Source organism: Rhincodon typus, chromosome 12 (assembly GCF_021869965.1).
Source record: "Rhincodon typus isolate 14 chromosome 12, sRhiTyp1.1, whole genome shotgun sequence".
NCBI lineage: Eukaryota > Metazoa > Chordata > Chondrichthyes > Orectolobiformes > Rhincodontidae > Rhincodon > Rhincodon typus.
Window position 1 is genome coordinate 44,052,721 of NC_063343.1, and position 58,968 is coordinate 44,111,688.

The following is a 58,968-nucleotide window of genomic DNA, read 5'->3' on the forward strand; positions in this document are numbered from 1 at the left end:
ACATTATTGAGGAAATCAAAGTATTAAAAATAATAAAATGATGCAGTATGTTTTGAAATTTCCATCATTAGGTACAAGAAACTTCTGGTTTTTAGTATTGCTTCTTGTGCACATTCCAAGATGGGTTCTCAAATGCAGCAGGATTTATCATTTTTCTTTTGAGGAAGTGAAGTTAAATGTTGCCCTTCAGCTTGGGAAGCTGAAAAGATCAAAAGAGTAGTAAAATGTCTCTTGATAGCAGAAATTCTTGCTCTTGTTGAGTTCTTAGTGAAAATATTGTAAGAAATTCTAAATATGATGAATGTGTGGATGTGAGGTCAGATGCTAGTACTATCTCTTGCTTAGAACAGCAAGAAGTGTGATAAGGAATAATACATTTCCTCTACCTTATGAAGTTAAGGTCTCAGTACTTTCCTCATCAAATCACACTTATTGCACTATTGTGACAGGAGATCAGGTTAACTTACAAAGAAACTTTGGTAGTATATTTAGATACCAAAACTTCTGGGAAGGAAAGACTGATGTATGAAGAGAGATTGGATTGGTTAGGATTATATTTACTGGAGTTTAATAAAATGAGGGATGAATCTCACAGAAACATATAAAATTCTAATAGGACGAGACAGGATAACAGCAAGAAGGAAGTTCCCAATGACCATGGAGTCCGGAAGTAGGGTGACAATTCAAGGATACAGGGTTAGTCATTTAGGACTGAGATGGAGAAATTTCTTCACATGGAGAATGGGGAGCCTAAGGAATTCTCTGTCAGAGAAAGTAGTCAAGGCTAAAGCATTGAATATTTTCAAGATGAATTCGAATATTGTTTTTAGAGATAAAGGGATCATAGCGTATTTGGAGAAATCAGAAACGGGGTACTGAATTGTATGATCATATTGAATAGTGGAGCAGATTCAAGGGGCTGAATAGCCTACTCCTATTTTCTATGTTTCTACGTTTGAATTCCTTAAAGACGGGAGTTCACCCAGATAAGAACAAGATCCCAGCAGGGTACTAGGAAGCAAACTTCAACCCAGCACTCTGACTGCCTCCCATTTTTAAAAACTGATTATATCATATATGTTTTTACAATCTAAACATTATCACAGATATATGATTGAAGCAATAGCAGTGGTAATATGCCTTTATATCAATGAAAATCAAGAAACTGAAGTTCACATAGGCCATTTAAAACACAGCATACAATTAATTCACTACAGATTAACATGTTTCTACCCTTCTTTCTCCCACCGTACATTTTGAGTAGCATCAATTTAAGAATGCCTATTAGAACTCTATAAACCAATTCCAAGTATGAATCAGCAACACAAAGTGCAAGAAAACCTAATTAGGAGGGAAATAAATTTCCATTCATAAACCGTCAGGATAGGTTGATGTTATTGCTGAGTAGGAGCAGTACATTTTGTTGAATTGAAGGTGACAAGATAGTAGTTTAAAACAAATGGCATCTACACAGCTATCATTAACCAGGGTTAAACATCATTTCTGACTCTGGCTTGCTGCACTACTCCAGTGAGGCTCAACGCAAGATGGAAGAACAGAATAGAAATTTATTGTAACATGTAATTTAACATGAAAAATGCAGTGAAAAGTTTTATAAGCCTACATCAATGACAGAAGTCATACATATCAATAAAAAAAGTAGGACAAAGTTTATCACAGTTCAGTCAACAGCTCCTGGGCTTCGGGAAAGCCGATTAAGGAATGATAGAATATCTTGAAGATGCAGCCAGGATGAGACCACTACACTAGGCCACTACAATACTAGGCCAGAAGCCTCCCCGAGACACCATTCCTGGACAAGACCGCCCCCCCAGGCCGCTGGAATACCTAGAAGCCAAAGAAGGAGGAAAACACATTATCTTCCAACTAGGCACCTTACAGCCTTCCAGAGTTTAACAATTTCAGAACATGATGAAACAAAAAAAAACTGTGGATGCTGGAAATCAGAAACAAGAACAGGGATTGCTGGAAAAACTCAGTGGGTCTGGCAGTATCTGTGAAGAGAAATTAGAGTTAATATTTTGGGTTCAGTGACCCAAACCTGGTTCTGAAGAAGGGTTGCTGGACCCAAAATGTTAACTTTGGTTTGTCTCCACAGATGCTGCCTGACCTGAGTTTTTCCAGCAATTTCCATTTTTGTTTCCCAACGTGATTATTTACCTTCCCCCTTCCCAACACCCAGCATTGTATGGGTTGCTCCAGCCAACTTATTTTTACCTATTCACACTTCTAGTTAGCACCCCACCTTGCATTCAACTGTCAGCATATTATCGGCTATCTCCTTGTTTGCCTATCCCCTTTTCTCTCCTCCATTGCTACGCCATTATCAGCATAAGTGCATCCTTTCCCAGCTATTGTCAGTTCAGATGATCGTTCACTGGACTGAAAACATTTACTGTTTTTCCTCTCTTAATAGATGCAGCCGGACCCGCCTCGTTTCCCAAGCACACTGTTTTTGTGTCTGATTTCCACATCTGCATTTCTGTATGTTTAGTTTTGATAAACATCATGACCCTGAAAGGCAAGATTTGGATAGTGGCATGGGGACATCTGGTGGTATTGAGCTGCAAATCAAGAATTGCTCACTCAAGCTAGGCCATGCTAAAATCAACAAAATGTAGTGTTTAAGTGAGAAAATAATTATTCATCATTAATCTACACACTCACCACTAAAACATAAAAAGCATATATTAACCAGATAAAGGTGCTCAAATCTTTTGAGGTAAAAACATCTTAGTTAAAGTGTTTCATAGTTAAAATGTTGTAAATAATAGTGGTCTGAATGTGAGAAATTAAGATTACAAACCATGGCTGAATTTTTGTGTAATGGTAGTGACTGGCATGGAAGCCTGCCTATCACTGGTTTACAGGCTGGTTCCCTGGCTCCAACTCTCCCCTTGCAACCCTTGCACGAGGCAGCCAGGGGTGGCTAATTAGCCTTGTTAAAAATCCAGTAAAGACTGTTGACAGAAGCCACTTTTCCAGTTGTTTTTCAGGTCCTCACAGTCCTTGGAGAATAGCCTGATGGAAGCCTCCTGGCAGCAGACTGAAGGGCCAGTATAGGCCAATAGGTCCTCTTCATTTGTGTGGTGTAAGATGTGGCCAACCACTGCCCTTAATTAAGTCCAATCTGTGGCTATTAATTAGCCAAATCATGGCAAATCACAGCCAGGTGACTCCGCCATACAATGCTGGTTTCTGAACGTGGAGAAATAAATAACAATATCCTGAGAAGTGTCCATATTACAGAGGAGGTGGTGCTGGACATCTTAAAACACATAAAGGTGGATAAAGCCCCCGGACCTGACCAGCTATATTGCAGAACTTGCAGGAAGCTAGGGAAGTGATTGCTGGGCCCCTTTCTGAGATATTTGTATCATCGATAGACAAGGAGGAAGTGTCGGATGACTGGAGGTTGGCTAACGTGGTGCCATTTTTTAACAAAGGTGGTAAGGAAAAGCCAGGGAATGATAGTCCGGTGAGCCTGCAGTGAGTGGTCAGTAAGTTGTTAGAGGGCATTGAGGGACAGGATTTACATGTATTTGGAAAGGCAAGGACTGATGAAGAATAGTCAACATGGCTTTTTGCGTGGGAAATTGTGTCCTACTAACTTGATTAAAGTTTTTTGAGGTGACAAAGAAGATTGACGAAGGCAGAGTGGTGGACATTGTCTTTTCGGACTTCAGCAAGGTTTTGACAAGGTTCTGCATGGTACACTGGTTAGCAAGGTTAGATCCCATTGAATGCAGCAAGAACTAGCCATTTGGATACAAAACTGGCTCGAATATAAGGGACAGAGGGCAGTGGTCGAGGGCTGTTTTTCAGACTGGAGGCCTGTGACCAGCGGTGTGCCACAAGGATCAGTGCTGGGTCCACTGCCTTTTGTCATTTATGTAAATGGTTTGATTGTGAATATAGGAGGAATGGTAAGTATGTTTGCAGATGACACCAAAATTGGTGGTGTACTGGACAGTGAAGAAGGATACCTCATAGTACAGAGTACAACAGGACCTTGATGGGCTGAGGAGCGGTAGACAGAGTTTAATTTAGATTAATGTGAGGTCATACGTTTTGATAGGGGAAGAGACTTGTACACTTAATGGTAGTGTCCTGGGGAATGTTGCTGAACAAAGAGACCTTGGAGTTCATAGTTCCTTGAAAATGGAGTCACAGGTAAACAGGGTAGTGAAGAAGGCATTTGGTAAACTTGCCTTTATTTGTCAGTGCATTGATTTTAGATGTTGAGATGTTGCGGCTATACAGGACATTGGTTAGGCCACTTTGGAATACTGCATTAATTCTGGTTGTCCTGCTATAGGAAAGATGTTGTTAAACTTGAAAGGGTTCAGAAAAGATTACGAGGATGTTGCCAGGGTTGGAGCTATAGGGAGAGGCTGAATAGACTGGGGCTATTTTCAGAGTGTCAGAGGCCGAGGGGTGACCTTGTTGAGGTTTATAAAAATCATAGGGGGGCGTGAGTAGCCAAGGTCTTTTTCCCAGGGTAGGGGAGTCCAAAACTAGAGGGCATATGTTTAAGGTGAGAGGGGAAAGATTTCAAAGGGACCTAAGGTATAACATCTTCATGCAGAGGGTGGCGTGTGTATGGAATGAGCTGCCAGTGGAAGTGGTGGAGGCTGGTTCAATTACAACATTTAAAAGGCATCTGGATGGGTCCATGAATAGGAAGGGTTTATAGGGATTTGGGCCAAATTCTGGAAAATGGGACTAAATTAATTTAGGATATCTGGGTTGGCATGGACCAGTTGGACAGAGGGTCTATTTCCATGCTGTGAAACTCTACGACTGTCTATGATTCTGTGACTTTTGCTTACCCGTGACCAAAGGGTTCTGAAGTCCACAGGGAAAAACCTATGTTACAGATATAGCACCTACACACCACATTTACCCACATCCACACACAGCACACTCACACTCAGTCATAGAGTCATACAGCACATTAACAGTCCCGTCAGTGCAACTAGACCATGCCGACCATAATCCCAAACTAAACTAGTCCCATGTGCCTGCACTTGGCCCATATCCCTCCAAACATCTCTTATTCATGTACTTATCTAAAATGTCTTTAAAACATTCTAACTGTACCCACATCCACCACTTCCTTTGGAAGTTCATTCACACACAAGCCACTGGTGTAAAATAATTGTCCCCATGCTTTTTTAAAAAATCTCTCCTCTCACGTTAAAAAAAATAAACCCCCTAATCTTGAAATCACCATCCTAGGGAAAAGACACCTGCCATTCACCTCATACCTACCCCTCATGATGTTATAAACATCGACAAAGGTTACCCCTCAATCTCCTACACTCCAGTGAAAATAGTCCCAGCCTATATTTATAACTCAAATCCTCCATTCTCAGCAACATCCTTGTAAACCTCTTCTGACCCTCTTCAGCTTAATTTCTTTCCTAAAAACAGGGCGACCAGAACTGGACACAATATCCAGTAGAGGCCTCACCCATCGTCCTGTACAACCTCAGCACAATGCCCCAACTCCTATACTCAAAAGGTCTGAGCCATGAAGGCAAGCATGCTAAAGGCCTTCTTAACCGCCCTGTCTATATGTGATGCAAACTTCAAAAAGAATTATGTACCTGAACCTCTGTCTCTCTGATCTACAACACTACCTAAGGCCTTACTTTTAATTGTATAAGTCCTGCCCTTGTTTGTTTTACGAAAATGCAATACCCTGCATTTATCCAAATTAAACTCCATCTGCCACTCATCAGCCCATTGACCCAATTGATCATGACCTCTTTGTAATCTTAGATGACCTTCTTCACTGTCTACTATGCCACTCACTCTCACCCGCCATATACACTTCATTCACACTCTGTCTGACCCAACCACACACACGCACCACTTACTTATTCCTGCCCACTCTAATGCTCCAGCTGTCTCAGGTGGTACTGTTCCTGCAACCACCGCTCCTCATGATCTACACATCTCCTTCCACTCTCCCCGGTCACTCGAAATGGTGGCCTCTCATTCTCACTCCCCTCCCAATCCCCAAAACATGTAGCCTGATTCTCATTCCTCCTTCCCCTTCAGCAGGTGGTCCAACACTCATGTCCCCGCTCTCCAAGACAGTGCATCCCTAAAAGCCTCTCCCAGTCCCCATCCCACAAACTCATCTCCATGGCTCTGAGCCTCAGGCTGAGTGAAGTCAGTCATGTGGCACTGTGAGCTGCTCCACCACTTGCACATTGTTTTCCTCCTGCACTTTTTTTGATGATTGGCTTACTAGTGAACCTAAATGGAAGGGAAAAGAGAAATGGCCTCCAATTGGAGGAGCAGCTTCTTGCAAAGCCTTCCAGTTACACATTTACCTGTATTTTGAACAAAGACTTGCTGGGCCCACAGGTCAATTAAAGGACAAGCCTATGTTAAAAGCAACCAAGGCTACCATTCATTCAATCTACTTTAAATATCAGTCATCTTAATACATCAAGAAAAAGGCAAGGGGAATGGAGCAACTAGTACACAAACTGCCACTCCATGTGATGGGAGTGTAGATTCTTAACTGCTGTAAAACACCAGAGAAAAACTTACATTCAAGTATTGAAGCCCAGTCATTATTATGGTGTGACAAGGAAACTTAAAAAGGTAGTATACTTTTATAGAGGCTTGGCATTGTAATAGCTTCCTGTGTCCTCAGGGAGGCACACAGAGATCTATAGGCAATGAGGACTAAATTTGCTATCACACCTTTTGTGTCACTTCATCCTCAAATTACATTAAAGCAGATGATAAAATGTAAAGAAAAGTCTTAAATCTGCTCAAAGAGGGACCTACAGCAAACAAGCTCTGCCACAAGGAGGACAGGGACAGCAGGTCCTGAATCCACCCCAGTCAGAATAGGGATTGAACTCACTGGTGTTGACAACAATCTGATCCACATGGTCATCCACCCAACTGAGATAACTGGCCCACCCCACTACAGGAGTGAGGATTGCATTGATTCATGCATGCTGTAGTCTGGAGCTACAGAGAATAACACTAGAGGCTTCAATTTCCTTCTATTACATGGCTGACCAGGAATCTTTTCTTTGAGTCATACAGCACAGAAACAGACCCTTCAGTCCAACTCATCCATGCCAACCAGACATCCCAATCTGACCTAGTCCCATTTGCCAGCATTTGGCCCATATCCCTCTAAACTGTTCTTATTCATGTACCCATCCAGATGCCTTTGAAATGTTGTAAGACTTAAATGTTTAATCAGATAAAGATGAAACTGAATTTCAAACAAACATTACATAAATACACTGTGCAGTTATTTCACCAGAGGTTGGTATCCCATCACCAAGTCACCTTTTACTTACTTGTGCACAGTACACTGGCTGTGACCAGTCAGTTGCCTGGACTGATGATAGTCTAAATCCCTGTTTATTTTGATCAGCCAGGGCTTTCTGATTGGTCTTGGTTAACAACCAAATCAAGGATCTCTACAATCACTACAATCCTCCCCTCCTAAGTCCAGGAATGTGGGCCTGGTCTCTCTCTTGCTGCTTTTCCTGTGACGTTTTCGCCCCGGGTCCAGCTCCTCTGACTCAGTCCAGGGTGGTATGCATCAGGCCGCAACCCGTCCCCCACGTCCAGAGCATCCTGGGAGAGACCCCTCCCCTTCAGTGGTGGCAACAGCATCGAGGCTGCATCCATCTCAGATACCGAGACACCCCTGACACCAGACAGAGGGACGGAACCCACAGTTTCCGACAGGCCCTCTGGTGGAATAAGCGCTCCAAACGCTGAAGGCAGGCTTAAAGAAGCAGCCACTTGATACCAAACTCTCCCAGGTCCTGTTTGATTATAGGACCACCTCTTAGGCAACAATAGGGATAGCTCCAGCAGAGTTGCTGATGGGGAGAACACGCCACACCAGGTTAAAACTGGTATTCCCAGAGCTGGGGTGGGAGGGTGAAACGGCAGCAGGAACACCAATGCCGGTCACATGCCTCTTCTAAGTGGGAGAGACCATTTAATTCAGGGTTGAAGTTTGGTGCCAGAACTATGGGAATGGGCCTGTATGGGTATGAGGTGGAGTTGATGTGAGGTCAAAGTTCAGGTAGGTGAAGCAATCCTGAACAAACCTGTTACCTCGCAAACTGGGCAGGAGCAAAACATACCTGACACCACATTCACTCCCCCTCCATCCAGTGTTGAGGAAACCCCAGGAGTCAGAGATGCATGCAGCCCCGACACCACCACCAGAAGAGGAGGAAGCTCTCCCAAGATGTCCTGAATGCAGGAGATGGGCAACAGTCTGGCACACACCACCAGTGCCAGAGTCCTACCCAGAGGAACTAGAGCTGGGGCAAAAACCTTGCAGCAGGTTAAATCTGGTATTCCCAAACCCTGGGGGCTGGGGAGGTGAAGGTCAATGTGCAGCAGGGTCGAACGAGTCAAGCTTCCCAGATAAATGCATGATGCAAGAAATGCTTACCCCAACTCCAAGATGATTGTTGTGATTGAGTATTCTTCAGGCACAACTGTTTTTCCTGTCGCCACTGAAATAACTGCACAGAAGCCAGTATCCTGTCACCAAGTCACTCGTTATTTAGAGATAGTAGGAACTGCAGATGCTGGAGAATCTGAGATAACAAGGTGCAGAGCTAGATGAACACAGCAGGCCAAGCAGCATCAGAGGAGCTGGGAAGCCTACGTTTCGGGCCTAGATCCTTCTTCAGAAATCATTTCTGAAGAAGGGTCTAGGTCCGAAACGTCAGCTTTCCTGCTCCTCCGATGCTGCTTGGCCTGCTGTGTTCATCCAGCTCTGCACCTTGTTATCTCACCCTTTATTTACCTGTGCACAGTATACCAGCTGTTGTCAGCCAACTCGGAGTCAGTCCCCTAAACTGAGGAGATTCTAAATCTCCTGTGTATTTTGGTCAGCCAGGGCTTACCGAATAGCCCAGATTAACAACCCTAATCAAGGATCTTGTAGTCAACAAGATCCACATGGTTCCAATCACTACAGAAGGCCAACTCTCAACATGGAGGATGAGATTTGAGTAAAATGGCCTGCATCCTAGCATTTTAAAAGGAAGTGGCAATAGAAATTGTTGATACATTGATTAGAATATTGCAAAATCCTCCAGATTTTGGCAAGATTCCAGTGGATTGGAAAAATGCTAATGTAACATCCTTATTTAAAAAGGGAGGCAGAAAGTAGGAAACCTTTAGACCAGTTAGATTAATGTCTGATTATTGGGAAATTGTTAGAATCAATTATTAAAGGGTAGTAATGGGACCATTTCAAAAGTCAAAAAGCAATCCAGAGTCAGACCGATTTATTGGAGGGTAAAAATATTTGACTAATTTACAAGAAATCTTCCAAACTGTAACAAGCAAGGTGGACCACTGGGGTCCTGTAGATGTAGCATATCTGGATTTCACAAGGGGCCATACAAAAGATTAATACATAAGCTAAGATCATATAGGGCTAGGAGTAATATATTAGTTTAAACAGAGATTGGCTAACTAACAGAAAGCAGAGAGTCCGGACAAATGGGTCTTTTTCCAATTGTGGCATCTCATTATTACAGCTTGCCAATGTTTGGTCTTTGGACTCCAACTATTCACAATGTACACGAGTGACTTGAATGCAGAGATAGAACAAATCTGCAGATGACACTAAAAGAGGTGAGGAAGTAAGCTGCAATATAAAAAAAAATAAGAAATTTATAAATAGATATGGATAGGTTAGGTGAGTAGACCAATATTTGGCAGACGCAGTTTAATGTGGATAAGCGTGAGCTTATCAATCTTGTTTGCAAGATTAAAAAGACGTTATTATCTAAATGGAGAGAAACTTCAAAATGCATTGGTGCAGAGGGACCTCGGTGACCTCGTGCATGAATTGCAGAAATTGCAGAAAGAATACAGGTACAGCAGTAACAAGGAAAGAAAATTAAATTTTGGCATATATTGCTAAAGGAATAGCATATATAAGTAGGGAAGCATTGCTGCAACTATACAAGGCATTAGTGAGACTGCATCTGGAATACTGCGTACAGTTTTGGTCCTCTTTCTTGAAGAAGAATGCAATTGCATTGGAGGCAGTTCAGGGTAGGTTCATTTAATTCGAGAGATGAAAAGCTTGTCTTATGAATAGTTTAGGCCTATACTTAACAGAGTTTAGAAGAATGAGAGATGTAATTGAGGTGTGAAAGATGCAAAAAGGGGTTGACATGGAGCTGACATTTCCCCTTGTGAAGCAATCTAGAATGAGAGGTCATAGTTTTAGGCCAAGGGGTGGCAAATCTACAAAGGTGAGGAGTTATTATCTGTTTTTGGAGAGATTTGAGATGATAATTGACCTCTTTGGCCATGTTGTGAATTCAACATCTTGCGCCATCAAGTCTTAAGAGTGGGACTGGAACCCAAAATGTCTGTTCAGAGGCAGGGATACTATCAATTGTAGCACAAGATCATCAATCTTAACCTATCTACCCTGAAGTAAATCAATGTATGCTTATATAGTTATAGTGCAGAAGGAGGCCATTTGGCCCATTGTGCCTACATTGGGTCTCCGAATGTGAAGTGCTCAGAGTGCCATTCTCCTGCCATTGCTGCATAAACCTGCACATCGTGTAAATCATTCATTAGGATAGTATCCCAACCAACAGGTGGGAACTGATGTTTGAATAAAAGTCCCTCATTTAAATTTTTAAAGTTTTGTTTATTATAAATATTTACAAAGCAGTGGATACAAGATACTTTCAAGCAGAAAACATCAACAAGGTCACAATTGCATCTGTTTCAGAAATAATTATGTTAATGCTTGGTGAGTGCTAAACGTCAGTTTTGTTTCCACTAGATGACAAACAAGCAGACAGACATTATACTGCTTTTCATATGATCACAATGTTTTGTTTTATACAATTCACCATATATATACTATACATATTCCTTTAGTGTTATATTTAAAAGGTCTCTATTTCTAATCCTTTTCAGTCTTTAATACAGGTGAAGCATTACTATAAATACAAACAGATCATTCTCCTGTTATCTCTTAAAGGCAATATCACAATAGACTCTGCAGCCTAAATAAAAAGAATCAGAAAATCGAAGTGTAAAGTTATATTATGATTATTATGTAACATGGTTGAACAGCCCTTGAGATACACTGAAACTTTGAAAAGGTGCAAATGATTATGCAAACTGCATCCTCCCCATTATAGGGCATTGTTCGAGCCAATCAGCAGACTGACACTGAAAAAGTGATAAACTACTTGAAGTAAATTAAATGCCACCAACACAATAGGCAAGAATATATTCTAATGGCTGTATTACAATCCCTGATGTCTTTCATCAGTTTCTTGATGTATAAATTTCAATGTATTTATAGTTTGTGTTAAGAAGCTTCATTTTTTAAAATATTGAATCCAATAGTAAAGAGAGACCAACGGAAGGAGGACTATTATTATTTACATTTACATCTGGAAATGAAACGGCTAATTATTTACTATACTAAGGCTGGAGTGAGTATTTCTAATGCGTCCATTAGGTCTCAGAGGAAAAACTGTATAGAGAACAAACAGTGTAGACCATGAAGACTGAAAATAACAAAAAAAACCACAAGAATATTAGGCCAATGAGGAATTTTTGATGTTCAACACATCAAACATAAAGAATAATCATCTGAAATGAGTGTTTGTGGTTGCTAAGCAGCTCTAAGTATCCTGGAGGTCATGGGAAGGACATAGTGTTATGAGAAACCAAATGTGCTAGCCATTCCTTAGCATTTTATTTCACCAGTTGGTGGGGCTCATGTCAAATATGGCAATTGTCAAAAATTTTGTTTCCACAATTACCACCACTAGCTAATGTACATATACATTTGAATCAGCAGGTGGACAGAGACATGCCTAACATTGACAGGCACACAATGGCATCAAGATGATATGCAGGTGTCTTTTTGGTACCTGAACCTTTCTTAGTTTGATGCACTTTCAACGGTACCGCAAAAATAAGATATGCAGGATTTCTAATTGAAAGAAACCAAAATGTCATTCATTGCTTGAGCACATTTAGTTGGCAATGACTGTGGGAACTATCTTGTCAGTGGCTGTTTCACAGACAGCCAAACCGTGCTTGAAGGACGTTTTAAACTACTACATAGCACAGAAATAGCATAATTAGTGACATAATGAGCTGACGGTTATGCAGATTTAATTGAAGTGTTTAAAATGAAGAATGGTTTTGATAGCGTGAATAAGGAGGGCACTTTTTACTGGCAGAAGGATCAATAACCAGAGAAATCTGATTTAAGCCAACTGACAAAGAATTAGAAGGGATATCAGGTGAATTTTTCCCATCAGCAAACTTATGCTCTATAATTCACCAATGTTCCACCCAAGGTACTTCACACAAAATCACTTGGCACTTCAATATTCATCAAACTGAGTATTACGTACTTACCTTCTCAGACAAGCCAGCCCTTTGGGCATCCTTAAGTTTTATTCATTTCTTTCGTCCTTTTGCCTCTTCATTCTTGACAAAAACTGTGAATCGTTTCAAATGTATTTTAAAAAGAGTACTATTATTTGTCTCAATCTATTTAGTTTTCACTCTCAGCTTAAAATGTATATTGTTCACATCTGAACCTGCACCTGTAACTATATTAATAGGCTGACCCAAGAAAACCCAGTAAGCAAGCACACTTCCATCTCAGTCTAACTAACCCTTTTGAGAATCATCTTTGCATGAATTACGACAAAGGGAAAAGACTTCATCAATAACTGATCTTGGTCAACCCTTTGTGAGTTCTTCATGATCCGGGACAAACGGTCTTATTTATTTCAAGCCATAAATTTTTATACCAGTTGTCCTGACCCACCTGCCAGACAGCACATCTGACACAAAGTCTCACTACCTAGGATGAAACTCAAGTGCCCCCAGATGTCATCCAGGACAGGCAACCTGAAGTTAGGTTTGTTGTTAGGGCAGGATGTCCCAATTATTTGTTCTTATAATAGTCACTATCTGAAATGCTAAGTCAATATTGCACATTTAGTTTGTACGGCAAATCTGCTTCTTGTGTTGCACCAGGGATTTCCTATCCACAAGGTAATGGATTTTTGAAAAAACATATAGACTGGCAATTTAAAAATTTATTAACCGTATGCACCAAGTGTTTGGTGCAAAAATGTTCTCAGACTGGAAATTAAATTGATTTTTGGCAGTAATGCAAAATATACATTTTATGCGCAATCCAAGTTTCTATGCTATTTGTCTTTGATTTGCTAATGCCTCCTTTTTCATGCAACTGCTAAAGATCAAGTACATCCCCAATTAAAAGAACTCCGATCTTTGCAATTTTTATATTTTTTAAGAGAAGTTTAGAAAGTTAAAATGTAAGTTTCAGAAGCCCCAAATTGTACTGGAGCAAGACTTATGTAGGTCCAATTCAAGGTAGAAACAAAATGTTTATTGTTCTTTCAAAGAAACAAAATACAAATATTACACAGCACAACAATTGTTGCTCTATGTTAGGGTTTGCTAGTAGAAACAGATTATGACTGAAAAAGATTGCCTTCTCCTTTGCATCACTGGTGCTCACAAGCACCATTGAAACAGGCAGGGAGACTACACACTTGAATAAAGAATTATAAAATGGGAATCAAAAAATGGAAAAAAGGAAAAGCACTGTAAGTCCGATAAAACAATAAGCAATAGCACATCTCTAAAAATAGAGCCAGATAGAATGCATTGACCCACTCTCCCACATATTTTACCATGCAGTGTAAGTGACAGAACAGAAATTCTAAATCTAGTCCATTATTATTCTGAGCAGTATTAAATAGAGACATAAAGTCAACGTCAAATAAATAAGATGCTGTTTCAAATGTCCAGGTGACATTTTAAGGGTTATAGAGAAAAATGTGGGCTTACCATAGACTACACCCCAACTATCTCAGTCAAAATGCAAAATGTAAATGGTGACAGGGTAGAAAGAACAAATAAATATATAGATTAATTAGATTAACTCAAATGTAGTAGAGGCAAGTTTAAAAAAAAAGTGAACAGTTTGAAAACTAAGAAAATGATCACAGTTTAAGCTACAAATGGAATAAAAAAGACAAACAGAAATTTCTATGGTAGTTTGGTATGATCAGGCTGAGAATAGATGATGGACATCTGCTCAGAGAAGTCTGTTAATAAAGCTTTTTTTTTGCCAGCTATTTGTTCACAGTAAGCAGTAATAGCTCTCTCTCAAAAAGGATAGCTAAAGGCATCAGCTTGGCACTTGCCCATAGAAGTACTGTTAACATCAGGATCCTGACTGATAAAGAATCATACATGCAAAACTGAATTCCAACTATCTGTGACCACATCAGGCAACAATCAGCTACTTTGTTAAAAAATATAAACTTTTATTGACCAACACGCACATTTGAAAGTTATGTCAGAACTGAAAAGAGATATGCCAAGGTATAACAATTTTTCTTTTAATTTAGCAAAGGAGTGCAGAAGGTGGAGAAATCAGAGGATTTCTCAGAAAAAAAAAGACAGAGTTCAACGTACTAGCTTATTACAGGGGTCTAATCTGAAACATTTAAAAACATAAGTTAAAATGAGAAAATTGTAAATTAATGAATTTCTTGTGAATATAAATATTTAAATTACATTTAAGAAATATTTAAATATTGAAGTGGGGGACAAGTATCTGATTACTTAAAGACCAGTAACTCGGAGGTCAAGTTTAATTAGAACAATTTTTAGATCAATAAATATTTAAAATAGATTTTTTGACTTTTAAATAACAGCACAAAGTGATTTCCTGATGAAATACATTCTAATAAGATCACATTTGGGAGTAACCAAAAATGTGACTGCCATAATTACAGTTTCAATAAAGATTTGGATAATAAATTTTTTAAGACATGGATTTTCTAGCTTCTCAAATTCCAGAAACCAAAACTTTCAAACAATATTAGTTAGATGAAGGCAATGGGTTTATGCACTTTTTTGGTGGAAAGATGATGATGTGTGGATACAAGTATTAAATATAACCTTTTGCCAAATAGACATAACATTTGATGCATTTCCACATAATTTACATTATTATTGGCTTGATTAAAAATAAACCAAAAACTCTTCACAAAAAATAGCCAGTGTACAGAGGAGTTGAGCTGCAGTGGTAACTGACCCTTGAACCCAGCAAAGTTTAAAGCAGTGCTTCCCTCTTAGAAAGTAAAAGAAGCTAATGCTGCATTTTCACAGAATCCTCAAATGCTACACACAGCAAACTGCAGCTGTAACTCTGAAGTTACATTAACTTACAGTAGTTGATCCACTTTCCCAATTAGTGGAAAGAAATGATCAAGGAAAACAATGGGAACTATAAAATTCTAACAGGATTACACATGGCAGATGCAGGAAGGATATTCTCGGTGACTTGGGAGATCAGAACTAGAACAATCTACACGGTAGGCCTTTTAGCACTTAGATGAGGAAAGATTTCTTCATCCAGTAAATGTGGCGAGCCTATGGAATTCCCTACTACACAATGTTGTTGAGACTAAAACATCGAATGTTTTCAAAAAGGAGATAAATATAGTTGTTTGGGGTAAAAATATCAATGTGAGGAGAAAGCAGGAACAGGATACTGAGTTGGATGATCAGCCATGATCATATTGAAGGGCAGTGCAGGCTCAAAAGAGCTGAATGGCTTACTCCTGTTCCTCTATTCTTTGTTTCTCTTCAGCATATTGCTTCAAAACATGTCTGTGACATATCCCAATTCTAATTATAACATTGTAAAGAATATTGCACAACAAAATAAATAAGCATGACGTTTCTTTAGCATTGATTTTCAACAATATAAAATGTTACTTCCAGACCAAAGAATAATTTTACAGTTACACTTGTTTTATGCCCTTTCCTTTCCATCAGTTACTAATCAAGAATAGGGAAATACTGTACCCATAGTCCATTGACTGAGGATTTTTAAATTCAAACCAAAAATGTATTACCCAACACTACTCCCTCCAAGTGTGACACACTTTCTTTAAATGTGGAGATATCCAGCTGATAAAGGAGTTTTTTTCACATGGGAGGCATCAGTCCTCCTCCATGTCATGTCTGAATGCACATTGAAAGTTCCTTTTAGGGAAATCTAACCATAGGGTAGGGTATAGTATCTAAAATAGCAGATTCTAAAATTTTAACCCAAAGTAGTTCAAGGACAGAAAACAATTTCAGCCATAAACAGAAATACTTATCTCCTTTCTTCACCTCAAAACTGGTTTGTTATTCAAGTTCAATTTCCAGCATGCACCTCAAAAGGAGGAGGAAGACAAGGAAGTAAGCATGCAATGATTAAACAGGATCTGCGAGTGACTTTGCAGCATATGCTGAAGAACAGTTAAGGATTGTGTTTTTGATATTCTATCAAAACATACTTTTCAAAAACAGGGCACAGTACCCATTTAAAAAATCCCACTGACCCATTGCAAAAATATATTTATGCCTTCCAATTCCATATCAGATTTGTTGGAGAGAGAGGAATTCCAGAACTTTTTAATGCCAATTTAGACCATTAAGCTGATGTAACAATTTTAGAATGGAACTTACTTTCCCAGTATTGTTCCTTTTTTGCTCTTCATTTGAGTATATTGGCAGCTATTTGTTCGCCCAGAGAAAATATGAAGAGTGCAATGTGAAGGGCAGGTAGTAAAAAAATGACCAGCATAATAAGTTGAATGACTTCTTTCTTTGCTGCAAAGTTTTGTGATCCTAAAATGTCATTCCACCACTTATTTTAATTAATCCATTATCTGAAGGCTGCCTAGACAGATTGACAGCTCGTTAAGCAGCAATACAGAAGGTCACAGCTAGGTACAACCACAGCTCCATGTCACATCCGCACTGCCATCTCTGTAGAAATGAACTAAAGTCATAATGAGCATGACATTTGGGACTTGCCTCCTCAAAGACATTTAAACCATTTACCGATGAAACTATCAAGGGATGCCCCAATAAAAGAGCTTTTAAACAAAAACACGCTTTCCAACCTTCTAAAAAAAAAAAAGAGGTCATTTTCCAAATACAAACAGTTTTATCATATAACCATACTGGTCAAACTATGTCCCTTACATACAAGTGTTCTGATGAGGCAGTTGTATATACAGTACATGTAACAGTAAAGTTGAAGCATGCAGTTTGTCAACATGTATCCAAAATGTTAGAAATACAACCAAGGTTCCTTCAAAGTTAATGATCTTCGGCACTGTCGCAGCATCTGGTGGCAGACACCTATTGATGTCCAGAAAATACACAGTATCCATGTTACTGACGTATTACCTATCTGCCTACGCAAAACATTGAGCAAGATTTTCTTTTACTCAGGTGCATAGCTCTAAGCTTCCTTATAAATTTTCAGAATTTAAGTTGTAACTTAAATCACCTTCAGGTACAGATCTCTTATAAGTCTAATTAAGAAAGTGTCTGCAAGGATTTTCGGAAAAATTGGTTTTATTATGAAACAGAAAACTCAGATTTCCAATTTGGAAACAGAGTTGTTGGATATATAAAACTAGTCCAAGGCATGTTCTTGACTGTAGAAGATGTCTCATGTGACGGATTAGTGAAAATAGGCAGCTACAAGGGATGCCGCAATAATGTCTTAAATTTCAAAGATGCATACATGGAATACTTTAGGTAAAACATCAGTGTTACTATTACAGTAGAACATGTTGAATAAATGTGAAAACCTGCCTTTCTAGGAACGATTCACGTAGTTGTCAATCAACCCTAGTTGTCAATCAAACCTTTTGCATGTCCAATTGTGATTATGTAGAAGCGTTAAAGTACAGTGCTTAACTCTCTGGTTGTTGAGTTTTCCTTCGGTCTTGCCTTTGCCTGTTAAACACTAATAGAGAGAGATAGAAAGATATTGTATAGTTTTACAAACAGAAGTTTCACATCACATTGCATTTATTTTTTAAGTGCATTTATTATAGAGAATGCCATGCAACTGAGACTTTTAATTTTACAAAATACAATGACCATGACTGCAGTGCCACCTGTGCTACTGAAATTGTTAGAATGAGGATATTAATAGCTGTGGTTTATCTCTGGTTTTTGGCTTTGTTTGCACTTGATTAAGTTTACAGATTTGGTCTATTTGATGCAGCATTAACAGAGTTTTCAAATAGGTCCAAAGATGTAAAATACAAACTTTCTATTAATGAACAGATCGTCAAATTCGAAATTTGCTTTAGTCCTAAAGGAAGATGGAAAATGGTCTATTTCCCATGAGAAGGCAACATTTTGAAAAGATAGTTCAGTCCCCTGGTGAACAAAATAACTGCCTACAGTTCTGTTCAAATCTAATGAGTGATTAAGCAATTATCACAATTTTGAAAACAGCAGTTTCACTGTTTCATGGGATTGTCCAATAAATGTTCTCCACTAGCAATTTGTCATCTGCAGGCAGCCAAATGAAATGGACTAACACAATGTTGTAATATCACTGTTGATCACAAAAGGTAAAGGCAGCGCAGTAGATTAGTGAATACCACCCCCCCAAAAATATGGCCTCTATACTAGAATGTTAACAGAAGCTACCTTCCGGTCTACAATCACAAACAATGATCTTTTAAGATGAATTTTAGTAGAAGTGCCTTGGCCAGTGAATAAAAGCAAATGCGTTCCAAGTTTCTGCTTTCACAAGTCTCTTAAAAACTCTCAATGAAAATTAAAGAATATTTATAAACTGAATATCTGTTGATGGGTTATTCAGTAGTTACATAACTCCTAGTTTTACATATAGTTTTCGTTGCGCAGTAGTCTCTATGTCTGGTCTTTCTTCTGCTTCAGTTAGGCACAAGGTCTTTTAGGTAACTGAATCTGAATACAGGCCACTTCATTACTACTAAGCCTGCTGAAAAGCAAGTTTCTTTTCTAAGATTATTCTCTGCATCAATATCCTGAGAAATGCAGGGTTGATCCATTTGAACAAGTATTTTTCCTCTTTCAACTGTAATACAATTCCCTGCAATAAAGCATAACCATTCTTCCTTTAGTGTGGCTGTCTCATCTATTAATTGCCCATTCCCAACACACCTTTGACAAATGCTAAACATTCTACAAGTTTATTAACAAGAAGTGAGAATCTGATATGCCATCCAACCTAAACATCTGTATGATCCATAGCTATATTACAGTCCTTCAGAATAGCCACTAAAAAAGCACTAAAAACATAGGATGTATCAGTATTCCCAAAACACTTGATTAAACAGCAATGTGAGGGATTTCATGGTGGTTTGTAACCATGGGAAAATTTATTTTCAATAAAGCATACAAGATTTCTGTAGAGGTTAATTTGCATTAAAAATCAACCATCACACAAATTCTATCATATTGATAATCACCCTGCAAGAACAGTAATTAAAACCTGATTTTTCATGAAGTACCATTGTGCACACCTCCCACAGTTTCAGTAACACACCTACGAGGCCTCCTGGTTAAGTCTGTTTAACAGTTGACCACTTCTCGCAGAATGAGCTCCAGCCTGACAAGTCATCTTGCATAACCAATACTTATCCCTTTCTCAATATTGCCTATGGCAATAATAAAAAGGTAGCTAAAAGAATTCAAATAAACGTAAAAACAAATGTTTACATACACTCAAAAATATCCTAGCAGCTCCAATGCAGCATGAGAGACAACATATTAAGTTGACACACACAGTTACAATTTCTCTATTTCCTGTAATCATTTTTTTGAAGAGATGTTAAATAATTAATACTCAATAACCAATAATAAAGTTAGTGGGGTTGCCATGGCAGTTCTATGTACAACAGATCAAAAATGAAGATCAATAAAACCCATATAGAATTTCAACTGCATCAAACTGTGGGACAAATACCCTGCCCGCCCTCAGTAATCTAAGATAGCATGTACTGAAGAAAGAGGAAATCATGTGCAAAACTGGACACTAATGAATAATAGTTCTTCCAAAAAAACTGTAGCTTTATCTCTGCAAGTAATACCATACAATTCCACTATAAAAAGAAAAAATACATTATGCCCATTAGTTACAATGTTATACACAATGGTCCACAGGCCAGTTTATTTCAGGGCTGACGTTACACATCCTCCATGCTATTTAACAGTGTGCTGGGAAATTGATTATATGGGTTTGCGGATCAATATGTCGTATAAAAAGTTACCCTACTTTATCAAGAAGCAGATTATAGAAAAACAAGGCAGATGTTTGACTGATCTCTACTGATTCAGTTCCATGCTTCTATTTGTGGTTTCAGCAGGTCCACTTAATGTTTTGCTGTGCACCATTGAATAACTAAAGGCAGCACTGCTACATGGCGGGAAATCGAGACCTGAAATACGGGAGAGTGTTTTCATGGTACCTGGGGGCCTTCCTGGGCTGACCCGGTATCCCGCTGCCTTGGTAGTTCCTAAGGGTCTGCCTGGGCTGGTCTTGAAACCAGCTGCCTTTGTTGTTCCCAAAGGTCTGCCTGTACTGGTTCTGTACCCAGCAGCTTTCGTCGTACCTGATGGTCTTCCTCGTTTCCCTGCCCGAAAAATGTTTTTCCTTCTTTTCAAGTCATTCTGAGCTTCTGCATTCCTACCAACACCCATTTGTGAATTCGGCTCCTCCAACGATTCTTGTTTTACGCAGCTGATCGACTTATAGCTGTTTCCATAAAGTTTGTCCGGTTGGGGAGAACATAAATCAAACTGGTCATCGCTGCTCACATCATCAGCACCGAATGTCACCTCCTTCTCTGGCTCACAGCAGCCAGTGTTACTGCAGCCAACAGGATGCATAATTTCTAAGAATTAAATTAGGGACATATTTTAAAATAGTTTATGGTTACTTAACTAAAAATATCTAGCAAATTAATACATGAATGAAAATTACAATAAGACTGGAATTCTGAATACACACCATTTTCAGAAAAAGAAATAAAATTATTGGAATTCATTCAAACTCTGTGCAAGGAGTATCAGATCTAAATTCAAAACCTGTTTAGTCAAACTAAGCCTCTGCCAAGCTGCCCCACCCACAGTATTCACATGTATCTTTTCGAAATAATTTACTATCTTACATACCTCTAGGATTATCTCATTAACTGCTTTAAAGCTTCAAGAGCTCAACTCTCTTTAATCCTTCAATAATTACAATTTAGATGGATATTATGGCTGAAAAAGTCAACAGGGCATGGAAACAGTCTTGGATGTCACTCTGTAATTAACCCAAATCTATTATTTCTAATGGAGCTGGCATCCAATCTTTGGGCTGTCTGTTAATTTTCATGATAGCTGTGTGTGCAGCCAGCACTAAATGCATTGCTGCATGTCTGTAAATCTCAGTAAAGGGGCCATGTTTGAGAGAGTATAGCACTTAATGCTAGTCTGCACTATTTAAAACTAGCTTGCACCTCTTAAAGAGCAATTGCAATTTGAAATGGCTGCAGAAGAGGGAACAAACAGAACTTGAATTATGGAGCAACAGGGCACAGTGGATATTCCAGGGTCCTGAAGTATAGCTGATGTCTTAATAGAGGAGATGGACAGGAGGAGAGAGGTCCTCCATACACTGGTGGAAAGACAAACTCTGCCAAGGCAGTGGGCGCAGACATCTGTTGATGTCAACATCAGAAATTTAGCCCCAAGGATCCAGATGCAGGGCCAGTTAAGGTACATATTCAAATACCAAATAACCCCCACATGCACTACTAGCCTCATGCTTTGTTTAAATTAGCACAGTCCTATCACTTGCCTTTCAACAATCTCCATCAAGGCACTCACAATGACATTGGAATATTATTTGGATAGAAATGGTGTTCAAGGATATGGGGAAAAGACAGGAGAGTTGCACTCAGGCTTCAGCGCCATAACAATTCTGTGATTCTGTGAAGTGTGACTCTTCTACAGGTCCTCCTCGTGGTCACATTACTACAAGACTCAAATCTGCACAAACCTATTCAATCATTGTAATGACATCACCCAAACAGAAGGCAAAACACATTTCCCTCTCTCTTGTAAGATGAGCCAGAAGCAGCAGCAGCAATCTGGAGGTGAACAGGAAAATTTGGATGTCACTACCACAAAGGGTGAAAATGTGGTTGCCACCGTTTCCATCATGGCCAATAGTTGAAACCACTGGTGATGATGGAACCATGTAGTTTCATTCCATTGTTTCGACTTTGTAGTTGTTTTATGCAACTGAGTAGCCTTCCAGGCCATTCCAGAGGCCAGTTTGGATACAACTGCATTGCTAGAGTCACATGCAAGGGGATAGCATACTTAAAGAACATTAAAGAAGCAGAAGGATTTTTGCAATCAATCCAATCATGGCTAGCTTTTTACTCCAGATTTCCACTGAATTCAAGTTTCACTATGGTGGGATTTGAACCCATGCCCCCAGACCATTAGCATGACTTTCTGGATTACTAGTCCAGTGATATTACCATAACGTCACTGCTGCCCAATCCTTCTGAGGAAGGGAGGATTCTAAACATTTATGATCCTCTAAAGGAAAACAAAATTCTCCTCATCTCTGTATTGAGTGGGCGACACTTTATTTTTTAATCATGAGCCCTCGTTTGGGATTTAGCTCAATGAGGAAATATCCTTTCCACATCCACCTGTCAAGATCCCCCTGGGATCTTGTCATAGGTTTCAATCACGTTGCCTCTTACTCTAAGCTCTAGCAGATAAAAACCTAACCTGCCCAACTTTCTTTGTAAGACAACTTGCCCATTCCAGGTATTAATCTAGCAGTCTTCTTTGAACTGCTTCCAAATTCTTCCTTTAATAAGTTGACTAATAACTTATACAGTACTTCGGGTGTGATCTCACCAATACACCATGCAAGTAAAACTTAATCTTCGTAACTTTGTTTTCAACTCCCCTTCAATAAATAATAACATTCTATTAACTTGCTTAATTACTTGCCGTTTCTGCACCCTGCACACCCAGATCCCTTTACCTCACTTGAATTGAAGGCTTATGTCATTAGATTAGTAATTGTTTAAATAGATTGTGAAATGTGAACATAAAGGAAAATCCAGAATTAAAAGCTAGTCTATGGCGACCAATGTAACTATTGTTGATTGTTATTAAAAAAATCTGATTCACTGATGTCCTTTAGGGAACGGCATCTTTCATCCATGCATGGTCTAGCCTCCATGTGATACCAGACCCACAGCAATGTGGCAGACTTTTAAGTGCTCTCTGAAATGGCCTAGCTGTCCCTAATTGCCCTTGGGCTAAGTGATCAGTAACAAATGCTGGTCTTACTAGTAATGTTCACATCTCATATAAGAATATATAGAGAAAAATCTCACAGCTCTGCAATCTCTCCTCATTTAGATAAAATACATCCTTTCTTCATTCTGCCTGCCAAAATGAACAATTTAACATTTTTCCAATATTGTACACCATTTGTCAGATCTTTGCCCACTCTTAACCTTGTTATGTCATTCAAAAAAAGGAGGAAGACAAAAAAAAAGGTAATTATAGGCCATTTAGCTTAACATTTATCATCAATGGGAATTGTTCATTATCAAGGATGTAAGAGCACAGAACTTACAAATGGATCAAAATCAAGCAAACACATGGTTTCATAAAGGCAAAATCATGCTTGCCAAAATGAATAAAATTCTTTGAGGAAATGAACAAGCAGAATAGATAAAACAATAAATAAAGGAACAGATAAATATACTTGGATTTCCAGAGGTATTTGATAAGGTACTGCACACCAGGCTGTTTAAGAGCCCTTGGTGTTCAAAGTAACATTTTAGCATAGGTAAAGGATTGGCTAACTAATAGAAGACAAAAAGTTAGGATAAGGGTTCATTTTAGAATGGTAATCTGTAACTAGCAGATTGTGTCCTACCACTGATCCCTGTGGCAATTATTTACAATATATATTGATGATTCGGATGAGGGAAGTAAATGCACTGTTGCCAAGTTTGCAGATGACTCAAAAATAGGTGGGAAGGCAAGTGGTGAGGATGACAAAGTCTTCAGATGCAATATGTGTGGAAAAATATGGGGTTAGGAAGAATGGAAGAGCTGAATGTTATCTAACTGGAGAAAGATTGCAAAAATCTGCAGCACAACTAAATTTGGGAGTTCCTTATGCGTGAATCCCAAAGCTAGGATTCAAGTTCAGTTGATAGGAAGAAAGGCAAATGGACTGTACGCCTTTAGTTCATAAGGGTTGAAATATAAAAATAGAGAAATCTTGCTAAAACAATATAAGGTACTGGTCAAACCATACCTAGTATACTGTAAACAATTTTGGATCCCTTATATAAGGAAAGATACACTGACTTTGGAGGCAATCCAGCGAAGGTTGATCGAATTTGGAGGGATTTTCTAATGTGGAGAAACTTGAGTAGTTGTACTCAATGGAGTTTAGAAGAATGAGAGGTGATCTATTGAAACATATAAAACTCTTAGACAACTTGACAGAGTAGATAGGGAGAGGTTGTTCCTCCTTGTGGGAGAGTCCAGGAATCTCATTTTCACAAGTTTTTCACTGGTTTAGTTTTAGACTCCCCAACCCTGGGGCAAAGATTTGTGTATTTAGCCTATCCATGCCCCTCATGATTTTACAAACTTCTAGAAAGTCACCGCTCAGCCTCCAGTGCTCCAGGGAAAATAGCCGCAGCCTATTCAGCCTCTCCCTATAGCTCAATCCCTCTAATCCTGGCAACATCCTTGTAAATCTTTTCTGAACCCTTCCAAGTTTCACAACATCCTTCCTATAGTAGGGAGACCAGAATTAAATGCAGTATTCCAACAGCAGCCTAACCAATGTCCTGTACAGCCGCAACATGACCTCCCAACTCCTATTCTCAATGCACTGACCAATAAAGGCAAGCATAACAAACGCCTTCTTCACTATCCTATCTACCTGCAACTCCATGTTCAAGGAACTATGAACCTGCACTTCAGGTTTCTTTGTTCAGCAACACTCCCCGAGGACCTTACCATTAAGTGGATACGTCCTGCCCTGATTTGCCTTTCCAAAATGCAGCGCTTCACATTTATCTAAATTAAGGTCCATCTGCCACTCCTCAGCCCATTAGTCCATCTGATCAATATCCCGTTGTATTCTGAGGTAACCTTCTTTGCTGTCCACTACAACTCCAGTTTTGGTGTCACCTGCAAACTTACTAACCATAGTTCCTGCATTCACCTCCAAATAATTTATATAAAATGACAAAAAGCAGTGGACCCAGCACCGATCCTTGTGGCATACCACTGGTCACAGGCCTCCAGGCTGAAAAGCAACCTTCCACCACGACCCTTTGTCTTCTACCTTTGAGCCAGTTCTATATCCAAATGGCTAGTTCTCCCTGTATTCTCTGTGACCTAACCTTGCTAACCAGTCTACCATGAGGCACCTTGTCAAACTCCTTACTGAAGTCCATATAGATCATGTCCACTGCTCTGCCCTCACCAATCCTCTTCGTTACTTCTTCAAGAAATTCAATCAAGTTAGTGAGACATGATTTCCCACACACAAAGCCATGTTGACTATCCCTAATCAGTCCTTGCCTGTCCAAATACATGCAAATCCTGTCCCTCAGGATTCCCTCCAATAACGTGCCCAACACCAATGTCAGGCTTTTCCTTACATCTTTCTTAAATAGTGACACCATGTCAGCCAATCTCCAGTCTTCCAGCATCTCACTTGTGGCTATTCTTTGCTGCTTTTTATATTCTGTCCAATATCCTGAGCTGCCACCCATCTTTGTGCAAATAAATTATTTCTCTTTAGACTAGATATTATTTTTTTTAAATTAACCACAGATGGCAGGTCCTCACCTTCAATTTTTTTTCTCCTTGGAAGGTGTCAGTTCAGTGTATTCTGAAATAGCTCCTTAAAATGTCTGCCACGGCATCTCTATTGATGTACACCTTAACCTAACTGGCTAGCTTGCTGTAGGTAGTTTTGTTTCCATGCCCTAATAATTTAGGGGAGGTGATGGCCTAGTGGTGTTATCACTGGACTGTTAATCCAGAGACCCCGGTAATGTTCTGGGGATGCATATTCAGGCAGATGGAATTTGAATTCAATTAAAACAAAACTGGAATTAAGAGTCCAACGATGACCATGATTTCATTGTTAACTATCAAAAAACACCCATCTGGTTCACTAATATCCTTTAGGAAAGGAAAGTATCATCCTTACCTGGTCTGGACTATATTTGACTCCAGATCCACAGCAGTATAGTTGATGGTGGCTTAGCCAGTTCACCCTCACCCCATGTATTAACAAAAAAAACCCTTTAATTTAGTTTAAATTACTAATCTTGTACAACCCCTTCCCTCCCCCAACTGAATTTAAAATTCAATCAATCGATCACATTGTGATTCTTGGTATCTACAGGCACTTTCACTAAAAGATTATTAATCCATCCTGCACAATACCAGGTCTAGTATAGCATACCATCTGGCTGGATCCAGAAAGTGTTGGTGCAAAAAAAAACAAACAGTCTTAGAAACATTCCTTTGCCCACCTGATTTTTCCAGACTATTTATAGACTAAAATCCCTATGACTATCACCATACTTTAAATGATAAGCTCTCATTATGTGTTCCTTTATTTGTTGTCCAATTGTGTGGTTATTACTGGCAGACCTATATCTCAAATCTGAGAATTACAAAACACAGAGTAAAGGATTTTAATTATCCCAATGTTAACTGGGATAGATTCAATATGAAAGGGATTGATGGGAGCAGAATTCTTGAGATGCATTCAGGACAATGTTTTGTTCCATATGTAGCAAGCCTGACAAATTGAGAGGGTGCAGTGTTTCAGAAAATGAGGCGGAGCATGTGAAGCAGTGGCATGTATCATAATTTAATTAGTTTTAACAAAACTACAGAAAAGGGAAAAGATAGAACAGTAGTTACAGTTCCAAACTGGACGAACCCAATTTTACTAAGCTGACGAGTTGATTTAGATTAAATAGACTGGAAACAAAGTAAATCAGTATCCAAGCAGTGGGAGGCACTCAAAAGGGGCATTCAAGGGGTTCAGAGTCAACACATTCCCACAGAGACATCTAGATCCCTGGCTGTCAAACAGCTTACAGATTAAGATAGGGCAAAAGAGGAAAGATCTTGTCCACCAGCAAAAACTCAATGCTACTGAAAGCCAAGAGTATAGAACATGGAGGGGTGAAATCGAGGGAAATTATGAAAGCAAAGGGAGGCCATTATAGGGTATTGGCAAGTAAAGTCAAGGTGAAGCAGAATAAGAGAATAACTAAGTAAAAATGCCCATAAAAACAACCCACGTAAAAGTGTTATCTCTTCAGAAAGGGTCCCAATCCAAAACATCAGCTTTCCTGTTCCTCTGATGCTGCCTGGCCTGCTGTGTTCCTCCATCTCCACGCTTTGTTATCTCTGACTCCAGCATCTGCAGTTCTTGCCATCTCAAATTGGTTTCCTTATTCTTTCATGGGATATGGACTTCCCTGGCAAAGCTAGCATTTGTTGCAAGGGCAATTAAGAGTCAAAACAACTACATAACTGCAGGTCTGGAGCCATATGTAGGCCAGACCAGGTAAGGATGGCAGATTTCCTTCCCTAAAGATCACTAAATTTTCTGGCAGTTGATAATAATTCTCATGGCCAACGTTATTGAAACTAGCTTCATGTTCCAGATTTATTCTTGAATTTAAATTCCATCAGCTGCTATGATGGATTTGAACCCATTTCCCCAAAGCATCAGCCTGGGCCTCTGGATTAATAGTCCAACGCCATTACTACTATGACACCATCTTCCCTGAGGTGGGCAAGAGGAGATGTTGGTATGTTTCCTAACAAATACAAAACAAAGCAAAACAAAAACACACAATTAACAGAAGAATATTCAGAGGTATTGAGAAAGTGAGGGACCTTGGGAGTGAATATCCAGAGGTCCCTGAAGTTTGCAGGACAAGTTAATAATGTGCTTAAGAAATTACGTGGACTTGCTTACTTTATTAGCCGAGGGATAGAATAAAAAGCAGGAAAGTTATGCCTGAACGATCCAAATCATTAGTTAGGCCACAACGTACTCTAATGTGTGCAGTTCTGGTCACTTCAATCAGAAAGGATATAACTGCAGCAGAGAATATTGCGGGAATGAAAAATGCAATTAATAGGAAGAAATGGACAGGATAGAGTTGTTCCCTTTGAAACAGAGATGACATAGGGGAGATTTGAGGAAATGCCCAAAATTGTGAGAAGCCTTGATATGGTGGATGGGAAGGGCCTATTTACCCTGGCAGAGTGGTCAGTGACTAGTAGACACACATTTAAAGTGATTGGTAGAAAGATTACATAAGTTGAGGAAAACCTTTTTCATCCAGAGGTTGACATTGATCTGGAACTCATTGCCTGAAAGAGTAATAAAAGCAAATGCCTCAATTCAATGAAAAAGTGTCTGGTTGTGAACCTCAAATAATGTAATCTGCAGGATAATGGACCAAATGCTGGAAAATGGGATGAGGCAGAGTGACTTGCTTTTGAGCTGGCACAGACACATGGGAAGAAGTCATCTCTTTCTATGCTGTAGACTTTCATTCTAAGCTGTGAAGCTCAGTTCACTACCATGCAAGCTCAGTCTCCTCTCATATAAGCTCAGCTCATTACTGCACAAGTCAGCCTGAGTAGTTGGAGGAGTCAATTATAGACAGCCTGCCTGTAAGGGACAGTGCTGATTACCTCAGTTGATCGCTACAGAGCTGAAAGAAATGGCTGTGACAACAAATAAATCTTGGCGCAAATTCTGTTGAGTACAACAGAGCTTCTCCACAGGTGTCCATGCAAAAGAAGCAATGATTAAGCAAATCAGTGGTCTGCTAAAATAGCCTTGGTTCTCACTTGTGTTTATGTGGTTCACTAGATTCCGAGCCACATGGGCAACAGATGAGTGGTGTTACCTAATAAACACTTTCTAGTTTGCCATGGTGGCTTAAAAGAAGACAGGACGGTGGACTGAATCAGAATGAAGGCATAATGATTGCTGCTAGGAAACTAGGCATTAACTTTCATAAGGCAAAGACAGTGATACACTAGCTGGAATTTGAGGGGATGCAGTCCCTTCTGGTTACATTGCACAGTTGACATGCAGCACCCAAAAAGAAATGTAAAATGCTTTTATTGGCACCCTGCACCATCAAGAAGCTTGTAATTCACATTAATCCCCATGATTGCCTTGCCTGAATCTCCCTGAAATGTATTCAATTCTGTACAGCAACAAAGATTCAGTAATCCCCAAATGACTGATGAACAGAGAGATGTTGCAGTAGTAACTGCTCCAGACTGGTAGAAACCAGATATATAAAAGTTTTGTGAAAATTTTAAGGAAATGTAAACAACTATTTGATGTTCTGACCTTGCTCCCAAAGTCATTCAACATGTGCCATACTTCTCCTTATAGACTTCAGCAACATCAAAACAATACGGAAAATGCTCTAGGTCTCTAAAATTAAGCAAAATAAAAATCAATCAGCAATTAATCTCGTATTAGCTGGAGACCCCTTTGAGTAGTGTTGTAAGTGGTGGGGTAAAGATGTGGAAGCCCTTTCTATTGCTGAACAGGAGTTCAGCTGTGCAACCTTAACCCTCAAAATGGTACTGCTCACATCAAACTGGGAAAAAAAGTACTGACCGATGTCACAATCTACCTGCTCTGCATCTCTACAGCGGACACTGTCTGCACATACTACTGCCCTCACCCAAGTGGAGGGAGGCACAGTTAGTACGAGTAGCATGCTTACTCAGTTTTGGTTTCAAAATGTCACCTCTATGACTGAAGAACTGGGCACTAAAGTGACAAATTCACGACCAGTACCTTTAATATTGTGAACATAACTTACTGCTTCTGTTCCATTCACCGCTTCTGTTGCAATCATTATGGATCTGTCGGAATTCCAATTCTTTTGTCAACAACTTATTCTTAAAGCTTAAATAAAAATAAAAAAAAAAAGTGTTGGAGAAACTCAGCAAGTCTAGTAGCATCTATGTACAGAGAAACAGACAATGTTTTGAGTCCAATCTTTTCAGAACTATTCATTCTTAAACTTCCTCTTTTCCAAAAAATTGGGAAGGCACTATGTTTGAAACAAAATCTTTGGCAATTTTTTTTCATCCTTCCACTTGTTATAAAAATAAATACCATTATATTTCCTTCTTGATTCAATTTGCAGACAATATTCTGTTGAAATTAAAATACTCTACTCATTCAGGCTCCCCACCAATGTCCTCTCTTCAAGATGCTTGGCCTGTTTGCTCTAAGCAAGGTAATTTCTGTACTTAAATGTGACCACACATTTCCACCTAGTAGGGAAGGAATATCATTTCCCACAGATGAAAACTTCTTAGCAAGGCAATCTCCCTTTAAAGGCTTGGAGCAAGCATATTTTTTGCAAAATAAAAATAGCAATCAATGTTATATTTTTAAAAATCCCATCCATTTTCTCACCTCCTCTCCTGAAACTGCTGATTCATGCAACATTTCCTTTTGTCTTTGTATTGATGGCCTTTTACAGTGACAGTTATTATGTAAACAAAAATATTAAAGCATCATTAGGAATAAACAGCTGCCTAGAACAATGTGTGGGTTTGGATATAAAAGATATGAATTGATATTAAATAAAATATCAATTGAGAGAAAAGTCATTAACTTTTAAGGATGAATTCATTTCAATTACGGAGACAGAAATTCAGCTTCTTGAATTACAGCAGCTCCTACAAGGCAGGATTTCAAAAGTGGGATGACAAATCAATACAGCTGTAACAAAAATATATGGAATCCCAAGTTAACTGAATAGCAAAAAAAAAGTGTAGAAGTGAAGAACTAATGCTAAATCATTGGCTTTCCGTAGTTAAAATATTGCTTTCACTTTGGGTGTCCTAGTTAGGAAACATGGGATATGCAAAAGAGATACTCAAGTAAGCGGAACACTGGATTTTTTTCAGTATAAATAGGATTGTGATATAGAGGTGTTGTAGATTTTGAATGGTTTCAATAAAACATGGAAGCAATTATTTCCATGGTTTGTGAAGTTGATAATTAATACGCATAAATTTAATATCATCAAAAAAGTTTTGTTTTGCAAATGATTGTTCAGACATGGAACATATTTCTTCCAAAGACAGCGGTGAAGCAGAAATTTCATTCTCAGAAAAAAAAATCTGCATAAATATTTTTAAAAGAAAAGTTTAAAATAGGATATTCAGGAAAGAACATAAGAATGACTAGAAATACTGGCTAGCCTTATCACAGTGGTAGCACACTCACCAATAACTCTGAGGTTGTGTGTTCAAGCCCTATTGGAATACACAATCTAAATTGAAACTTTTGTTGAGGGGCTAAGAGAATATTATTTTCTTGAAGATACTGCCTTTCAAGTGGATATCATTGTTTGTCGTGCTTATTCCACTCAAAGTAGCAACTAGCAGAACTGAACCTTGACCTTTGCATACTAACCCACAGCCATTGTTTCAGTGTGGTCCAATAGATCTGGCCGAAGTGAACTCCAATTTATGCTTACCACCTGAATACAATTGACTGCTCAATTATCTATACAGAAGAGTGACAGGGAGTTTTCTTGCATCTTGGCTAATATCTATCCTGTCATCAGCACTACCCAAGCAAATCATCTGATCTTTTACCTCATTGCTGTTTATGGGATTTGCTATTTTCAAATTGCTTACCATAGATTCTTAAATTACAACATTATCTACACTTCAAACATATTTAATTTGCCCTGAAGCATTTTGTGAATTTCTGAGGTTGTGAGGGGCAAATTCCGTCTTTTCTGTTTCTTTCTTTTAAAAGAAAGGGATTGATGACAAAACAGTCATCTTCTGACCTGTAACATTTTATAAATGCACATTATTTCATTAAGGTATTAACGTTGCTCATGAACGTCACTGAATGGTGTTCATATAGAGGTGCATTATTTCAGGGGCATCCAGAAACTATTAAATGGATGTTGAATGCAAAGTGGATTGCTAAGCTCTCATGGGGAGATGACCAAGTTCAAATGCTGAGAAGAGGGATCCCTTGCAAAACAAAAATGCAGCAACATCACCCACACAAATGTACTTCAGGTGAACTAAGCAATAGTTCCAGAGGAGAGGGGAACAAAAAAACACAAAAAAAAGCTGTTGTTTTTAAAAAGTGTCCAAATTTAATTGAAGTCTTTTTAAAACGCTTACAAAGTAAATGTGTATGGCAAGTATTGGCTGAAAACACAGTGAGCTTGTGCAAAATATTTCATTTGTGCACAAACCCAAAGATGCCATTTGGGTGAAGTGAAAGTTTAAAATTCCTTCCAAAACCAACTGTACAGATGAATTCTGAAGAAGGGTCCAGGTCCAAAACGTCAGCTTTCCTGCTCCTCTGATGCTGCTTAGCCTGCTGTGTTCATCCAGCTCTATACCTTGTTATCTCTATGTAGAGATGAAGTAGAGAGTCTCTTCACCATTCATTTCAAATAACAATGCAGTTGTGAGAGGAGATAGATTCAATGACTTTGACATTATTCTTAAAACTAACACTGTTGAATATTAAATAATTAAATTTATACACACCTCTGTAATTCATACCGACCCTCTCAGAAATAGAAACTACCTGAAAAGAAAGAGAAAAAGTCATAAATTAGACATTACCAAACCCATTATAAGATTAAACTTTCTATCTTTCAGGCCATTTCACTGAAAGGCTTTCCATTAAATTGTACACAATACTTACAGGATAAAACCCATTTATAACTTTAATGTGTAGAAGATCTTTGAAGAGGGCAGTATTTTGTTACAACATGCAAAAGAACAGACCTTAAATAAAATCAACTTATAGCCAATACATTAAAGTCATTAGGTTAAAAAGAAAATGCATGCTAAAATATTTAAGCAGACAATGTAGTGCAAGTGGCAACAACGAAAGGCTTAAATACCAGATAGTTGAGAGTATAAATATTTAGTGATGGCAGTAGCAACATAAAACATGATCCCCTATATCAGATCAGTATATCATAGCTACATGTTTAACACTTTCCTAAATCATACCGCAATTATATCTGGACAAACAAGATCACATACAAGATTGCATTAGCACAGATTTGAAGAGTCATATTCGAGTTGAAATATGTACTCCATCCCTCCTTCCATAGATGCTGCCAGACCTGCTATTTCCAGCATTTTTTTGTTTTTATTTCAGATTTCCAGCGTCAGCAGTGTTTTACTTTTATTACAACATTATTCTAGATTTCTGTTTGCACCAACTTCGTTTGGACATTTGACATTAAATTTCTATCACTTTCAATTATTCCCTGCTGTGTAGGGTCCCTTCGCCAAATTCTCTTCTATCTCCCATGCATCTTACTGAATATGTTCAGAGATAACTTCACAAGAAATAATATTCGGTTCTGCTTGGAACAAACTGGATGGTTAGAAGTTTCAATGGTTTATTTGTTATCAATATTGTTTCTCATGACCTTTGGCTAGTTCAGCAATTGCCCACAATACTCTGCCTAGTCAAATTAACTGCAAAATAAAGGGTCATTTTCAGATTTGACATACAAGCTGTGCATTCATCAACATGATGCCTCCAAGAAACATTTGTAACTAGCTTATAGCTAGTTGCCCTAAAATATTCCAACAATAAAATGTACTCCTTTCTATTTTGCAAGATGGTTTAGTTTTATCTCTGTAGGGTAAATCCATTCTGGTTAAAGTGGTAAGGATCTCTCCTATACAAAAATTAATGCTTGTATATTAATAATTATTGCATGATGCAATTCAACACAACTATATGTTTACTCTCAAAAAATGCATGTTACTGGAAATGAGAATTTATGGAAATTGTATTGCCATACCACACTTGAAAAGCAGGTTCCAGCAACTCAAGATCTGCAAGAGATATTTTGTATTTCAAATGCCTCTGCAGCATTCGCTTCAACCACTCCTTGTGGAGCGAGATTCATATTCTCACCAATCCCAGGTGAGTCATTTCTGAATTCCCTATTTGATTCCTTGATAGCTATCTTATTTTGATATCCTCTAGTTTTGCTCTCATCCCCAAGTAGAAACATTGGGCTGAATTTGCCAAGACCACGAATAAATGTTTTGAGGAGTCAGGTAAGGAAAATATATTCCACTCATGTCAGTGCAGCTCCTGTCACGTTCTCATCTCCTTGCAGTTTTCCTGAATGTGGGATGCCATCTGCAGGAGACCAAGAGGAGATGAAATGGGGCATTTAGCCCCAATTACACAATTAGATTGAAATATCACTGAATGATAAATGGACCCCCAATATGTTAAGAGCCCAGAAATTGAGCAGCATGGTTTCATTGTTGGACCACCAAACCACAAACCGTGTGTGGCCTTATTAAATTACTGGCAACAAATTGCAGTGTTCAAGCCTCCCAAGTGAAAGGCATGCCATTTCAGCCACGTCATGCAAAAGGATATCACCATTAATGTCGCATTTGCTGCAATGGTAGTTGCTGCACTCCTACTTGTGGTACATTCATGCTGTTGGTCACTCAGCAAATTTCAAATTGCAGCGGAAGCTGGCATTCATATCCAGGTTGGAATCTAGTCACTATCCCTTACTGGATGGGAGCCTCAAGGGAACTTCTTAATTGGCAATCTCCAGGAAGATCCTATCATGGCCACTTTCTAGTTCCTGAGCTACAATTAATACTGCTGCAGGACTGTGACTTACTGGCAAAAGCCATCCTGTTCCTTCTGTGTATATTCTTTCAAAACCTTTCAAAATGTTCAGAGGCTTCTTTGGGGTTACCCCTCTGCCTTCTCTTTTCAAGAGAATGGAGATCCACCCTGGTCACCCTCTCTTTACAGGGGTTTCCTGACATTTCTGGGGTACCATTCCTGTAAATCTTTTTTCCACCCTCTTCAATGCCACAGTCATCTTCATAATATGGTAGACAGTATTGTATGAGCTTCTTGAAGTGTAGTCTCACCATGTTTTGATACAAATTCAACATACCTTCCCTACTTCTCAATTCTATCTTTCTAGAAATAAACCCAAATGCTTGGTTTATTTTCTGGCCTTGTTAACCCAAGTCACTACTTTTACTGAGCAGTGTACTTGTACCCCTTTCACTCCTCTGCCCTAGTGAGATTCTAATTTCCTCAGAACATGCATCCTCCTTACCCTTTTTGCCAAAATGTAACAGCTCACATTTATCCTCATTGCAATCTATTTGCAAAAGTTATGCCCATTCAGCAAGTTTGTTAATACTTTCTTGCAATTTGTTGCTGTCCTCCTTATTATTGACTACCCACCCATACCCACAACTGCTAACTGCAAAATTCAAAATTGCGTTTTGATTTTAAAGTCTAAATGATTGATATTCCATTTAGCCTTTGAAGTATTCTTGTCCACTTACTCAACCAGTCTATAACCTTTCGCATTTTCCGTGCATCCATTTCACTAATTCCTTGGTTCTCCACTATTTTCAGAATGCTTTTTTATATCTTCTACCATGAGCATGTATGAAAAATCAAACCCTGATTTTAACTCTTTCCAAAGCCAACCACTTGCACAGAATTAAGATCTCACCCAAAGTATTTGTCTTAATGTCACTGTCATTTCTGAAGGGTCCGCATTCATTCACGAGACAGGTCTCATGAACAAGAGAGTCTCATGAAGAAGATATTGCCATTCTCTCGCTGTCACCGGGTCGAAGTCCTGGACCTCCTTTCCTAACAGTACTGTGAGTGTCCCTACACTACATGGGCTGCAGCAGTTCAAGAAGGAGGCCCACCACTAACTTCTCAAGACCAATAAGGGATTTACAATAAATGGTGGCCTGGCCAGCAATGCTCAAATCCTGTGAAAGAATAAATAAAAAAATGAGCTCAAACAGGGTACACTGGCAGACAGGAGATAACATAGGGAAAGTTGTAAGTTCACGGTTAGAATTTTAAAAGGAAGTTTAGAGCAGTCAGATATAGAATCGTAGGGACAAATGCGGCAGAGGCAACTGAATGAATAGTTTCAATCTTAATGACACAGAAATTCATGAACTTCTAGCACTTGATGTTGAAGGCAAGCGTGGAGAAGGCAGAGAAAAGGGAATTAAGAAGATGATTTGATCAAGGAATAGAAGAAAGTTTTGCCAGACAAAAGCTAGATCATCTTGTGCTTTGTGGTCCAGCTCAATATGGCATGAAAGCTTCACAGCCTCCTTTAAGGAAGTAGGGATATCAGAGTATGATCTCAATTGAGAGTCACCAGAAGGAACTAATTTTTAACATATTATTTGAAATTGGTTTCATTTATTTTAGTTTTTCAGCCAATTTAAAAATGTCATTTAATCTCAGAACAAAATAAGCATCTACTGAGATCAACTCTTTGTGCCTTGTTCATTCAAATTTGAAATTGAGCTAAGAGACACACTATGGATGTTCTACAATTTCATAAGATTTGGGAAGTATTTTATTCCCTCACGTTTTGGGTTTTGTTGCACTATGCACCATTTATCAACATCCAAGGTGACCGACAGTCACTAAAATCCATAATCACTAATATGTCAAGAAATCCTTGGATACACCACTAAAAGACAGCAAGACAAATTTGATGAGAGCAATACAGAATATGCAAACTCACTGATAATAAACAGACAGCATTCCAAACCTTGCAACTGGACGCAAGTCTTCAGAAGAAAAGCTTTCTCACCAGATAGCAAAAGTGAAAGTTCAAAGAAGCACTTGTATTTAAAATACAAATGATAGACAGGAAAAGCTGTGGGAATTAAACTCACTGACATGTAGGTCACATGTGCCTTTTTCAAGGCAACCATAGAGATTTATGGACTCCCAACACAAGGATCAACATTGTCAGATCCAAAGATGGCAAGAGTCTCCTCGAAGACCAGGACAATATCCATGGCCAAGGGAACAGCACTTTGTAGAGCTAGCCACTCAACTTCAGGATGGACATGCACCTGCAGAACTTCCCATAACATACCCAAGACAAGTGAGCTAGACAACAATCTAATGCTCAACATAGTGATAACTGCTATCAACCAGATCACCAACCACAGTGATTCCATCCTGACAACTTTCCTGCTGCAGGACTGAAACATGGCAAAGATATACCTCATTTCAAGCCCACCGACTCCCACAGCTACCTAGAATACTCCTCCTCCCACCCACCTTCCTGCAAAAATGCTATCCCCTATTCCCAATTCCTTCGCCTCTGCCGCATCTGGTCCCAGGACGAGGCATTCCACTCCCGTACATCTCAGTTGTCCTCGTTTTTCAAGGACCGTAACTTCCCCCCCTCAGTGGTCGAGAACGCCCTCCACCATGTCTCCCACATCTCCTGCAACTCATCCCTCACACCCCGTCCACGCAATAAGAACCAAAATAGAATCCCCCTCGTCCTCACGTACCACCCCACCAACCTCCGGATCCAACGCATCATCCTCTGACACTTCCGCCATCTGCAATCCGACCCCACCACCAAAGACATCTTTCCCTCCCCACCATTATCTGCTTTCCGGAGGGACCACTCTCTCCGTGACTCCCTTGTCCGCTCCACACTCCCCTCCAGCTCCACCACACCAGGCACTTTTCCCTGCAACCGCAGGAAGTGCTACACCTGCCCCCATAGCTCCTCCCTCACCCCCATCCCAGGCCCCAAGAAGACTTTCCACATCAAGCAGATGTTCACCTGCACATCTGCCAATGTGGTATACTGCATCCGCTGTACCCGGTGTGGCTTCCTCTACATCGGGGAAACCAAGCGGAGGCTCGGGGACCGCTTTGCAGAACACCTACGCTCGGTTCGCAATAAACAACTGCACCTCCCAGTCGCGAACCATTTCAACTCCCCCTCCCATTCCTCAGACGACATGTCCATCCTGGGCCTCCTGCGTGCCACAACGATGCCACCCGAAGGTTGCAGGAACAGCAACTCATATTCCGCTTGGGAACCCTGCAGCCCAATGGTATCAATGTGGATTTCACAAGCTTCAAAATCTCCCCTCCCTCTACCGCATCCCAAAACGAGTCCAGCTCGTCCCTGCCTCCCTAACCTGTTCTTCCTCCCACCTATCCCCTCCTCCCACCTCAAGCCGCACCCCCATCCCCTACCGACTAACCTCATCCCGCCCCCTTGACCTGTCCGTCCTCCCTGGACTGACCTATCCCCTCCCTAACTCCCCACCTACACTCACCTTTACTGGCTCCATCCCCGCCTCTTCGACCTGTTTGTTTCCTCTCCACCTATTCTCTCCTCTATCCATCTTCTATCCGCTTCCCACTCTCTCCCTATTTATTTCAGAACCCCCTTCCCCTCCCCCTTTTCTGATGAAGGGTCTAGGCCCGAAACGTCAGCCTTTCTGCTCCTATGATGCTGCTTGGCCTGCTGTGTTCATCCAGCCCTGCACCTTGTTGTCAAAGATATACCTGATTTCTCCGATACCTACCCTTGTGAAGGGTAGCAGAATGAAGACGTTCCAAGTGAGCACAGAGATACCATACAGATTGTGATCTTCAAGATAGGAGACAAGTCAAAATCTACCAACTACAGAGGTATAGAATTTTTGTCAACTGTTGGTAGTTAACCTGCTATTCAGCACACCCCATCGACAGTTACTCTTTATCTATATCTCTCCTCAGAATACCACTAGTACGTCTTTTGCCTCTGATCTGGGCACTCTCACCATCTGTTCCACCCGCTGTTGCTCCTCCTCCCTTTTTGTCAACAACCTAAAAACCATCATTTCCAAACCCCTTCAATTCCAAAGAGCCACACTGGATTCAATGTTAACTTTGTTTCTCTTTCCGCAGATACTGCCAGACCTGCTGAGTTTCTCCAGATTTTTCTGTTATTAATTCAGATTTCCAGCATCCACACTACTTCACTTTTATTTGAGTGGTTCTGACTTAATTGCACTTACAGGAAACCCTTCAATCTCAATGGGCTGCAAGCAAAAACCAAGACAACAGCCATCTCTATAATATCACTACAGTATGCTGAGAATGCACAACTTAGTCCTCACTCTGAAGAAATGACATATTCGAAGCACAGGACTTACCCTGAACACCAGGAAGACCAACATTATTTGCCAACTCACAAGTATCAAATCCAATACCTTCAACTGAGACTGATGGTGAAATATGAAAAAAAGTTCTTCCTTCCTCTAACCTTAAGAGCCATTTATACTAAAAGGCTGAAATTGATGAAAGAGTATGCCACTGAATCCAATGTGCTAGCTCATCCTGTAGCAAATTGCATTAGTTTTTAAGAATTACGATATCAGACCCGACACCAAACTCAATGTCCACTGCGCAGTGATTTTCTTCATGCTTCTCTACAGTGCCAAAGGTTGAATACTTTATTGCGGCCATGTCAAAACCCTAAGATCGCAGTATCAGCATTGTCTTAGAAGTATCTTTTGAATCAAGTGAAAGGTCAAAAGAACAAACATGGGCATTCTCCAAGACAAAAACAAACCAGTTTTGGGGAATGTGATATTGAAAGGTATGGAATATTTCCTGCCACCACAAAGATACAGGAAGACAGTGGCATTAACATCACTGATGTGCATTCAAACCAGGTGAGACTGGAACTAAACTAGGCATACTCACTGCTGCTCTGGAGAAGCCTGAACTGTGTTTTGGGAGCTGGTACCTCATTTTATGCTGAACAATTCCAAAAGGTTTCCTGCATTTTACAGCATACTGCGTGTGTGATGTCCACCACTCCACAGCATGAATTGGGAATAAGCAGAAGTGTACATTTCTGCTGCCTCCCACCCAACAGTGGCTTGAACAGGAGTGCCTGCTTTCACATGAAGTTAGCCCATGGGAACAGCAATGAGAAATCTAACCTACAAAATAATTTTTGCTCCATCATTCAATCACATTCACGATGCAGTGATTGAGATTGTCAACTGGATGAGATGAGTTCTGAAAATGCCTGCCAATCACAGTGCAAGAAAAGGGTAGTATGCAGAATTCTAATCTCCTGAAACAAAAACAGAAATTGCTGGTGAAACTCAGGTGGTCCGGCAGCATTTGTGGAAGAAAGCAGAGTTAATGTTTTGAGTTGGGTGACCCTTCCTCAGAAGGACCTTTCAGAAGAGACCCTTCTGAAGAAGGGTCAAGGGATTTGAAATGTTAACTCTTGTTTTTCTCTGCACAGATGCTGCCAGACATTGAGTTTCTCCAGCATTTTTTTTTTGTTTCAGATGTCCAGCATCTGCAGTTCTTTGTTTTATTTCAATGACATCTCTCTTCAATCTGCAAAGAAGAAGCATCCTCAACATAGAGGGTTTCAAACAGATTTGGCCATCCTCAGCCCAGATGTTAAAGAACTGATCTACACATTGTTGCTAAAATCCAGGAGGTACATAACAGCTTTTTACGGTAACTAATCATATAATTTTAACAGTTCTGAGGAAGGGTCACTGGACCCGAAACGTTAACTCTGATTTCTCACCACAGATGCTGCCAGACCTGCTGAGCTTTTCCAGCAATTTCCATTTTCTGTTGCTTACAATTTTACATCCACTTGCAGAGATATGGAGGTGGGAGAGAAAAGAAACAAGATTTAGCATCTGTTGGTCATTCGACTGACAGATTGGGCATTGTAAGGGAGAAAGGGGAAGAAAATACAGCCTCAAGCAGTTGACCAACTGTTACAGCAATTAGAGTAGAAACACACATCTCTCCAAATAGACTTCTGATTTGCTTTTCCAGATCTTATAAATATGAGCCCATCTCAAAGCCACCAGAATTTTCAATATGTCAGCAAAGAAACTTCAACTCACATGGTATTAAATGGTTTCCCTCATTTGCCTGCAGTTACTCAGTAAGAAACACTTTACTAGACTTGTGCCCATTCATTTCCACTAGAATATCTTTGTTGCTTATTGTGCAGCTAGTTATGTGCTGTCATCTGCTACCTTTTGAGATCTACAGACAATTGTTAAAGTCTTCAGTAAAATGTTCACATTCTCTTTATTTGATGTTCTACAATTAATTTTTTTGAGAATCAAACATTCAACCCACCTTACACTGTATTTGAGCTTCTGCAGTGATTCCTCTTCAATTAGTCCTAAGTTATCTGTACTTGAACACTATAATCTGTTTAATAGTTACTGGGTAGTCCTCAACAGTTAATAATTTTTCTCAGAAATTAACTTCAGTATTTAGCTCTGACACAGAGCATTTAAAACTCAAATTAATTAGAGTATGATAACACTCAATAATAACAGAAGAAGAACATATTTGAAAGTTCTTACAAATGCAATCTAACTAATTAAGATAGTTAATAGGAATATCCAACATTAGATACTTTCTTAAAATTAAACAAGTCAAATGGAGAAACTCAATGCTTGGTTGATGAAGGAGGATAGCACAGATTAGAAACAAGGGGCCATTTTCTCTCCTTGTATACTTCCTGACCCACAAGATCTCAGCTGAACTCAAATTCACTCAAAACCCATTCAATTACAAGTCCATTTATATCCTGTGGAATCAAACCATGTTTAACAATGCTTGCAAAAACCAATTTAACTTCATATTGGATGTAAAATTACACCAGTAGATGGATTGAGGCAGTGTCAGAGATGGTCCACATTAAGTAGGCAGTCTTTATAATGGTGAGGGTATAGGGTCAGAAGCTAAGTTTAGGATCAAAGATGTTATGGTGGTGAACAGGGTGGTTGAGTAGATCAATGTTGTTCAATTCTTCAAGAACGACGATTTCCTGGACAATGATTTGATTCCATGATGACATCAAGACTGGAAATGGGAGAGAAATGGGGTTTACCTTTTCAATGTCAGAATCCTACATTTACATTTTAGATGCCTTCTAGATAACTAACTCAAAACTTAGATTAGTCTAGTCAAAATTTGTATAGTCTGATAACTTAGCTGTACAATTAAGTCCAGTCTGCTTAAAAAAAATTGTACCCACAAAAATCTCCAATTATACTGATCTGAATATCCATTTTCAAAAAATTTATCAACCTGATCAAGAGACAGTTGCATAATTACACAGACTTTGCACATTCTACTGGGACTGGGTAATCAGCAAACCCTGACTTTTATTTGGTAAATGCAATGGATAAAAAGCTTTCCAATTCACTTCATAACAATGACCTTATTAACATTTTTAAGTCCAGCTGATCACTTTTACCATGTGTATGTGAAACAATCACTTACGTTAATCAAAGAGATTTATTTATGACACTGGATGCCCCCTTGATTTCTTTTTTTATTAATTTTTTTCAATTAAGTGTTTGCTGAACAACACTGATCTCGCTGTACAACTGGGCCAGAAATAGCAAAGATGGCTGGAAATGCTGCTAGGACAGTTCACATCCTAAAGAAGGTTCAGCTTTATTTGTTGCTCTCAGCACCATCTAGTGCTGGAATCCTGTAACTTTAATTGGTAAGAAAGCCCATTAATACTCTGGCACACTAGATACCCACAAAGTGGGCAAATGCAGCCTATTTTACTTTCTCCCCCTGTACGGTATGGAGAGATGCCAATCTGCTACAACGGAATAGATGGAGCAACACCATAGGAGCTGGACATCCGTCATCATGTTAGTAACATAACAGCTGTTACAGTCAGACCACAAAATTGTACATCAATTCAAAAAGCCTGTAAGTACACTTTCCTCAACGATCTCTCACAGTACATGTCCCCTCAGAAATCCTTCATTTCTCAGCCTAAATTTGGATTGTTATAAAGTTAATAAATATCCAGGGCATCAGAGGTGAGCCCAATTATCTAATGTTAAAATGCAAATAATTTCAACGGCCACTGCATAGTAATTAAGGGAAAGATTCCCAATATTGCCCAGTCTCCACCAAACCCCTTTGTCCAGGGGCATCAGATCAAATTGTAGCAACCCTATTATAGGTTAGAAATCGAGTCAGAATATATATTTATATTTGTCTTACAACATCACCAAGGAGTACTCACTAGGGCATCATTTGTTGAGCCAGGATTGCTGAAAAATGCACTGGCTACAGGAAATCTATTACTTGTCGTTTTTACACCAAGTACAGTTTCCCAAAGTCATTCCATATTCCCACCAAATCCAAGATCAAATTTGTGAAACATGAACTTGTGCTACTGTTCTTTTCAACAGCACTTAAAAATATAAAACTGTACAACAAATCTGCTATCTTAAACTGCAACTGCTAGAAATCTTAAATTTAATCACACTGATGAGTTAGCTACAATGTCAGGCAGCCTGGATTTAATACAGTGAAATTTGCTGTCCTTGCATTTGACATTAATAGGACACCTTGCTCACAAGACTGAAAAACATGTGTCCTCAGCGCTGGATAGTAATGCATGTGCATGAGAGTGAGCAGTACCAGTATGCTGGTAGGAGGTACTGCATCATCAAGCTGTTACTAGAAAGAAAAAAAAATTGTTTCAGCAGTTCTAATATAAATCCAACTCTTGTCTAATCCCATGATAAAATTGTCCTTAATATTCACATAATCTAAGTTTCTGTCCTTTTCCCATTTTTCTTTACTTTTCAAAAAAAAACTGTCCATTTCTCTCTCATGCACTTCCAAAATGTGAGGTGGGAGTTTGTAATTATACTTTTTCTACTTTGATAAATATTGCATTTCATAGATTTAAGGTTAACAATTTACAGCATATACTTGATTCACAGGAGATATGTCAAATTATTTTTAAACGTTTAAGAAAAGATATAACCACAAAATGCAGTTTTTGGCTGTAGATCAGTCATTTGGTCAATTAAAGTTTCACGATATATGTCATTTGACTGGAGCTCTGATACTGGGCCATCTATGTGCCAAATGATACAATACAATCACTACAGAGATAGCAGGAACTGCCGATGCTGGAGAATCTGAGATAACAAGTTGTAGAGCTGGATGAACACAGCAGGCCAAGCAGCATCAGAGGAGCAGGAAAACTGACGTTTCGGGTCTAGAATACAATCACTACTTGTTTTGCAAACTTCCCTTACAGACTAGCTATCTACTAATGCACTGAACACCGTTTGAAACGTTACAAGTTCCTCAACAGCAAGAAAGAGTTCAGAAGGGCTGCCTATATTTTGGACTTTTGTTCTCTCGTTCACTTGTTGGAAACATTTCCAGCATGTAAATGACCACATAAGCGGGGCACAAAAAGTAAAAGACAACCGGAGAAGAAGAATGTGGTAGCCACTTCCAGATCATAACTGCAACAACCACCTGAGGGAATTACCTGCGTGAATCCTGCACCCTGCCCGTTATTATAACAAGACTGCGTCTATTTCTGAACACCAAGTTGCAAGCCGGGGTACATTTTAAAATGTCATAATCGGGGCTTTAGACCTCTTAAAATGTATTTCTAAATCTTTCATGAAGAATCAGCATGATTTTTAAAAAAAAAGCTACTGCTGTTTTTGTTTAATGTAACCTGTTTTAAACGCACTGAAACAATGCTCTTACCTTGACACAATAGACCGCAGCAGCGATCCGGCTGCTGCATCCAGGGTCTGGCCAGGAGCCGCTTTGCACTGACAAGTACTGGAAAGGGTTAAAAGCTAAAAGCCAAGTAAGAACATGGCACAGCTCATCCTGCCATATTCCAGTTCCTTTTTTATTTTCACCCAATTCCCTCTGAAAGCGCTGCGACCGAAATAATTCAGATCTTGATAGACCACACACACCACCGCAACCTCCTTTCAAACTCTCTTAGAGAAAAAGAAACCGCGATGCTGCAAAAATGCAGTTCTGGGTTGATGTCTGCTTCTCCCCCCGCTTTTTTTTTGGCGTCCACAGGCGCCTCGATCCCTTTTCAACCTTTATTAAAGCAACGAAAGTCACAACACGGAAATACGTGCAGCGCAAGCGCACTTCCGCCTCGGGAATAAAGGACCAGCAGTGCAAATAAATAATTAAATTTTAATGTTCAATATTCACTGACTATAGCTTGCTCATCAAAGGCCCTTCTCTCCTGGAATTATGTTCTTTTTATTTAATCTTTCATCAACGCTTTTGCCCACCCATGTCTTTAAATATTTTCTTTTTGCAACTATTAATATTTATAGATAGGAGAGTCAGAAATGTTACTGAGTTTTTATTTTTCCACCACGCATACAATATATACACAGGCTTAACATGAAGACGTGGAACAAAAAATAGTCCACATTGGGTTTTAAATGTTAGCATTTCAAGTTTGGCTTGTTTACAGTGTGCAAGTGAAATATTTCTAATTTACAAACTGGCTAAACTATCTTGAGGACCAAGCTGACAGGTTTGGTGTCTTAGCTGCACTTCAGACAGGACCATAGCCCTTAAATGTCTGTGGCCGAACAGGTGGTTATGAACATCAGTTACACCAACTGAAGCTTATTTAAAAGCAACACTGATTTAAATAAAAATCTTGAGCTTGTTGCCCTTCAGGGCTGTGCCCCACCCTACTTCTTTAATCTTTTGCATCACTAATTTCTGAGTTCCTATATCTGTTGTTCATACATCTATTCTTCTGATCAGGCCTATTCCGGTCTACCATTAGTGGCAATATGCTCTTTGACACATCGCTCCCCATTTTCAGCCTTCCTGCTCCTATGATGCTGCTTGGCCTGCTGTGTTCATCCAGCTCTACACCTCATTACCTCTTAAGTACAAACTGTGTTTTCTGTCATCTCCTCATGCCATAATTTCAAGCTGCTGCTGGGTATCCATTTCCTCTTTGAAGATTGACTTTGATTGTTTCCCCATGTCAAAAGTCCTGTGTGTAGGCATTTAAGTCACAGCTATGTGCATAAAAATAAAAACATGCAACTACATTCTTGGCAAAGGGAGACCTGTTTTGTATTCAGTAATATTACTGTGGCATAGAAAGCATTCGATATCATATTCACTAAGCCTTCAATGCATCAATGTATGTTTCGTATCTGTAAATAAGCCATTGCAGATGATATAATAGGATCTTAAGAACAAAATTGTCAATTATTTTAGATGTCTTTGATGCTTCAAACCTGAGGAATAGAGAGTAAACAAAGTGTTAATAAAAGTGAGATTTATAAATTAATATCAGCAGTAAAAAGTAAACAAATTTAAAGGGTTAGAAGCCAACCAATTCCCATGGCATCATGGTCTACATTCTTGGGTTCTACAACAGGTAGCTGCGTAGATAGTTGGTGCACTGGTTAACATTTTTTCCACATTCCATAGATTCTAGAATGGTCCAAGTAATTTGGAAGTAATCAAATTAACTCTCCTATTCAAGAAAGAAGGGAGAACGAGACCAGAAACTCCAAGTCCGTAATCTGATATCAGTCAATAGAAACTGCAGGAATCTATTATGAAGAAAGTCTTAACAATGCCAATTAAAATATCATAGTATGATCACATCAAGTCAGAGACAGGGAAATCTCCATTGGTTGGAGTTATACATTGCATGAAAGAGAGGGTTGTCGTTTTTGGAGGCTAATCATCTTAGTTCGAGGACATTGATGCAGAAATTCTTTCAAGGATAGTGACCTAGGTCCAACCATCCTTTGCTGGTTCATCAATGACCTTCCTTCCACCTTAAAGTCAGACATGTAGATGTTTAGTGATGACTGCACAATTTTCAACATAATTTTTGTGACTCTTCAAACATTGAAGCATCCCTTAACCATATAAAGCAAGACCTGAACAATATCCAGACCTTGTGAAGTGCTAAATAACATTCACACGACACTGATATCAAGCATTGACTGAGATATAAAGTAAGGGGCAGGAAGTTTAGAATTCTTTTTTTCACCCAGGGGGTGATGGGAATCTGGAACTCACTGTTTGTAAGAGTAGTAGAAGCATAAACCTCATAAAAAGTATTTAAAAGTACACTTCAATGCCAAGTCATACACGTGTATGTGCCAATGTATGGATTTTCCACACCCGCTAATTCACTGATCTAACAAGTGGATCTGAATGCTTAAATTTTTCCAGTGGAAAGATTTGTATTGGAGGAATTTGATTCAAGTTTTGATTGTTGATAGGTATTTAAAGATGTTGCAATTTTCTTGCGTTGGAAGAATATTTGAAGGACTTTGATCTCCTTGTACTACACTATGTTTGTCATCTTGCATTACTTTTAGTTGATTAAAGTTGTTAAGTCTTTGTTGTGTAGATTGTTGTTGCAGTTCTAAAACTGAAAGCTGTTAATGGTTTCTGTTGTTCAAAATGCCATTTCCCTTGCAAAGTTTGGTTTTCCTTGTCCAAAATGGCACTTCCATTGAGATAAATAAAGATATTCCTTTCCAAATGACTGAAGAGCATCCAAAGGATGCTCTCAAAATGGCTTCACTCAATAAGACTTTTTGATTTTGTTTTGATGTGTTTAACATGGTTGCTATGCCATTGATCGTACCAAATTCTTCTGCATCTGAGGTACTTTCACTTAAAATTTGACAACTTTGCAAAGAGAGTTGCAAGATGACACAATCTTGTTTGACAACTGCCTAACTTCAAAGGGGTCTATAATGGATTCATTGCTCTAGTAATGCAGACATAACTCCACAGGGACCGATATCCCATCATCAAGTCACCCTTTATTTACATGTGGAGAGTCTTTGACAATGATCCAGCTCCCTTGGAGCCAGATCATAGAGTAAACAGGATGTCTGACACTACTGTTCTTATCTATAAGCCAGGGTTCCCTGATTGGACCAGATTAACTGCCCCAACCAGGGAACCCATACTCTACGAAGTCCCCCGGCTGATCTCGTTACAATCACTACATCCATCCCCCTCTGAGTCCGAGGACACAGGCTAGTTCTTTTTTTTGTAGCTCTTCCTGGGGCATTTTAGCACCGGTCAGGTTCCTCCAACTCTACCTCTGATATAGATGGTGTGCAACGGACAGTAGCTCACCTATTGCGCCTGGAGCGTCTCAGAAGAAATTCATTCACTTCTTCTGGCAATAAGGGTGTCAAGGAAGCGACATCCACTGTGTCATCTCAGATTGCAAGGTATCTTCAGCACTTGACCAAGAGGGAGACCCCATGGATTCCAGAATAGTCGGAAAGGCTGTTGAAGATCTGGGCACATTTTGCAAGTTTGCAGCTTTCATATGGTCCACATGCTTGTTAAGGACCATCGCACCCACCTGAGCTTTATACGTCACTGGACCTGACCTTGCATCGAACATGTCTCTTACCCATGCAAGGCCATTCCCATGGATCTTATACCAAGCATTGCCCCCTGAAAGTAAACTGTGTTTCTTGGTTTAGCAGAGTCTTGTGTCTGGCGTTGGCATTCCTGATGCTGTTTCACCCTCCACTCCAGATACAAAGAGATCAGATTTAACTTGGTGCAGTCTTCTCCCCATTAGCAACTCTGCTGGAGACATCCCTTTACGTATGAGGGGTGGTCCGGTAATCAAATAGGATCTGGGACAGTGTGGTATCTAGTGAAGCTGTAGGCTGTTTCTTTAAATGGTCCAGCAGAAAGAGTTTCCTATTCAACTCAAGAAAATATTCAAATTCCCTGCTGGTAAACGATGACCCGTTACCTGTGACCAATACTTCCAGGAGTCTGTGTATTGCAAAAGATGCGCACAGTTTTTCTATCATGGTCTCCATGTTTGACGAATGAACTGTGTACCCATCCGGCTGCTTATGGTGGGCGTCCACAATGTCTAAGAACACAGAGCCCATGAAAGGACCTGAACTGTCGATGTGTAACTGACTCCAGGGTTTAACTGGCCATTCCCTTGAATGTAAGGGAGTTGCTGGTGGTAATTTTTCTCCTTGTTGGCATTCTGGGAACTGATCCACCAATGTGGCTATGTCTGCATTCAATCCTGGACACCAGACATAACTTCTTGCCAACATCTTCATTTTGGAAACACCTGGATGACCTTGAAGTTTAGCCAGTATCTGGCGGTGGCCTTTGCTCAGGGCAATCACTTTTGTTCCTCATAAAAATATGCCATCCTCTACTGTGATCTGGTCTCTCTGGGTCCAAAAAGGTTTCAGTTCTGATTGTGATGGCCCTTTGGTTTCCCCCATCACCACCAGCTGTTTCAGTTTTGCCAGTACTGAATCTTTCTGCATCCAAAGTCAGATGTTGTCAGTTGTGACGGGAAGTGTATCCAGAAAATTTAAAACCATTATAGACTCTTCCAGTGGTGGTACCACCGGTGGCATATCTGCCAGCAGGAGGTGCCTCAATGCATCCACATTTGCTAAAAGCCTCCCAGATAGTGTTCCAACTTATAATTATATGCTTTTAGTATTAGAGGCCACTGCTGAATTCGGACTGAAGCTATGGCCAGCACTGCCTTGTCCTCTTTAAGTAGATCTAGCAGGGGTTTGTGGTCCGTTAAAATTACAAATTTACGTCTGTAAAGGTATTGGTGGAAATTCCTAACTCCAAATATGACCGCCAAACCTTCCTTCTCTCTCTGGGTGTATTTAGGCTCTACATTAGCCAAAGTCCTGGATGCATATGCTATTGGGCGTTCCTCCCCATTGGGCCACCTATGAGCTAATATTACCCCGATGCCACACGAGGAGGCATCACATGTCGATACCAGATCTCTAGTTTGCAAATCCCTGAGAGGACGATAGTTGTTTCTTTACTTCCCTGAATGCTATAGCTTGGCTACGTGATCATTTCCAAGGCTGACCTTTTTTTAAGAGTTGACGCAAAGGTGCCAGGATGGAGGCCAGGTTATTATGAACCATTTGTAATAATTTACCAGCCCAAGGGAAAACCTATTGGGTATTAATTGTAGCATACTTCTGGGAATTCTCATCTAACCGCTATTGCAAGTATGCATGACTCATGTCCAGCTTTGTGAAGGGCAGCCCCCTGCTAGCTTTGTGTTTAAGTCCTCGAAGTGATGGATTGGGTGTTTATCCAGCTGCAAAACACGGTTTACTGTTTGTTTAAAATCCCCACAAACGTGAACTGACCCATTGGGCTACACACTCAATACGACTGGTGCTGTCCCTTCCACAAATTGGAATGGCTTGATGATTCCTTTGCTTTCCAGCCTCCTGATTTCTGCCTCTACTTTTGCCTGTTTGCTCCTTTGATAGTCCCTAGGACTTCCTGATAAACTTCCAGTATTTAATTGAGCCAATCCAGGTGAATTTTTCTCAACAAATTTCATCCCATCAAGCACTGGCCCGAGCCTTTTATGGCAATCAGTGGTAACTGAACCAGCTGCTTCTCATAAGAGACAGGAATCAAAGTTGTACCCTTAATCTGTAATGGTTCTTTGGTATAGGTTCTCAGTCGAGCCAAAGTCTTGTGCAAAAGTAAGGGCTGGAATCCAGAGCGAATTTTGTTAAAGACTGGTTCTGCGATCACTGAAATGGCCATGCTGATATCGACCTCCATGAGAACTGGGTGACCATTTAACCTTTATTTTGATTGGCACTGATTTGAATGTTGCTAACCAAATTATCTGTTCCAAACCAGATGTAGGTGGACTTTCTAGAGTATGTGCTCTCCTGGATACAAGCCTTTGAGTTCCCTTACTCAAATTAGGTCTAGCGGGACTCTTTTGCGAGTCCACATCCCAGCAGCAACTACAATGGCTTGCCAACCCAGAACATGAAGAAAATTTTAACCGTTTGGCTGAGGCTTGGCTTTGTTTTGGGGTTTTGCTGTGGGCTGACCTAGAGTCCATCTGTTCAAGATATGTCCTGAGTCAGGCAATGCAATTGCCTTCACTCAAATAAGTGTTCTCCCAGCTCAGTTGGATTGGCAAAGCTTTCCACTTCCATCAGAATATCTTGCAACTCATACGCTCCATTTGCCACAATTTCCAATGATAAAACCAATCACAGTCCAGTTGGGCTTCTGCTGGTAGGCGCTTTTGCATGGTTACATCGTTAATCCCCCCCCTACCAAACAGTCTCTCAGTATCTCATTAAGGGTTGAACCAAAGTCACATGCTGCTGCCAGTTGTCTTAACCCTAGTCAAAAATCCTGATATGATTTCCCCGGTTCTCGAATTGCCGAGTAAAACTGTTAGCATCTCAGAATTAGAGAAGGCTTGGGGTCATAATATTCCTGAACTAAATCTATCACGTCTTGAAAGGTTTTAGTATCTGGTGCCTCAGAGAAATTTAGGCTTCTAATAATTGAAATATCTGTGGCTCCACAAGCTGTTAGGAGAATTGCTTGCAGCTTTTCATCTGTTCAAATGTCATTTGCATGGAAAAAATTAACATTTCTTTTCACAAACTGAGCCCGGTCTTTGATGGTAGGATCAAACAAATCAAGTTTCCCAAATAAAGGCATGATGCCAGAAATGCTTACCCAAACTCAAAGGTGACTGTAGTGAGTGAATTTCTTCAAGAGCATGGTTTTCTCTCGTCGCCACTTAAATAACTCCACAGAGGCGAGTGTACCATCACCAAATCATCCCTTATTTATACATGAAGAGCCCTTGACACTGATCCAGCTCCCTCAGAGCCAGCTCTCTGAGTGAAGAGGATATCTGACTCTCTAGTTCTTATCTATCAACCAGGGCTCCTTGATTGGGCCAGATTAACAGCCCCAATCAGGGAACTCATATTCCATGAGGCCCACCTGGCTGACCTCTTTACAATCATTACAAGACAGTAGTCGACCAGGTATCAGTGTTTAAAATGTGCATGTTTCCATGAAGTTTGTACTTGATCTTCTGGTGGAACAGGATATCGGCTGTGATGAGCCTATGCTCTATGTATTTGGTCGGGATAAAAATGCCTTTGGAATTCACATTTCCAATTCTTTTCCTGTCAATAGTTTCATTCCAGATATTGAAATTTCTTCCAATTCTGGTACTGAAGTCTCTGAGAAGAATGATACTGCCCTCTTTCAGAACCCAGAGAAAACTTGATTAAGTTTGGCATAGAAATCTTACTTTGTTGAATTGGTGGCATCTAGAGTTGGAGAACACGCACTGATCAGCATAGCGTTTTGGCTGCTTGCCAGTTTGAGATGAAGAGCCATGAAGTGCACATTGTTTCTAAGAGTTTTCTCATGAAGCTGGCTGACAGATTCCTTTTTGGTAGCAAATCCAACTCTGTAAATTCTGTGTTCTTCTTCTAGTGTTCCCTTCCAGAAGCAAACATTAGTGTTACTTAGGCTGCCTCTCTTCAGCTCACCAGATCTCAAACAGAGTGGTGATATTATTGACATGTCACCAGAATTCTCAGGCAACAAATGCGGTGCGACAGACACATTCAACTTCAGTGTATCCATGAACATTCTGATGTCCCATCTCCCAAACCAATTTCTTCTATGTGTTTCTTCCACATCTATAGGGTAATTTTTCTAGCGCCTTTCCCAATAAATGGTGAGCAGAGTGACTGCTCAGTCAGTTACGGCTTCCAAAAGTGTTCAAGTGGTTCAACCATTTTGTTGATGTGATTATGATTTTTTATATGTTAGCCCATGTAACATATATCACAGAGACTGCCTTACTTATTGAGACAGATGTCTTGAAATTTATTAACAACTAACTATATAGATTAATGTGACATGACAGACTTACGTATATGATCTGCGTTATATGCTTGCTTTATTGCTATTACATTATATACATGGTTAACTGAATGACTAACTAACTGTAGCTAATTGCCTGGTGGTCCAATTGACTTGACCAACTGATTGGCTGGCTTCTTGCTTAATTGTACAAAGATTTAGAAGGAGAATCTTTATACTAGGATATTACATGTCATCTTGCTGGCTTAAAGGTATGGCACCTTTCTGAGATTTCTGCAAAAGTACAAATCATACCTTTTACCCTCTTATATATGTACAAATATATGATAATGTATATGACAAACATATATGATAAATATGTATAAGGATGCTCATTAAAGTTGGCATATAACATAGCCAGGTCTAGTCCTTATGCAATTATCATTACTCAGGCAAGTTGTTTCACTTGTGGTGTGCTGTTCGTCATTGTGGACAGATGTCTGGTTGTTGCCTGGTACAACACTTACCGTATCAGAACCATTATCTAGTACGACAGACATTTAACCACGTACAACTCGGATGTATCATCTGTTTCATCATAAGATTTGACCATTGTTTGTGGCAATGTCAATGACCTGGGCTGGACATTGTTGCAATATCTTTCCACAAATATATTCATGTGAAGTTCTTGAACTCTAATGCATTGTCCTGGTTCAATATGGGATAATTGTCTGCATGCTAATTGATCATGCTCTTGTACCATTTCGTCCCTTCTTTCCAAGGATGCATCACATCCATGAGGTTAGGTGATAGGAGTGTGTGAAGGAATAACTATATGGATCTGCTTTCCAAACATGAGTGTTGTCAGAGAATAAACCATTGCCTCAAGATGTAGCATGTATTTACTTGTATTTTAAAGAAATATGGTACTGTGCATCAATAATTAGATCAAAGGTGACTCAGCTTTGCACTAAACAGATGTCCACAAAAAAATTTCTAGCCATGATGGGTTTTACTCACCTGGCATCAGTAAGAATATCAATCAGTTAATCAAGTTGTATAAAATATTTTAACTCCCACAATCTCAATAATCAAGAGAATCTTTCATTTCACACAAAATTGTTTCTGAGCTGTTGTGGGCTCTTGTGGCACAGTGGTAGTATCCCTACCACTGGGCAGAAGACCTGGTTTCAAGTCCCATCCGTTCCAGAAGTGTGTCCTAACATCTCTGAATAGGTTGATTAAAATGAAAATCTTAGCATGTAGCTTTACATGTAATGATCAAGGACTTTACTAAGTGCATAGTGCATTCTGCAAGATTGTGGTTAGTGAACGGAGGAGGTAATGCTTTGAATACCTCACTTCCTGCACATGTCTTCAAGGGGTGCACTCGTGTACTGTGGATGGTTATCAATTACTATTGGTTGAAGAACACCAAACATACTGAAAATGATGGTGTCAATGATACGTTCCACTAGTGGTAAGTTTGAGTTGTCACACAAAAGGAAATTTTGTAAGATAATCACCAGAACGTAGTCATATGTTTGGACAGGGATAATTTCAGTTGCAATCTTGCATGCAGCTCAGAAACAATTTTGTGTGAAATGAAAGATTCTCTTGATTATTGAGATTGTGGGAGTTAAAATATTTTATACAACTTGATTAACTGATTGATATTCTTACTGATGCCAGGTGAGTAAAACCCATCATGGCTAGAAATTTTTTTGTGGACATCTGTTTAGTGCAAAGCTGAGTCACCTTTGATCTAATTATTGATGCACAGTACCATATTTCTTTAAAATACAAGTAAATAGAGTTGCATTAACCAATGTGATGCTAAACCTTTGGATGATGTTGTTCTGCTCCATGTTCAGTATGAGCTTATTCTGAATGTCTACATTGCGACAAGTGTTGATATTGGGTTGGGTTTCATCTTTCAGGTGTAATACTGCGTTGTCTTTAACGTTGCTGATAGGATCAAACTGCTCTGGGTAGATGTTTGTCAGGTCATAAACAGACTTGATGTTGTAGTCTTGAAATTGTGCTGTTGGAATTGATGTATTTGTTATGTTATAGAACATTACAATACGTAGATCTCTGCATGCTGGAAGGCCATTTATAGAGTTGTGGGTTTGGATCCCTCTGCCATCCTAATTCAGTCTGTGGCAGGAAGCCCCCTGGTTGGACTTCTGACCCTGCCACCAATCGAGGCATTTAAGTGGGTGATCAATACCCATGTAAGGACCTCAGCTGCATCACAATTGAGTATAGCAGGGAGTTCGTCTTCCCTGGCACATTTACTTGCATATCCAAATGGGAAAGTCCCTTATTCAAATCCACTTGGTACCTGATTGAGGGACCCTCTTGTCCTTGGGCTACCCTCACTTGTGACAACATACTAGCTATCACTCACCTCTGCAATCCAGTGACAAACTTAGGCCTTGGGTAGATATTGCACTGACAGCAGCCTTAACAAAACTTTCCATCACAAGATTCCATTTATGGCCCTTTCACTGAAATCACACATGGCTTTTTTACCTGCTCCCACAATGTCTGTTGTTCCCTGATGATCTATCCTTGGATCCTGCTTATTTTTCATCTTACCTCTTGGTGAGATCATTGTAAGCACAGCCTTCTTATCACATGCAAGCTGATAACTCCCAGTTCTATCTCATCACCATCTTTCTCAACTCCTCCACTGTTGCTAAATTATCAAACTGCTTCCCTGAAATCCACTACTGGACAAGCAGAAATTTTCTCAAAATAAATATTTGAAAGACTGACGCATGTTTTCAGTCCCTGATCCAAAGCCACTTCTATAGCTACCATCTCTATCCCTCTCCATGGCAAAGGTCTGTGATTAAGTTAGTCTTGCTGCCTGCTGTCAGTTTTGATCATCAGATGAAATTTCAACCTCATGCTCATGTCAACACTAATGCTGTCTATTACCCCCTCTATGGCATTATCTCAACTCATATATCACTGTATACCTCATTCATGCTCCCATTATCTGTGGACATGACTGTTCCAATGCACTTTTAACTGGCCCTCACATTCTACCCCCCTGAAAAGTTCAGGCCTTCCAAGATTCTGCTGCACGTTTTAACTGACATGTAAGTCTATTCCCCATTACTCCTGTGCTTGCTGACCTACAATGGCTTCTGATCTTGATTTAAAAATTCTCACATTCCTTTGCAAATCCCTCTGAGTCTTCACCCTTCCCTATTCCTATAATCTGCTCCAACACCACAATGTTCTAAGATTCTCTTCGAATTCCTTTCTCTTGTGTACCCCTGCAAAATGTGCAAATGTTAATGTCGTTTTTGCAATTTGGATTCCAAAATAGATGCAGGTGACATTAGTTACTTTTGTGAAGAATTTTCTTTTGGAATAAAGGTCAGATAGTTCTGCCAGAACTGTGGTTTAAATCCAATGTTTTCAGGGAACAGGTGACTGTGGTCCCCTGTAGTGTTAATGAAAATATATTTATGCTGTTGTATTTACAACAGGTGGTATAAATATGTAAGGCAATTAACTTAGTTTTTAGTTCAGAAGAAACTAGGGATTAGCAAAATTTTAAAAATACAGTTCAGAAGCCACCAAGATTGAGTTTAGAAGACAGTTTACTTAGAATAAGAACAGGATAATTCAGGGATTCAGTCTCCTAAGCAGCAAAAAAAGCAGAAATTGCTGGCAAATTCAATCAGTACTGTTCTAATGAAGAGTCACTATACTCAAAACATTGACTCTGCTTTCTCTCCACAGCTGCTGCCAGCAATTTCTGTTTTTGTTTCAGATCTCAACCATCTGCAGTTCTTTGTTTTACCCTAAGCAGAAAGGTTCATTTTGTGAAACTTCCAAGACAGCAGGGTTTGATTAGAAATCTGCAAGTTATTAGAACTGAGAATATTTAAACTCTTAGTTTTGTGAGAAGTCCATGTCAGAAGATTTGGAAAGACTCATCGAATGGTCTTTACAATCCACAGTAAGGAAACTGTCAGGAGACAGTTAAGTAGAACCCAAAAGAGTTCAGATAGGGGTATATATTCTCTGGGTATGAGTGTCTGCAACAGATAGTGTTGGGAAACAAATTGAAACTTTGCAGTGTGTTTGGTTCATTTTAAAAATTCTTCTTTTGAGGAATAAACTTCTAGTCTGTTGCTAAAGAAAATGTGCAGCCTCATGTAAATATGTTTCAGTGATTAACCACTATATTAACCAAGTGAACAGAAAAATAAGACATATGATCTATCAGGCCAGTTTCATTCTGGGATTTAACTTGCCCAGTTTTACCATCGACTGGAATCACAACACAAGCATGGAAGAAATAAGTGATTCCAATCCTTTAAACCATTAAATCTGGTTTAATGAGACTCAATTGGTGTACAACAGCCTATGTATTTTTAAATTCCAAAACAATATTTAAGTGAGCGTTTAATTAGTTTCAGGGAGAGGTACCTGCCACCAAGTGCCTGATGAAGGTAGAAGTCCATTTTCTACTTCAATTTCCAACTCCTCCTCCTCTGAATTATAAAAAAAAAATCATTCAAGGCATGTGGGCTTCACAGGCAAGATCAGAATTTATTAGCCATCCTTAATTTCCCTCAAACACTGGCTTACTAGGCCTTTTCAGAGGGCAGATAAATGTTAACTCCATTGATGTTACATGGAGGTCAGAACAAGATCAGTGACCCAGATAGGTTTTGACAACAATCGATGATAGTTTTGTGGTCACCATTACTGGGGCTAGCTTTCAAATCCAGATTTTATTCCATGATTTGAAATTTCAACAGGTGCTCTTTTGGGACTTGAACCTGAGTCACCAGAGCATCATCTTGGAGTATTAGCCCAGAATTGCATCGTAAGACCAATGCCACTATGTCACCCTCTCCCATATGATGTATTTTACTGCTAGATTGTGGAAACTATTTCAAGGGAAACTAAATTAATTAACAGAAAAAGGATTAATGATTTAACTAATTTTATTCTGAAAAGCTGAAGGAAGTGAGAAAGGAATAAGCAAAAAATGGCAAGGAAAAGAGCAATGTAATATTGGATGAAAAATATAAAAGTTAACAGTAAAATCAAAACAAATATTGCAAGTTGCTGTTTGTCGTGTGTCGTATTGTACTTAAGCAACTTAAATGATAGTGATTCGGCAGGGCAGACCTGTGTATTACGACTCCCAAATGTTTGTTAATTTATTCTTGGAGCATTAGCATCACTATTAGATAGTATTAATTGTCCATTCCTGATTGCCCTGGGCATATCAAGAATCAACCACATTGTATGGGAGATGAGATCATGTACAAGTAGCTGGTTTCACTTCTTGAAGAAAATGAGTAAACCAGTTGGATTTTTAGCAACAATCCAGCAATGTCATGGTAATTTTTTATTGTGAAAAATTACCTGAATGGATGGGTTTTTTATGTGGTCCAGTGTGTATGAGGATAGCCACCTTCTGGTCTAATGAAAACAGTCTTGTACAGTAAACAAGATGTAGTTTATTCCATTTCCGCAACGGCTTACAGGTTGTAATAATTTATAAGGATGGAGGACGTAGCTTTACTCTCCCACCAAGTCCTCATGACATCATCAGAGTGAGTCCTGCTTATTTCATTCAATCAAATATTAACCTCTTCAGATCCTTCCAAACCCATATATAACCATTTCCTGGTGTTGGCCAACAAACTCCACATTTATTGGATTGCATTTTATAAGCTGCCAATATGTGATTGGCCTTCAAGCCACAACTTCTGGCTTGCTAGTCCTATACCACAACTATTAGACAATTATATTTTGAAGTGCCCCATACATGACTAAAGCTATTTATAGAATTCATCATCGTGACAGCTTCTCCCAGCAGTGAGTTGACTTTGAAGTAGCGAGAGCTCTAAACAACTTTAAGTGGTTGCCAATTCTCACAAGTGATTCTAGTTCAGAAAGAAGCATGGAATTTTTGAGTGAACAGGTCATAACAAGAGTAAAATTATCAATGCTGACTAGAAGTGAGCAGGTCACATTGTAGAAATTGCTAATCTGAGTAATCAGCAAAAGACACGAAGAAGTCAGAATGCTGAAGGAGAAACATAGTCTTTCTGCTCGATTATCAGCTGGTACACTGAAACCCTAGTGCCAGAGACCAAAGTGGAATTTGCAGTGGTAGTAGGAACTGCAGATGCTGGAGAATCCGAGACAACAAGGTGCAGGGCTGGATGAACACAGCAGGCCAAGCAGCATCATAGGAGCAGAGAGGCTGACGTTTCGGGCCTAGACCCTTCATCAGAAAAGGGGGAGGGGAAGGGGGTTCCGAAATAAATAGGGAGAGAGTGGGAGGCGGATAGAAGAGGGATCGAGGAGAGGATAGGTGGAGAGGAAACAAACAGGTCGAAGAGGCGGGGATGGAGCCAGTAAAGGTGAGTGTAGGTGGGGAGTTAGGAAGGGGATAGGTCAGTCCAGGGAGGACGGACAGGTCA

General features: G+C 39.6%; 1 protein-coding gene across 8 annotated transcripts; it reads right to left on the minus strand.

Moving 5' to 3' along the window:
* Window positions 1–16,281: 16,281 nt before the first annotated feature.
* On the minus strand, window positions 16,282–44,900 carry LOC109912312 (UPF0461 protein C5orf24 homolog). 8 transcript variants are annotated; one of them, XM_048604019.1, is made up of 5 exons: window positions 44,522–44,900; window positions 32,635–32,674; window positions 29,913–29,955; window positions 29,429–29,515; window positions 17,989–20,849 (listed from the first exon to the last, which is right to left on the minus strand). In XM_048604019.1, the coding sequence occupies exon 5, from the start codon at window positions 20,842–20,844 to the stop codon at window positions 20,281–20,283; it is 564 nt and encodes a 187-aa protein (XP_048459976.1). In that variant the 5' UTR covers window positions 20,845–20,849; window positions 29,429–29,515; window positions 29,913–29,955; window positions 32,635–32,674; window positions 44,522–44,900; the 3' UTR covers window positions 17,989–20,280. The 8 variants fall into 8 exon arrangements, with proteins under 8 accessions (XP_048459979.1, XP_020367328.1, XP_048459976.1 ...); XM_048604017.1 differs by having other exon boundaries at window positions 29,913–29,998; XM_048604022.1 differs by lacking the exons at window positions 29,429–29,515; window positions 29,913–29,955 and adding an exon at window positions 16,282–17,920 and having other exon boundaries at window positions 20,568–20,849.
* Window positions 44,901–58,968: the final 14,068 nt, after the last annotated feature.